The sequence below is a fragment of the Mirounga leonina genome, unplaced genomic scaffold, assembly GCF_011800145.1.
Source record: "Mirounga leonina isolate KUSES-001 unplaced genomic scaffold, KU_Mleo_1.0 Mir_128, whole genome shotgun sequence".
Classification (NCBI taxonomy): domain Eukaryota; kingdom Metazoa; phylum Chordata; class Mammalia; order Carnivora; family Phocidae; genus Mirounga; species Mirounga leonina.
The window spans coordinates 6,662,856-6,724,293 of record NW_023270320.1 but is presented as its reverse complement, the minus strand read 5'-3'; the positions used below and the strand labels follow the sequence as shown (position 1 = coordinate 6,724,293).

General features: G+C 55.1%; 3 protein-coding genes and 1 long non-coding RNA gene across 5 annotated transcripts in view; 2 read left to right on the top strand and 2 right to left on the bottom strand.

The window, feature by feature from the left end:
* LOC118009974 overlaps window positions 1–1,668 on the bottom strand; it is a 25,892-nt gene extending 24,224 nt beyond the window's left edge. Inside the window, exon 1 of the long non-coding RNA XR_004679064.1 lies at window positions 1,336–1,668. This is a non-coding gene — a long non-coding RNA (uncharacterized LOC118009974). The remainder of the gene's footprint in view (window positions 1–1,335) is intronic.
* PLPBP (pyridoxal phosphate binding protein) overlaps window positions 1–6,314 on the top strand; it is an 18,081-nt gene extending 11,767 nt beyond the window's left edge. Inside the window, exons 5-8 of one of the 2 annotated variants that reach the window (XM_035004054.1) lie at window positions 1,357–1,491; window positions 3,162–3,304; window positions 3,749–3,847; window positions 4,931–6,314. In XM_035004054.1, coding sequence (XP_034859945.1) covers window positions 1,357–1,491; window positions 3,162–3,304; window positions 3,749–3,847; window positions 4,931–5,062 — 509 coding nt within the window. In that variant the 3' untranslated portion in view covers window positions 5,063–6,314. The remainder of the gene's footprint in view (window positions 1–1,356; window positions 1,492–3,161; window positions 3,305–3,748; window positions 3,848–4,930) is intronic. The other variant, XM_035004055.1, reaches the window with a different exon arrangement.
* Window positions 6,315–22,579: 16,265 nt separating this feature from the next.
* ADGRA2 (adhesion G protein-coupled receptor A2) lies at window positions 22,580–56,443 on the top strand. Its single transcript, XM_035004045.1, has 19 exons — window positions 22,580–22,842; window positions 35,270–35,341; window positions 44,973–45,044; window positions 45,322–45,393; window positions 45,564–45,635; window positions 45,916–46,079; window positions 46,281–46,494; window positions 47,065–47,229; window positions 47,823–48,021; window positions 48,536–48,685; window positions 48,812–48,973; window positions 49,709–49,933; window positions 50,131–50,347; window positions 50,917–51,125; window positions 51,847–51,974; window positions 52,287–52,410; window positions 52,873–53,018; window positions 53,515–53,604; window positions 53,834–56,443. Exons 1-19 carry the CDS (start codon window positions 22,580–22,582, stop codon window positions 55,086–55,088), a joined length of 3,999 nt encoding a protein of 1,332 aa, XP_034859936.1. The 3' UTR covers window positions 55,089–56,443.
* Window positions 56,444–56,610: 167 nt separating this feature from the next.
* On the bottom strand, window positions 56,611–60,618 carry BRF2 (BRF2 RNA polymerase III transcription initiation factor subunit). Its single transcript, XM_035004048.1, has 4 exons — window positions 60,331–60,618; window positions 59,540–59,599; window positions 58,772–59,093; window positions 56,611–57,939 (listed from the first exon to the last, which is right to left on the bottom strand). Exons 1-4 carry the CDS (start codon window positions 60,482–60,484, stop codon window positions 57,210–57,212), a joined length of 1,266 nt encoding a protein of 421 aa, XP_034859939.1. The 5' UTR covers window positions 60,485–60,618; the 3' UTR covers window positions 56,611–57,209.
* Window positions 60,619–61,438: the final 820 nt, after the last annotated feature.

Sequence of the window (61,438 nt, the reverse complement as noted above, 5' to 3'; positions counted from 1 at the left end):
AGGGGGAGAGGGAGAGGGAGAAGCAGGCTTCCCACCAAGCAGGGAGCTCGATGTGGGGCTCGATCCCAGGACCCTAGGATCATGACCTGAGCCGAAGGCAGACACTTAACGACTGAGCCACCCAGGCGCCCCTTTTAAATACATATTTTTTCAAGTGAAGTAGCCTGAGCTCAAATTCAGCATTAAGAATATGGAGTCATGGGACACCTGGATGGCTCAGTCGGTTGAGCGTCTGCCTTCGGCTCAGGTCATGATCCCAGGGTCCCACATCAGGCTCCTTGCTCAGCAGGGAACCTGCTTCTCTCTCTGCCTGCTGCTCCCCCTGCTTGTGCTTTCTTGGTCTCTCTCTTTCCCTCTCACACATACATAAATAAATAAATGAAAAATCTTAAAAAAAAAAAAAAAAGAATATGGAGTCATGGGGCTCCTGGGTGGCTCAGATGGTTAAGCATCTGCCTTTGACTCAGGTCATGATCTTAGGGTCCTGGGATGAAGCTCCATGTTGGGCTCCCTGCTCAGCAGGGAGTCTGCTTGCCCCTCTCCTCTTGCCCCTCCCCCCCCAACTCTCACTCTCTCTCTCTCAAACAAATAAAATCTTTTTAAAAATAGGAGTTTGCCATCATTTAAATCACAGCTCTAATATTTGTTAGTTTTGTAAACTTGAATAAACTTTATCCTTTCTTTCTGAGCCTCAGTTTCCCTATCTGTAAGGTGGAGGTAATAATAGTGCTTCATGAACCATGGTAAAGATGAAAAAGCAGTAAAATTGCCTGTTTGACAAGAGCAAGCTGCTCATGTTGCTGATGTGTTTGTTGTTATGTATCTGAGGCAAGAGTGATGATACCTCATGTCACATGCTTCTTTGGAAAAGGAGATGGTTTTGATGACGTCAGCATCTCCCTTAGCTGTCATTCTGATATCCTTGCTGAATCAGAGCACCCCCGTCCCACAGTTTAAGAACATGGCGTTTTCATGCCAGGGAAGCACTTTGGCCTCCATAGTTATCCTTTTTTTATGGTCATCTTGACCCAGTTCTCACAGTGTGAACTGAGATGTAGTCCCATCGAGCCTGCTCTTGGGAATCTGCACAATTTCCAGCCCTCTTGAATGCGTGTGCCACCTGGTTGCAGTAGACACTATTTCCCTGATTGGTCCTTTCTGATGAGATAGCAGTGGGCCGACATTCAAACTGACATCTAGTAAAACCGTCACATAAGTCTGAACAGAACTGATACTTCACTGTCTTGTCTTTTTCTGGGAAATAGTTCTTCCATCCACCAAGTCAAAAAGATTGGTTGTATGTTGCTTGCTGCAGTAGGGTGAGTGAAGAATTACCTTGCCTCTTTCTTGTTACAGCTGTCCCCAATCTCTTCATGCTGGAAACAGTGGATTCTGTGAAGTTGGCAGACAAAGTGAACAGTTCGTGGCAGAAAAAAGGTTCTCCTGAAAGGTTAAAGGTTATGGTCCAGGTTAACACCAGTGGAGAGGAGAGTAAGTGACGCGACCTGAATTGTAGATTTTTCTTCCTTTAGGATGGTTGAAGGTCAGGAAGAATGGCAGGCCTAAGTATCTGATAGCTAAGGTTCTAGAAGGAAATCACAGACCTTTAAGTAAGCTGTTTTCTGTAGGATCTAGATGGCACAATGACATCTAAGCCAGTCCATGTATAATTCTTTCATACATTGTGGTTTGGTAATTCTTAATTTTTTGGTGGCCCAGAATAGGAAAGTCAGGAAGGGGGACTGTAACTGATCTCCTGAAAATTCCTAGAAGTCCATCACTCCTGAAAGAGATGGCATAGTTACATGTGTAACACTCAGGTGTTAAAAAAATTACTTAGTGTTACATTGGGAGAGAATAGAAGAAAGTCACCAGTTAATGAATATCTTTAAGGGGCTTGGGTTGACAGGGTAACCTAGTGAACAGAGCAGGAGCTTTGAAATCAGAGCTCAGATTTGAGCCCCCACACTTCCCAGCATTGTAACCTCGGGCAAGTTACCTGAGCTCTCTGTACCTCAGTTTCCTTGGCAGACAGTGATAATCATAATGGTGCCTACGTCAGAGGGTGTTGTGAGGATTGAAAGTGGTAATATGGGCAGAGCTGTTGGCAGGCAACCCTGTACATCTTACTTGTTAGCACTTGTTAAGAGTAAGTGTTCACAGACCAGTCATTTGCTTACGACCAGCAGAACCCCAGTATTCACCAAACTGTAACATGAAGGAACACAGTGCAGGCTGTTTTCCAGATAGACCCTCAGGCCAGGTGTCCTGACTTTAAATCTCAGTTGCGTAGTTTCTAGTTGTGTGACCTTGGACAAAGTACTGAGCCTCCCTATGCCTCAGTTTCCTCATTTTTAGAGTGGAGATAGAAAGAGTACTTACTGCATCGTTATTATATTAAGTGAAAAGCTCTTAGGACTTGGCACATGTGCCTGACACGTAAGTGTTCTGTAAATTGTAACAATTATTATTTCTACATGCACCTAGATTATATAATACGTTATCAATACAGGTACATCTGAAATTAACTCCAGGTTGAGTCTGTGACATCATTTCTTCTTGATAATTAGCTATAATTTGCTGTAACTAAAGATTAAAGAGAACATTCATAGCATCTCCATTTGATAAATGAGGGAAAGAGAATATCCATATTGCTTATAACTGCATAGCAAATAATCATTTGCAGCAGATTCCTCCTCCAGTTAATTAGCAAGTTCCATTAAATTTTACAGATACATAGTGAACACTGTGATGTATACTTTATTTTAAAATGTTTACAGTTCTCTAATAAATTAATGAAACTATAGACGTACCAGAGCTAGGAAAAGAACTCTCTGCTGAGTCTGGCATTTTGACAATATGAGTCTTCTTGGTGTCCCAAGAAAAGCAGTGTTTTTTTCTCTTCCCTCTGCTCTAGCTGTTCTCAGCTCAGATCACTGAGATTCAGATGATTATTGCTCATTTCATAACCAGAAGGGAAGCAACATAGACAAAGACCTCAAAAATAAAGTTACTCCTTAGGACTTGAGGATACATTTCTTTCAAGAAGTCCTCTAGCCCGAAAGTCACCTCCTTTGTTATAAGGAAGGGATGAAAATGAAGCCTTTCTCTGGCTACTTCTAACATGTTGGTACAAGTGTCTTCTGTTCCTTTTTGTGAAGGTAAACACGGCCTTCTGCCTTCAGAGACAGTAGCCGTGGTGGAACACATAAATGCCAACTGCCCCAGCCTGGAATTCGTGGGGCTGATGACCATAGGAAGCTTTGGCCATGATTTCAGTCAAGGACCAAATCCGGACTTCCAGGTACTGGGGGCCAAGGATGGGGCCGGGGGCGCGGATTGCTCGCATGCTAAGGAAGCATCTTAGCGAAATGCTGTCACAGGACTGGCTGTCATAATAAACTTCAGAGACATCCCAGACATTGCCTCGGGGTTATAGCCGTCTTCTGAACTCTTCTCATAAGGAAAGGAGAAAATAGGTTTCCAAAACCCCACAGACCTTTCTCAACCCCACTTGAACCTGGCTAAAACACGAGTTCTTTTCTTCCTTTTCCAATGGCTGATCGTTTTTTTTTTGAAAGTAGGAGCATTTGCTAAAAAAAAAACTCACTAACTTCTGGAAATTTTGACAGGCCTTGAAACCACGAGGAATCAATAATCTTTGGCAGAGGTCTTCAGATCCAGCCACTTTCAGGCATCCTTAGAGAAGGCAGGAGTTAAATAAATGTCACACTTGTCTTTCTGTCAGGTGTTACTGTCCCTCCGAGAGGAGCTGTGTAAAAAGCTGAACATCCCCACTGAGCAGGTTGAGCTGAGCATGGGCATGTCCATGGACTTCCAACATGCAGTGAGTGTCCTCCTGGGGGCCCTTATCTGCCTCAAGGGGAGGGTCCAAAAGGCCACAGCAGGAAGCGGTTTTTGCCAGAGAAATCTTTGAAAATGCCTCATTGTAGCAATAGGGCCCCAAATCACAGTGGTTCTCAACTGTTCCAGCATCCCCCACCCCCTTCTCTTTTGAAATGAAATGTATAGAAATTATAGCCTGACACATAACTTTTTAAAACTCAATATAATTCCCTAAGTGGATTCTAAAGAACTAAGAAGGGATGCCTGGTTGGCCCAGTCGGTAGAGCACGCGACTCTTGATCTCGGGGTCGTGAGGTCAAGCCCCACGGTGGATATAGAGATTACTTAAAAATAAAAAAATTAAACTAATTTTTTTAAATGTTTTATTTATTTATTCATGAGAGTCAGAGAGGCAGAGGCAGAGGCAGAGGGAGAAGCAGGCTCCCCGCCGAGCAGGGAGCCCGATGCGGGACTTGATCCCAGGACCCTGGGATCATGACCTGAGCCGAAGGCAGATGCTCAACCATCTGAACCACCCAGGTGCCCCTAAACTATCATTTTTTTAAGGTTATTTATCATATATGCTTTTCTGGAAATAACTTGACATCAAGTGCTAAAAATCAAAATACAAACTTCACCGTGCATCCAGTAGTTGCATTCTTAGAAAGTCACATAAATCAGAACAGTGCAAAAATACTTTGTTTATAAGTACGATGGCATTTGATCCTGTGCTCAAACAATCAGGAGGAGGTTTTTTCACCTGCCTAATCATGGAGCATTAGGAAGGGCCGGGGGCTGTGAGACCTCTCCATTGTGCCACCGCGTCTCAGTCACACAGCGTGACCTCTCATATCCCCGGCCCCAGATAAGCGGCGGTCGTCTTCCCTAATCATGGTGACGGCCAGGGACACGCGTACCGATTTCTCAGACACACCCAAGGTTAACCACTGCCCCGTGGCCCTCTTCAGCTGCCTTATCGTCGCCCTTCGTAGAAGGCCCTCTAGAGCCACAGTGACTAACACAGCTTCCGCGGTCGCTGCCTTATTTCAGCTCGGGCCCCGGTACTCTCTCTTCTTTCCCGCAGATTGAAGCGGGATCTACGAATGTCCGAGTAGGAAGCACCATTTTTGGAGAGCGAGATTACTCCAAGAAACCTGCCCTGGACAAGTCGGCAGCCGACCTGAAGGCGCCGGTGGAGGTGGCACAGGGACACTGAGGCCAGGGCCCGTCCAGGAGGACGAGCTCTGCACTCAGCTGGACTTCCCTCTTGATGGTCCCTGTGTCACAGCCACAGCCACAGCCGTGCTCTCCTTGTGACCTGCAGAGAGCGTGCTGATGATGACGTGTGTTGATGGAAGGCATCTGTACTTAGGGTCTGACCCAAGAAGTTCGCTTCAGGTAGTGGCTGTGGATTGGAGCTGAGAGATCAGACATTTCCGCAGAATGGATGTAAGTCAGCAGCCAGGGATTGAGTTCCGTTTCCAGTCCTGCCCGGGAATACCAAGCAGCCCATGAATGCCTGCCCCAGGTTAAAATGTGGCCACTGATGCCTATAATCACCAAACTGAGAGGGATTCACGTTTGTCGTCCCCTTTCATGGAAAATTATCGTAGGACAGACCCCTCCTGAGTAACTGTCTTTGCTGCTCTGGAGCGAGGCGATTGCAGCCCCCATTTCCCACCCCGCCCAGTAGATATTCCTCTCTGCTCTGGACCGGCAATACGCATACCTTCAGGAACGGGCTCAAGGCAGTGCTCCAGACCCAAATCGGGGCTCCTGAGAGTTTATGGCACTCGCCACCGTGTGGTATTGACCCTGAAAATGACAGAGGTAACGTAAATGGGTTTGGACCTTTCTAACATCCTCCTCTAGAGACAGGTCTTTGAGCTTTTTCCCCTTGGGCTCTCCAGTGAGGAGAATTGAATGCTGTGATGTCTTCACCACCATAATCCTCTTAATGGTAATTTCTTTTCAAAGACCTGTGAATCTCATCGCTTCCCAGAAATTCCTTCAAAGCCAGTTCAGGCTCACACGTTCGATGAGGCCTGGCTTTGAGGTTCCCGCCCATGCAGAGCATTTTCCAGGCACATCTGTAGCCTCCCCTCCCCTGCTATCCTGATAAGGCAGAATTTTACAACTTCTTGGTTGTTAATAAAGTAGCAAGGTCTTCAAAAACCAGAAAGCACAATTCTCAAATATTCATAACAGGTGACTTCGGTCCGCATTGTTTATTTTCTGGATATTTTTTTCCTTATTTTTTCAAGCCCTGGTCTTTAATTTCATGAAATAACTTTCAGAACCTGTTGTTGCTGCTGAATGTAATTTTGTAAAACTTAAAACCATGATGATTCCTGTATTCTTTCAGTCAGAGCTATAAAATGATGTTTCAGAGTGTGTTAAATAAAAATGTGAGTTTGAATTATACCACCTGTGCCAATTACAAAGCAATTAAAAGATTTATTTTTTAAGACCTGGTGTAATGAGTGAGTCTAACAGGAGCGGGGCGTCGGGGCCGACGGGAAGCAGCTGTGCCCATCGCTTGACACCGTGCCAGCCCGGCTTTAGCGGAGGACTTCCCCTGGGTCAGAGATGCAGCCAGAGCCACACCGTAGATGAGAGAGGAATTCTGAACTTCTAAAGGCAAGAAAATGAAATCCAGCCTTTCAGGAATTATGAAGGAAAGAGGTTACCTCTTGCCGCAAGAACCTCTATTTTAAGTGGCCTCTAGGTGGCGACATGGGCTAAGCTTGGGGCAAGCACTGGGGCTCCACCGGCCGCAAATTTCCTGGGAGGGGCCCCCCTCACCCTGAGTCTCACCCCTTCAGGGGGCAGGAAAGGAGGCCAAAGAGAACATGATTTTTCCAAGTGACAGGGCTGACTCTTGCAAAGCCACTAGGTTCTTCCAGATATCTCATTTTGCTAACTGGACTAGGGGTCCAAGGGGGGCTGCAGAACACTTTGGGAAAGGTGACCTGGTCTAAGCTTTTTAATAAAGAACTCTGGATTGTGCCTTGAGATTGAGAACAATGAAGGAGGCAAGCCAGGGGAGGCTGAGTCAAAACCAGATAAGAAAAGGAAACTAAAGTAGGTCTGTCCAGTGTACCCACAGCAGGCCAGGACCTTTGGCAGAGAGAAAAGCGAGCAAAACGGTGACTTTGATTTGGGTACACGTGATAGGCAGCAGGTCCGAATCCTCCCAGATTTTCATCAGATCGGTGATAGCATCCACAGCAAGTTTCCTGAGTCACAACAGCATGCTGTTCTGGGACAGACCCACCATGCGGCCTAGCATTCTCTCCCTGCCCCCAGCCCGGGCCCTTGTCTGCCTGGTGTCAGCCTCAGAAGGTTCTGATGCTCAAAGGCTCCCGATAATCCAGCAAGGCTTTGTCCTTGCAAACTTCCTCAGAGATTCCAACCATTACATCTCTTAAGTACTCAAATTAACTCTCCCCCCTCCCTTTTTTAAATTCCGGGCCCATAAAGCACTCTCCCCTATATTCTCTCATTTTGCCCTCACAAGAGCTGACAGGATAATTTCGGTGACATGGTGTCCCAGAGAAGATCCTGTTCTCCTTTTCTGAGGTCCCAGTGGGTTGGTGGCAGAACGAGAAATAAGCTCAAGGCTCTTCATTCCTGGTCCAGAAGTTCACTACACCACACCGGTATCTTCTGTTGTCTCGGGCTTATAACAATCAGTAAGTGGCATATTCTTAGATTTATAGGTTTAAAGTTAAGAGAAGCATATTACCATAAAAGAAGTGTATGTTTTTAGTCTATTGTAATTGTTGAGAACTGACACATCTTTAATGCAGAACAAACTTTGAAACCTCAGGCCCTGGGGATGAGCAGGGAGGAGAGAATTAAGCCCAGCCTGAGTGGAATTAGCCTCCCCCTTCTGTCATCCTGTTTCCCTAACACACACATTCCTCCCCCGGATTCAAACTATCCCACAGGCTGCGAGGCCCCGATCATGCAGAGCTGTGCCCTTTTCCCCCCAGAGCCAGACTGACAGACGATTCTGTTCCCCACGGCTACAGGGGAGAAATGAGGTCAAATGGGACGTTCGTAAAACCCAAGACACCCCTGTCTTTCTGAAAGGAAGCGGCCCTGTGCTTTCCCCCAAAGCTCTGGACAGGAACGACGCGCCCACCAATTTGAAGGGCTGCGCTAAGAGGGGGTGTCGCCAGCCGTGCAATTGGAACCGATTTGCTCTGGGAACTGTGACCGTCTTTACCATGAAATCATTTGAATGCTATTACATCAGCCTCATGACTAAGGGCAAAAGAATCCAAACTGTCCACCGAGAAGCTTTACTAATCTGCCCTCTCTCCCCTCAAGAAGCACATAGGTGAAGAAAACGGCTTCCAGGACGCCTGGGTGGCTCAGTCGTGAAGCGTCTGCCTTAGGCTCAAGTCATGATCCCAGGGTCCTGGAATCGAGCCCCACATCGGGCTCCCCGCTCAGCGAGAGGCCTGCTTCTCCCTCTCCCACTCCCCCTGCTTGTGTTCCCTCTCTGGCTGTGTCTCTCTGTCAGATAAATAAATAAAATCTTAAAAAAAAAAAAGAAAGAAAGAAAACGGCTTCCTTTCCCACAGAGTCTGCATCACCGGGCATCCGCCGTAGCTGTGTGGGGTTGGGTGGCTAGTCACAGCGTAGGGGACCCCTAACCTTCAGCTCCTCTCCTAAAACCCCTTCAAGGGCCCAAGGGACCTCAGAGCTAACACTCCTTTCCCCGTGAAGTCCAGCACAGATGAGCTGAAATGGAATATGCTAGGGACAAAGGGGAGGGGGCTTTGGGCACCTTTCTTGTATTTAAGACGTTTTCCGAGCTCACAAAGGAGCAGAAGCCACCCCTTGGGGGCCTGCGTGTCTTCAATCTGGGGCTCCGGGGGCTCCCCACGCACTCCCTGCCACACCCGTGCCCCAGCCCAGCTCCCCGGCTCTCGGGCTCCAGAGCAAAGCCTGACCCAGCTGCCAATCTCCCAAATAAGATCAATGTGTGACCTTACTCACCAGCTGTACTGAAGAAACTAGCATAAACTAGGCCCAACTTTGAAGCCAAGAAGGGAAGATGAGAAGTTGGGAGAGAGAGAGAAAGAGGGGGGATAACTTGGCTGGACTTGAAAGGTGTCTTGTCTGTCTGTTCCCCATTAGGCGCAACTCTCTTGCAATCTGCAGCCTCGACATAATTCTCTTGACCAGAAACTCTCCAGAGAGATAGTGTCAGAAGGAAAAACAAACAGAATAGCATCTGACAGCAAAGTCACTTAAAACCCTATTTGGGGGAGGGAGGGGAGAAAAGAGATGTCAGCACGGCGGGGGGTGGGGGGCGGGGGGGGGGAAGGCACTCCACAGTGGGCCACGTGTGGAGACGCACTTACCCTGGGATGGGACAAGGACAGGACAGGGAGCCCAGGCAAGGGCAGCCCAGGAAGCGAAGCTCCCAAGTCCTCTGCCCCACGAGCCCCCCTCGCAGCTGAGGTACACTCTGTCTGGCTTTCTCACTGTGCACTCAACACCAAAACCCACAGTGCTGGGCTCTCTACTGAATCCCCCAAGAGGGATTCAGAAGGACTGTCTTAGGGAAAAAAAAAGGGTCCCCTGTCCTCACTTTCCCATTGCTGACCAGCCCCCAGCAGCAGCAGAAGGCCGAGGACCTAGCTCTCCCCGTAAGCTGGCAGCCAGGTCCCCAGGCAGCAAAGACCCTTCTCCCCAAGACCCTTTGAACTGCCTTTGAGCCAAGTCTCCTAGGGTTGGGGAAGGCAGCCCCTCATCCCCCGGGTCTGCAGGAGCCCAGAGGGTAAGGACCAGGGGGCGGGGGATACCGGGGATACAGGCCAGGAGAGGGCACAGTTCTGGGCTCAAGTTTCTGGGGCCGGCGTCCTGTTAGAGGAGAAAACTTTTTTTTAAGGGAAGAAAAACTAATCAGAAGAAAGAAGCAAGAGCTTTCCCCCGCCTTTCGGACTTGTTTATGACTAGGATATCTGATTGCAGCAGAGGAAGCAGGCACCAAGAGCTAGGTTTTTATTGGCCATGAGCAAGAGGAATTCAGGGTTTGCCTCTGATTTGGCTTTCCCAGAACATGCAGCCCCGAAAAGAGAGTGCTCGCTGCTTTCAGGGAGTAGCTCGGTGCTCCGGGGCCCCCAGAACTCCCACTTTCTGCAGCTTTGACTAGAATTCCCTTTGGAGGATGAGGGCGGAGCAAGGGGCCCCCGCGTGGAAGGTGGCCTCAGAAACGCTTTGGAGAGCAAAATAGGGGACAAAAGTTAAGAAGTTCGGAGACCGGCCCCAGGGGGGCGCCAGTGAGGCTGTGCTCACCGCCCCCCGCCCTTTCCGCGTGGGGACCCCGAGGAGGGCAGGCCTGGTTTGGATGAAAGAGCACTGTCTCTAGCTGACAGAGCCAGGCGGGCTGCAGTCGCAGGGCCCGGCCTGATGGTTGCAATGTGTGGGCAAGATAAAGCCAGGATGTGCAGAGGCGGCCCCTGCCAACAGCTTTCCTCAGCTGGGGAGGGGATTACCAGCTGGCCCTCAGGCTCAAGGAGCTGCTGCTGATCCCCCAGGGCTCCCCACGGACACCTCCCCGCACAGTCAGCCCGGCCTCCCTGCCCCCCGCTGGCTTCCAGAGAGGGACATGGAGAAAGGGCGAGGGTGGCCCTCCAACTGGGGGCCTCTGGGGGGGGGGAGCCCAGCCATCTCCCTCTCTTCCTTTTCCCCCCTCTCTCTATCCTCTTTCTCTCCACCTTTCCCTCTGAGCCCTCTCATAAGCCTCCCCCGACAAACCACGGGGGCAGTTAGAACCTCGAAGCTGAGATCTCGAGGAGTCCCCCGCAGACTCTCGCCGCAGACGCGGATAAGGACTGTCCTGCTTGACCCACCAGGAGCAGGACCCTGCCGCTGAGGGTATGGGGACTTGGGGTCTGCACGGGCCGGAGAGGGCAGCCCCTCTGCCCGGCTATGGCTCTCTTCCAGGTTGGAGAACCACTTTCTTGCCCTGCCTGGGTGTGCGTCTCTGGGACGGGTCACGGGCCCTCTCCAGGGCTGAGTGTGCGCCCAGGCCGTGCTGTCGTCCGTCCCCAGTTGGCTCTGCTCACCTGTGGGGCCCAGGCCCACCTTGGCAGCCACCGTGCCACTGGGAGCCCTGAACCGGGGCCCAGAGCATGGGGGTGGGGGGCTGCGGGAGGGATGAACAGGGCTCTCACTGTGTCAGCTTCAAGGGGCCCAGGCATCAAGAGGACTTTATGCAGTCAGTTTGGCAACATGCTCACAGGGAGAGGAGCGGCAGGAGTAAAAGCAGATGGCCCACACTAGGGCTGAGGAGCTGCTGCTGCGGGCAGGCACGCCCGCGCGCACACGCGCGCACGCACGCGCGCACGCGCACGCACACGCACACGCACACGCACAGCCAAAATGCTTGCTCCGAGACCCTGGCACCAGTCTGTCTGGGTCTGACGCCCCACATCTGTTCCTCACCAGTCAAATCACCCTGGGCCAAAGACTTAAGCTCCTTGGTGCCTCAGTTTCCTCGTCGGTAAATAGGGGGTTATCAAGAGTGACTGCCCCCTGGTGGTGGTGCAAAACTTAAATGTGACAAAGCGTGGGGCCCCCAGGCTGGCTCAGTCAGTAAGAGTCCGCAACTCTTGATCTCAGGGTCTCAAGTTCGAGCCCCACGTGATGTGTAGAGATGACTTAAACATTCAAAGTCAAGGACACATTTTCTTTTAATGGGACAAAGCAGGTAAAGCGCTGTGCACAGAAGCGGGCACATAATAGCAGCTCAGTAAACGTTGGTGCCTCTGCGCCGGACCCAGCCTGGTTGGGCTTTGCAGTCCGCTCGAGTCTCCATGGAGAAACCGGGTGGAGCTCTGATGGACCGAGCAGATAAGCACTGTCGGGAAAGCTGGGGCCTTCCTTCACAGATGAAACATGATCCTCTGAGGCCGAGGAGGAAGGGTGACGGTCCGAGAGGCAGCTAAAGCTCTGAGTGCCCACGACAAGCTCTCCTCGCGGGCACCTCACTGGGCACATAACGAGGCTGGACGCAGAGAGGTGGGAAGGCCCCACGTCCCCTTAACGTGCTGCCCAAATGTGGACGCCCAGGCCTTCCCTTCCTGTCCCCACAGCTTTTAACTAAAGACCTAGCTGGGGACCGGGGCATAAAAACAGCGAAATCAGCCCAGAGTGAAACCAAAACTAGACACTCTGGCTCACATACCCTGGACGCCAAGACTCTGGTGACACACCCAAACTCCCCGGGTGCAGTCCCCGGGAGGGAGGCCCAGGGAGGGGGCTCCTGTTTCTGCATTTCTCCCAACGTCCCCATCCACGACCACAGTCCTGCCAGGGCCCCAAGGCAGCCAGCCAGGTCTTAGGTAATAGAACCCAACCTCCTGCCCAGAAGTCTGACCTTGACCTTCCAGTGAGGTTGTCAGGGGAGGGGGGTGGACAGGAGAGGAAAGGAGAAAGAAAAGACAGAGAGAGGGAAAGAAGCCGAGGGAGATAAGGGAGACAAAGGCCAAAGGGCCAGCCCAGAAACGCCCCATGGCCAGCTAGGCGTCCAGAGCACTGTGGCTTCGGGGCATTGGGGTTCCGCGCAAATTACAAATCCAACTTGCCAGGCTGCTGATCAGCCTCAGCTGGGTGTTAATGAGGCTCCCCATGACCGGAGGGGCTTCTCAAACGCTCCAAGTGGGCCAGAGTGCCCTGTGGGGACAGGGAGAAGGTAACAGTGACCCAGAGAATCAGGCTTGAAAATCTATGGAGAGCCACCGCCCTGAAGGCCACGCCAGACCGGTGGGGAGCTGGAGGGGGCGCTTCTCGAATTTGGACCTGTACAGCCGCCCTCAGACAGGGACGTCCTCTCGGTACTAAGGCCCCTTCAGCGGCTGCGTCCACAAATCCACGAAGTACAGAACTAAAAGCAGACCAGGTGAGAGCCGCCTCTGGAGAGCTGGTTCCGGAGGCGAATGTTGCTTCCATGCTATTTCATTTCTAACCATGTATGTGTACTACTTCGATAAAAATAATTTTTCTAAATAGTGGTGAGGGCTGGAAGCAGGCTTAACTCTAGACAAAGTTTGAGGTCGGCCTCGACCGGGGCCCCTTGCCATGTGCCTTGCAAAGGGAGAGCCCAGTCTTCAATCTCACCAGCTCCCAGCTGACCCCGTCTCCCTGAACCGGGGGGCCCCCAACACTCCAGGCTTGTCTGGGCCTCTCCTCCTGCCCAGAATAACACGAAAAGCCACTAAGTAGCTTTTTGCTCCTCTTCTGTTTTCTTTAGTGCTGCCTCAGGCCTCCCCTGGGGTGAGAGGGGCCCAGATGTGTGAGGCTCAGCGCTGGGTCATCAGGGAGACCAGAGATTCACCCTACCCACACTCGCCCCTCATGTGCCAGGTAGCAGGTGGAATGGGAGGGGTGTTGAGAAAGCCGGGGCCCTACCCAGCTGCTCCACTGAGTCACCCTGTCAGAGCACAGAGAGGAGTGAGGCCAAATGAGCCCTCTCCAGCCTCAACACACATCTGCACGCATACACACACACGCACACATGCACGTCACTTAACGTGTCTGAGGTCCAATGTCCTCATCTGTAAGAGAGGATAGCAACCCAATATGGGGCACTGGTAAGGATTAAATGAAATACAGTTGACCCTTGAACAACATGGGGGGTTAGGGGCACCGAACCCTCTGCATAGTCAGAAATCTGAGTACAACTTTGGATCCCCCAAACCCTTAACCACTACTAGCCTGCTGCTGACCTTCTGGTCACTGATAACGTCAACAGTCACTGAGCACATACTGTGTGTTATGTGTAGTATGTACTGTATTCTTACAATAAAGTATGCTAGAAGAAAGAAAAAGTTATTAAGAAAGTCATAAAAAAAAGGGGGGGGTACCTGGGTGGCTCAGTCGTTAAGCGTCTGCCTTCGGCTCAGGTCATGGTCCCAGGGTCCTGGGATCGAGCCTGCTTCTCCCTCTCCCTCTGCTGCTGCTTGTGCTCTTTCTCTTTCTCAAATAAACAAATTCTTAAAAAAAAAAAGTCATAAAAAAGAGAAAAGACATTTATCGTACTATAAAAAACCCAGAGAGAAGCGGGCCTGCATAGTTCCAACCCGGGTGGTTCAAGGGTCGGCTGTAGGCACATGGCACCCTCGGGGCCTCAACACCTCAGTTAATGTCACTCTTGTTTTCCTCTTCCCACTTCTTTCTCTACACATTTGACGCCACATGTCCACACACCTTCGTAAAAACGTGGCCCCCTGCCACATGCTCTCTCCTCCACAGCCACCTCAGCCCATCCCACCCCCATCCACACACACTCACACGGGCTCTTCCGGCCAGTGTTGCTTGTCCTCCTTCTGGGATAGTCCGACCCCAGCAGGGCTCAGGGAGAGAGGGGTGTCACCCTGTCACCGGCCTCATCCTCTCGACGGCCTCTGGGGAGAGAAGGCAATGGATGGAGCAGTTCCTCGGAGTGGGGGGCCTAGAAGAAACAGGTCACAGATCCCCAAGGAGCCACGAAGCCAGATGGGAAGCCAGGCCCTGATGGGCTGGGCTACCTCAGCTCACCAGAAAAGGCCTTCCTTGATAAGGCTGTGAATCGAGGGGCGCCTGGGTGGCTCAGTCGTTAAGCGTCTGCCTTCGGCTCAGGTCATGATCCCAGGGTCCTGGGATGGAGCCCCGCATCGGGCTCCCCGCTCCGCAGGAAGCCTGCTTCTCCCTCTCCCACTCCCCCTGCTTGTGTTCCCTCTCTCGCTGTGTCTCTCTCTCTCAAATAAATAAAATCTTTAAAAAAAAAAAAAAAAAAAGGCTGTGAATGGAGAGGCTTCCTGAGTCCTGATGCATCTGTAGGATCCTGAGCAGGAGAGACACACTCTATCCCCTGAGCTCTGAGCAGCCTAGGAGCCTGCAGAGGTGCCTGGGGCCCACCGCGGAGAGGAAGGGGGGAGGAGGGGAGCCCTCACCCCTCCGCCACCAGCCCCCTTCACTCCCTCACACAACACGGATTCCCTCCTAAGGCACCAAGCTTTTCCCTGCCCAGGGTTAGGGAAGCTCCTGGCCTCCTCCTCGCCTGGCTGATGCCTGTTTATCCTCCAGGTTAGCCTAGCCAATCTCCCTCCGAGAGGACTTTCTGGTCCCCAGTGGACATTTACAGGCTCTCTGTGCCCCCCCTTATTCTAACAGCCCCCTTCCCTTCACACACATCACCCATATCACAGTTGGTAATTATGGAATCATTTGTGCCCTTCTCTGTTCAATCACAGCCTCTCCTACTAGACTCTCAATTCCCTGAGGGCGGCAACCATAGCTTTTTTTTGTTTGTTTTTTTTAACCATTGGATACCCAGCACCAAGGCCCCCAGTGATGGGCCAAACTCTTGATTTTCTCCCCAATTTTATCCTTCTCCAGAGTCTTCTCCAGAATGGCGACTCCATTCTTCTCACAGCTGAAGCCAAACACCTAGGGGGCCAATCCTTTTGGGTTTCGGGTGTACAACACAGTGATTTGACAGTTTTATACATTACATAGTACTAGGGGTCATTCTTGACAAGTGTTTCTCACACCCCACTTTAGTGTGTCAGGGGATCCTGCTGGACTCGCTTTCTGCCCACACCCAGGATCCAACCTCTTTCCGCCTCCTTCACCACCCCCTCTGTCCAAGGTGCCGTGGCACTTCCACTGGACGGGCCTCCTAACTGGTCTCCTGCACCCCACACCTGTCATCCTCCACGCGCCAGACAGACGGGAGATTTAAAAGTCTAATTCAGGTAACACCTCTTTTCAAACCCTCTAGGCTTCTCCTCACATTCAGAATAAAATTCAACGTCCTGCCCAGGGTCTTCAGTACCGTGGGTGATGGGGACATGAGGTCAAAGGGCACTGTGACCACACCTCTCGCTCTGCTCCAGCCGCCTGGTCCCCAACTCTTCCTTGAGTGAGCACCGTGAGTGCCCACCCACCTTGCTGCCGCTGTGGTCTGCGTGGAATGCCCTGTCCCCCCAGACCCATGTGACCTGCTTCCTTCCTAACTCCGCTCGAAGATCACCTCGTCAGAGGGGTCTTCCTCCTTACACTTTATTTCCTTAAGCAGCTTAATTTGGCTTCATGATCTTATCCCCACCTACTAGATTATATGTATTTGTTTATTTACATATTATCTGTCTCCCTCTGCTATAAGGTTAGTGTCATGAAACCACAGACTTTCTTTTGGTTTATCGCTGTATCTTCAGTGCCAGAAACAGTATCTGGCATATAGTAGATGCTCCATAAATGTTGCTTAAATGAATGACTAAGACTTCCATAACACTTTGTTGAACAAATTAAATAAATGTGTCTTCTATTTGTTGGGCACTAGAACAGGCTGGAAATCATAGAAATAAAGAAGAGAATTCCCTCCTCGGGGACGTTATAGGCTAATGGAAGAATCAGACACGTAAATAGTGAACTCTAAGAGAGGACAGAACTGAAAAAAAAAAAAAATGAAATTCAACTGACTCCATTTGAGGATCTAATTGGCTTTACTCACTGATTCATGAGTCAGGCCGCATCCCATCTAGCAAGTAGAACGGGGCTCCTTGAAGCTGTACTAAACTGAAGGCTTTTATAGGCAGAAGGGGGTGGGAAAAGGAAGTTTCTAGCAAAGAGTGGATTGGTTCAGGCAAGATCTCCTTCCTTTGGGAAAAGGCTTGGGTCTATCGGGCAGATTACCTCACTAGTGCTGACAAGGTAATTCCAGACTGACTGGTTAAAGGTCAGATTTCTGGGAGGGCTAAGACTAAAATTAGGCTAGGTATTAAGTCTTGGTTTGCTGATGTGGGGCTTAGCACAAGTGACTCCATTTTGCATCTGTTGTTTCTTTTTCAACAGTACCAATAAGAAAAACAGCAACAAGCCTAGGGGAGGAGCCTAGCTAACATTTACTGAGTACTTGTGTGTGCAAGGCTGGGGTGTTCTCTGACACCAATCAATTCTCCACTGAGTATCCTACAGTGCAGTTCCACTCAGAGATAGTGCAAGGGCGCCTGGGTGGCTCAGTTGGTTAAGCGACTGCCTTCGGCTCAGGTCATGATCCTGGAGTCCCGGGATCGAGTCCCGCATCGGGCTCCCTGCTCGGCAGGGAGTCTGCTTCTCCCTCTGACCCTCCTCCCTCTCATGCTCTCTGTCTCTCATTCTCTCTGTCTCAAATAAATAAATTCTTTAAAAAAAAAAAAAAAAAAAACAAGAGATAGTGCAAACCCCACAGGTTAAGGGCTCAGTCCCCCCACTTCAGATGCGAGTTGGGAGTCTTGGGCCACCCATACTTCTGACTGACTGGCTGTCAATCCGAGCCTCCCATGATCCCTTCTTCGGTTTTGGTAACTTGACAGTATGGCTCACAGGACCCAGGAAAACACTTACTTACACTAGCGGGTTTATTTTTAAGGATTCAACTCAGGAACAGCCAAATGGAAGAGATGCCTAGGACAAGGTATGGGGAGAGGAGACGGAGCTCCCATGCCCTCTGCAGGTGTGTGGCCCTCCGAGCACCTTGATGTGCTCACCAACCAGGAAGCACTCTGAATCTCACTGTTGGAGTTTTTATAGACCTCAATCTCCTGTGCCCCCATCCCTTTCCCAGAGGCAGAGGCCAGTGGCAACGAAAGTTCCAACCCCCACTAATCACTAGGTCTTTCTGGTGACCAGCCCCATCCTGAGGCTACCTAAGAGTCCCACCCTCAATCATTAGCATAAACTCAGGTGTGATCAAAGAAGCTCCTTATGATTAACAAAAGACACTCCAGTCACTCAGGAAATGCCAAGGGTTTGAGGAGCTCCAGGTCAGGAACCAGGATGAACCACACAGGCATCATTTATATACAACTCACACAATTCTCGGAAGTAAATGTTATTTTTTATCCCCCATTTCACAGGTGAGAAAACTGAGACTTTGGTAAATTAAGTGATTTGCCCAAAGTCACAAAATCCGTAAGCTAGAGAGCCAGGATTTGGATCCAGCTGCAGAGTCCATGCCCTTAGTCACTAAACTTAAAGTGCAGGAGGTAGTCCAACATCTGAGGGAATGTGAGTAGATTTCACTTTAAGGGTGAGTCCAATTTATTTATTTATTTATTTAAAGATTTTATTTATTTATTTGAGAGAGAGAGAGAGAGCATGAGAGGGGGGAGGGTGAGAGGGAGAAGCAGACTCCCTGCTGAGCAGGGAGCCCGACGCGGGACTCAATCCTGGGACTGCAGGATCATGACCTGAGCTGAAGGCAGTCGCTTAACCAACTGAGCCAGCCAGGTGCCCAAGGGTGAGTCCAATTTAATAGACACAGAGATCATGACCACTTCCTGTGGGAGTGCCTAAATTATACCCAGGTACCTAACATGTGGTAAAATCTGATCACCAAAGAGAAGCCCTTGCAGGCCCAAATATTTACCTGGGTAGCTTCTCACAATTCTTTTTTTTTTTTTTTTTTTTTTTTTTAGGATTTCATTTATCTGAGATATAGAGCAAGAGAGAGTGTGTACAAGCAGGGGGAGGGGCAGAGGGAGAGGGAGAAGCAGGATCCCTGCTGAGCAGGGAGCCCCATATGGGGCTCGATCCCAGGACCCTGGGATCATGACCTGAGCCGAAGGCGGATGCTTAACCGACTGAGCCACCCAGGCGCCCCAGCTTCTCACAATTCTTCTTCATTCCTTCTGGTTGAGGCACGAGCATTTCTCCCTCATGAATACCCAGTGTGAATGTTCCAACAGGACAGGCAGCTCAGCATTGACAGGACAGGGAAGAGGACAGAGAAGCTCCCAGGACTGCCCAGCACAGCCATTCTGGGAGGCAGGTAGGGGAATGGGGCTGAGGGGTGGGGGTGGGTGTCACAGGCTCTGTGCCTCCACAGTGTCTGTCTAAGCTAATGGAGCCCTAGAGAAATGTCATATTTGCTTTACCAACCCAATTATGGGCCATTATCTCCTCTATTGTAGTCCTGGGTCTGTATTAGGATCCTACTTCTGAAAGGCCACAAGGGAGTTAGAAAACCTAAGAATTCATGGGGCGCCTGGGTGGCTCAGTCGATTAAGCATCTGCCTTCAGCTCAGGTCATGATCCCGGGGTCCTGGGATCGAGCCCCACATCGGGCTCCCTGCCCAGCAGGGAGTCTGCGTCTCCTTCCGCTGCCTCTCCCCTTGCTCATGCTCTCTCTTGCTCACTCTCTATCTCAAATAAATAAATAAAAACTTAAAAAAAAAGAAAACCTAAGATTTCAAAGGTGAACATCCAGGATGGGGCCCCCTGACAGCTGGGGGGAGAGAGTAGCACATGCGGCTGGGACTCCTGCCGGCTCAGAGTCTTTAGTCACCCCTTCCTTTCTTCTAGCTGAGCAGCAAGGCTACTTTGGAAAGTTCCTTCCGTCCTCGATTCTATTAGACTAGGGGAGGGGGGCCTGGCTCTGCTACCAGCTATAGTTTGGAGGTGGACATCTCTAGAGGTTCTGCTCAGAAAGGGCCAGGGAATCAAAATGAGAAAACCTCAAGGAGAAGTAAACTTTGGGGGGAATTGTTGAGAGCCCCTTCTCCTCCCTACAAATTACAGAGCACGGTGGTTAAAAATTTGGACTCTGGAGCCCAGAGTGACTGGGTTCAAATCCTGGTTCTATTACTTACCAGCTTGTGTCCTTGGACTACTAAGGTGCCTCTTCAAGCCTCAGTTCCCAGTCTGCTAAAACAGTCATCCTCATCCTGTTGGGAGGACTCAATGAGCGAATTCTTATAAAATGTAGTCAACAAATGTCTGGCACATGATAAGCACTCAGTAGATGTTAGCTCTCGTGGTCTGCTCTGAGCTCGGAGGGAGGGGACACTGACCATTACCCCCACCTTCCACCCTCAGCCGCTCCTAGTGGAGGGGCTAGTCTACCAGGTGGTAAGAGGCCCCAGTTCCTCCTTGACAAGGAGGACTGGATCAGCATTGAAGCTGAGGACAGAGAGAGGTTGGCTAGCAGCTAGAACCCAGCAAAGGCAAACTTCTTTTGAGAGAGGCAGAGCGGACGTGAGCCCCAGATACTTAAGGGAATAATGATGGTTTAGTAGAGTCAGGTGGCTTACACTTCTGCCCTAAACTGGACTAAAACTTTTGGTAAGCTCCCTCTCTCTTGCTTCAATAGGATCAATTCAGCCTCCTCTCTATTATCATGGTACCTTATCCTTAGTCTGTTAAAAAGCTTATCACACTATCAGGGTGTATGTATTTAATTGGCCAAACTCCGTAGCCAGATTTCTTGAGATTGGGACTAAATTTGAGTTCTCCTTCCGACTCAAACAAACCTCAAAACAAAAAAGATGTTCATGTGGGCCACTCATCCATCCCACCCTGCTCCTCTGAGGACAGATAAGCCAGCTTCCTGTAGGAAAAGCTTTGAGGGGCTCAGAGGAAAGAGCACTTGAAAAGCAACCCGAGGGTAAATCCCCACCCCTGGCTCTTTAACTGCTCATGATTCAGTTTCCTCATCCACACTTGTAAGATGGGAAAGTAACTTCTGCCCCATTCACCTCTCTGGGAGGGAGGGTAGAGAAGCCAAACATAATGACATACAGGACAGGACAGCGTTTCATTCTTTTTTTTTTTTCTTTTTTTAAGATTTTTACTTATTTGGCAAAAAGAATTAACAAATAAAAAACCTGTGTGACCTGGACCAGAGGCCTCTCCTCCTCCTCTCGAAGTTTCCCCTGCCCGGGAGCAGGAGAGTTGACTGGCAGACCCTGCCTGTGGCCAAGGCTCCATCTCGACCCTGCCAAAGGAATGCAGTCTCAGCCTGCCCGCCGCGTGCGGAGGGCTCCTGCTGGGGAGTCCACTCCCCTTCTCTCTTACTCCATTTGCAATCACTATTTATTTATCTTTGGAAGTTGAAGGCACCAGAGCCTGCAGCCGGGAGAGACTGGTGGAGCCAGAGAGGGAAAGTGAAGAAGCCAGTGTCTGGGCCCAGGGTCTGCCTCTGAAGGGCCAGGGAGGGAAGGCGCTTCCCTGCAGAGGGGGGTGGGAGACTGGACGGAAAGGCCACGGGGCTGGAAAAGGTGCCACACACACCAGCAGGGCCAAACCACAGAAAGGAGGTGGCGGCGACCTTCTTTGCCGATACAGTGAAAAATGAGGAATAGGAGTTCTGACCAGGGATCCCCCAACCCAGGCAGCCTGCCCCTCAGCAGCGAAGGGTCTATTAAGTGTCAGAAAAGGCAGCGTTTGTGGGGAAACTGAGGGAGCAGACACACTAGGCCACACTTCCTTTTCCGTCTGTCCCCAGCCCCATTCCCAGCTTGCATCACAGTCCATCTAGGATTCTCAGGCAACTTTCACTCCCATCCCCCTTTGTCAAGGTCAGACACCACCCAAAGCCACCAGCCCTGTGTCTCTGGAAACTGAGTGCCCCCTCTCTTGAACTCGCTCATTCAAATGCCACAACTGACCTTCACCAACTAGGAACCACGAAGAGCCCCATGCTGACCCCAGAGATTAGATACTCCAGGACGTTAGAGGCCGTATCCAAAGTCAAATAGAGCCATCTAGAATGAAGCTCTCCTGACTGGCTCACAGTGCTGTGCTCTTTCCACACCCCGGCCCAGATCCCTGCTTTTCTTCCCATTTCTCTCATTCCTACTGCCCCCGGAACACACACACACACACATACACACACACACACACTCTGGGATATGGAAAAGGTAGGAGGCCAGATCTAGCCTGTTGCCTTGGCCTTTGACCCCTCCGTGGCCGAGTGACATGCACCCCCCGCTGGGTGAGGTCACTGGCAGCAGAGGAGGGTCTGAGCCTTCCTAAGTCTCTGGTTTGTATCCTGCAGTGGCTGGAGCAGGGCTGCGGGAGGGAGAGCCGGCTTCCAGACTGGCCCATCAGGTCAGGGGCCAAGGGAAGCCGAGTGTCAGCAACGCCAGGGCGGTGAACAAAGTTCAATCTCAACCCCAAACAAGGAGCACCAACCATCTTTGGCCGAACCCGCAGGTCAATGAAAGACCCAGAACAAGGGGGTGCGGGCTGGATGAGCAGGAGCGAGGGAGGGTTTTGTGGAAAGTGATGGTGGTTGGCTTTGAGGGCTGGGATGGGTTGTGGAGAGGAAGAGTCCTGGCCCCGGGGGGAGGGGGGCGGGAGGGAGAAGGAGTCCCGGCCCAGGGCGGGTTCGGGGACACGCGCGGCCTCCAGCAGCCTGGCCCGCTCTCGCTCCAAGGAGGGCAGCGGCCGGGCTGCGTAGCGGGAGGCGCTAGGGCCTCGCGGACGGGCGAGCTGGCGAGGGGAGGGCGCCCTCTCGGGAGGGCGGGCGGGGGCTGGCGGCGGCGGGAGCGGCGCCGCGCCGAGCTGCCTCCATCCATGGCACGGCGCGGCGGCGGCGGCGGCGGCAGCAGGAGGAGCCCGGCGCGATCCGCTAGGTCCCAGCCCAGCGCGGAGCGAGCAGGCGACGCGGAGGGGCCCGGCCTCAGGCGGCCCGGGAGCACGGCGCGGAGAGTCGGGCCGCGCCGCCGGGGGCCGCCCGCGCCGCGCTGACAGCCGCGCCCGCGTCCTCCCCGCCGGGGCGCTCGCCGGACATGCCCCCGGGGCGCGGCGGCGGGGACCCCGGGGCTTGCCTCCGCCCAGGGCCCCCCGCCCCGCCCTCGGACGCCCCGGGCCCCCGCTGAGCACGCCTCCCGCAAGCCCAGGTCCCTCTGGCCGGCGCGCAGACGGGCCCCAGCGCTGTGGGTGCCCGCGGGGCGATGGGCTGATGGGCGCCGCGGGACGCAGGATGCGGGGGGCGCCAGCGCGCCTGCTGCTGCCGCTGCTGCCGTGGCTACTGCTCCTGGCGCCCGAGACCCGGGGCGCGCCCGGCTGCCCCGTCCCCATTCGCAGCTGCAAATGCTCGGGGGAGCGGCCCAAGGGGCTGAGCGGCGGCGCCCCCAACCCGGCGCGCAGGAGAGTGGTGTGCGGCGGCGGGGACCTCCCGGAGCCTCCCGAGCCCGGCCTTCTGCCTAACGGCACCGTGACCCTGTGAGTACCCTAGTCGGCCCGGCCCGGCGCGAGCCCCGACGAGGGGGCGAACGGAGACAGGACGGGAGGGGCGGGAGGAGGGGGACGGGGACATTGCCGCCACTTCAGAGACTCTGGGACACGCCTGAGTCCGGGCGCCGAGCAGGGAGGCTTGGAGAAGTACGGGGAGGATTAGGGCTCCAGGGGTGTGGAGGGAGGAGGGGACTTGGGGGGGCGGCTGCGCCCGAGGGAGGGGCACCGCGGGCGCCCACTCACCTGCACAGGTGAAGGGAATGCGCGCTGGCGGGGCGCCCACGCCCCTTGACTTTCCAGCCTGGGCTGGTGTTGCAGACTTCGGGGACGTGAGGTGGGTGGGCTGGGGGGAGGCTCGGGAAAGATCGGCGCCCGCGGCCTCAAAGGTGGCTGAGGTCGTTACCCCCGCGGACGCGTCCTTGGCCGGACTGGAGGAGTCTTCCAGGTTCACCCCGCGGGCCTGGCTCCTCCAGTGGGGGGCGCCCCATCTGCGCCCCCCCCCCCCCGCCCCGCCCAGCCTGCCAGCCCAGCTTCCAGCGCGTCTCCATAGGGCAGGCGGAGGGGGGAGGATGTCGGAAAATCTGTCCTTGGGATTGCGGCGCTTCTGGCCTGAAGGAGACCCGGTGTCCGGGTTCGTCTCGGGCCCCTCTCCCTCCGCGCGTCTGCGAAGTGAGCCTTGCGCCGGGTCCTGCACCCCGCCCTCTTCTTTGCCTCCCCTGGGTATAACCCGAGCTTTGGCTGTTAATCGATTGACTCCTTCGCTCCAAGACTGCGAAGAAAGAAACCCGGCTGAAGGGGAGGCGGCTGCCTCCCAGCCTCCTTCCGTCCTCCCGTTTCCTTTCTCAGCCAGGGCCCTACCGAGCCCTCACTCTGCCGCCTGCGAGCGCGGCCCGTGGCGGCCGCGCACCGACCCCACGCCTCCTCAATGGAGGTCCGAAGCCCCCCCACCGCCGCAGGAGAATTCGCGACCCCAGCCCGCCGCGGCGGTTTCCTGCTCGCACCACGTGCTCCCAGCTCCACGCACGCCGTGGAGTGGAGGGTCCGGCCCGAGCGGCGACCCGTGCCTTTCCTGTCCCGGATCCAACCTGCGAGCGCTTGCCCTTTCCTGTCTTCCTGACCCCGGTGGCGACCGTTTCCCCACCGCCCCTTGCCCAGACTTGGGGCTGGCGCACAGTCTATCCTGATTGTGTCCAGAACAATACAGTAGTGCCTTTGGTCGGGTGAGTTCAGAGGCTGCCGGCTTCCTGACAGGACACGACTGGTCAGCCTCTGACGTTGGCCGCCCGGCCTGCATTTTCCCCAGCTGGGGTGTGTGTGTGCGCGTGTGTGTGTGTGCTCGAGTGTATGTGTGTGCATGGCGGGGGGAGGGTGGAAGCAGTGTGTCTGCTCTCCCCCACGTCTCAGCAGCAGCTCCGGGATCTGGCCGTGGCCTGGGAAGGCGGCTGGGGCTGCTCATTCCTGGCCTCTTTGACTGTCCACGGGTGTTGAAGGGTCCAGACAGGCCCGGGCATTCCCCAGCCCACTCAGATCTGGAGGAGAAGTATGCTTGCTGTGTGGAATGGCTGGGCCCGTGTCTGGGGGAGCCCCCGCTGGGCAAGGGTAACTCAGGTCAGGAGAGCGGGGGTGTGTGTGTGTGTGTTGTGTGTATCTATTCGATCTTGTGGCTGTACTCACACACATATGTGGGACACCGTCTCTCTGTGTGTCTGCTTGTTGGGATTAAGGAATCCACACATACTGAAGGCAGAAAAGAGGGGGAAAACATTAAAAGGTGGTTTTGCAGTACATCTTAGAATGATTTGGTAACTAACGCTTTCCAGCCATAGCTAATTCCCATCGACGCCACTCCAAGGAGCGAGCGCAGCTGACTCTTGGTGAGAATATATGGTGACAGGGTGGCAGCAAACGTGACTGCTAGCTCACCTTCCCATCCCAAACCATTCCCAGACGAAGGGCTCCTTCTTTGTCCCAGGCCACTGACCTAGCTGGCTTAAGATACCTTCCAGAGGAACAGCCCTGAACCTGGGTGGGCATCCCCACAGTGATGACAGGGCAGGCCCTAGAAGCTCCAGAGAGCCCACTGGCCCCTCAGCCTGGAGTGTGGCTGAATCCCAGCCACAGACCTATTTCTTAGGCTCTCCCTCCAGGCTCCACCTAATCCTGACCCTGATTGCTGGGCAGGGGCTCTCTTCCCAGGGCTCAGCCCCTCCAGCATACCCATCCCTGCCCAGCATGCCTCTTGAGGGAAGAAGGAAGAGAAGTGCCGGGAAGGGGCTTCAGCCTGGCAGCAAAACAGGAGGCCAGGAGCTCAAGAACCTTCTCCACACCCTCCCAGACTCCTCCTCCTTACTCTTTTTGTTTCCACACAGATTTCCCCCACCATCTTTTTGCCTGTCACCTGGTGCAAACAACAGGACTTTCGTGGATCGATTTTTGCACCTGTGGCTTTATCTCCCTCCTCCTCCCCTTTTTCCTCCAGAATGGCCACCTTATCTCCCTCCCCCCTCCCCTCTTTTCCTCCAGAATGGGCCACCCGGCCCCAGTCCCCTTCACACCCCACCCTGCTCACTTGGGTCCTCGGGGGACCCAGGACTCCACCTTGGGAAGCCTGGTAGCCACCAGTGCTGGGACTCTTCAGGTGAAGAAAGTGCTAGAAAAGATGCCTGTCTGCAAGGAGCCTCCGGTCTCTGCTCAAAGAAAGCCTCCAGGCAGTTCTGAGGCAATTCTGTGACTAGTCCTGTTTACTTCACTGAAAACCCTTCCACCCTATTATCCTAACTTCTGCGTTCTGTTTTTGTGGACTCTGTGCCCCCTCTCCCCCACCCTTTACCGTTTCCCCTTCTAATGGATTTTCATTTGCAGTTTTCCAGGAAAGCAGAACTCTTGGCTTCCTTCCTGATCCATCTGTCCCACCCCTCAGCTCAGTCCACAGGGCAGCTGTGGACACCCGACGCCGATGCTCCTATCTAGAGCAGGAGGCTTTATGGCTCTCCCCCAAGGCGAAAGGTCTCATGGGGGGTGGTGAGTTTCAGGGAGAGCCCGGCTATGGGAGGGAGGTGGAGACCCCTGTGAATCCCCCACCCATCCCTGGGCAGCAGCTGATGGGCCTGTCCTGCTTCTCCGCTCTGGGAGTGAGAGTAAGGGGGTGGGGGGGATAATAAAGAATTCTAGGAAAGGACTGATAATAGATAACTCCAGAAGGAAATCGCCTACAAGGACCTTCTGGGATATCTGAGCAGCCCCTCAGAGGATTCTAGCCAGTGTCATAAATTCCTAGACCGTCTGCACTGAAAAGGCCCTTATAGATCAGCAAACCCAGCCCCTGCATCTTCATCTTAGAGCTGAGCAAACTGAGGCCAGGAAGGGGGGGGGACCAGTGTCCCTACAGTCAGTCACACACTAGCAGACACGAGGATCAGCTGGTTGGGTTCTCTTAAACTTCTCTCGGGTGACAGACTCGCTATTCACCTGGCTGGACTTGGGACCCAATGGACACAAAGCCGCTTTTAAAAACCCAGTTCCTTCCCAGGAGAACCTAGGCCCTTTTGACCTGGGAACATTCCAAGGCTGGGTGAGGAGGGGGCAGGCAAGGTACAGGTCACTCTGGATTCTCCCAGAACCCACAAACCCTTGTCTACTTCGCCTCCCCTTTCTGGGGCAAGGGGTTGTCTACCGCATCAGCAGCCCACATAGGGGAAAAGGGGCATTTGCCATTCGGATGCCCCTACCGGTGGCCACATCCTTTTGCTGGGGGTTTGGTGGTCTTTAAAGGTAGCATGGGGGAAGGGGAGGCCCCTTCACAGCCTTGTGTTTGCTCCAGCCTCAGGAAAGTGGTTCTGGAACACAGATCTCCCTCTGAACCTCCAGCTCTGGACTGGTCCCTCCCCTCAGTGCCCCTCACCCCGGCTGCCAGGATCCAGTTAGGGGAGTTTGGGGCAAAGTGTGCCAACTGCCTTGCACATAGCCTGAGGGGAGTGGAAAGATGCTGGCTGGAGGGGCGGGTCCTTGCCATCTTCCCCACCCCCTTCTCTTCCACCCTCTTTCCCCCATATGGTTCTCATAAGGTCTGGGCTCAGAGACAGCAGTCAGAGGAAGTGGCTGTGTACAGAGAGCTTTTGTGAGGGAAGGAGGGGGAGGGGCAGAGAGCAGGGAGAGAGAAGGAAAGAAAAGAGGGAAGAGGCTGGGGACAGAAGGTGGGAGCAAGCTGGGAGACTCCAGCACACTACCTTACCGTCCCAATGCAGGGTCTCAGCTGCAGCATGCCCAGTGTGGGCTCTTGACCCCGCCTGCCTGAAACGAGGGGCCCCCAAAAAATCCAGGTTCCCCTCTAACTTCGCAACTACCTGCAGGAGAAGCTGGAGGAGCCCCTTCCTGGAGTTCTTGGGGACTCTTTGGGCTCCCTCAAGTGCAGGATGTCAGGGTCCATGGTCCCATCTCAGGGCAAGCACTGGACAGGGAACAGAGCCCTCTGGTTGAGTCCTCACTGCGCCAAAGAGACTAGAGAGGCCACCACACTGAACTCCAAAGACAACCCCTATAATTCATCATCCCAGTGGTTCCAGGACCCAGAATGGGTAATTTGGCCTGAATTATTCAGAACATGTGCATGAACCCAGCCACTCCTGATCCCCAAGATGGTCCCTTCCCACCAACTACCATGGATCACCCTTCCGTGATGGGGGCGGGAGTGGTGGGCAATCCCTTGCCCTGGGGGTATGAGTCTGAGAATCTCCCCCAAAGGCACAGGCAAACCAGCATAATTTGAACCTGACCATAAATTGACCCTTAAATTGGGGGTCATGTTTTTAAAGGGAGAGAGTTTCCAAGTTTATGCCACAGGAGAATCATTGGGGTAAGAACACTTTCCTGAAGGAGAAAAAGTTCCAACCACCTCTGAGTTGATCCATATCCATCCATTCAGTGGGCTCTCCTCACCAAAGCCCAGAGAGGGGAGGGTAGGTCCCCAGCGCCTCACAGCCTGGACCAGCACTCCTCACGCCCTCATGATCCTGAGATAGAGAACCCCCCCACTCCCTGGGACCTGACGGGGAGCAGGGGAGAAGACAGGAGGGAAATGGCCCTGGGCTGAGGAACTAGAAGGAAAGTCGGTAACTGCTCGGAAGGGGCTGCTTGGAGGGGCTGTTTATTTTCATTCCCCCAGCCCAGGCTCTCTGTTCTATTTAGAGCTCAGACACTGACAGGACAAAGCTGCCTCCTCCCCTTCCTCCCTCCTCTGGCGGGCCCCCATCCTTCCCAAACTCCAGAACATTCCTTTGCTTTTAGGACTGGGTAATGGGGGTGGGGGAGCAGAGAAACTGTGGAGTGTAGCTAACTCCAGCAACCTCCCAGGACCCAGCTTCCCTAGCCCTGGGAGAGAAGAGAGGCCGGATGGGGGAGCAAAGGGGTGTGCAAGATGGATGGAGCCAGGTGAGGGCAGGGAACGGGGGCGGAGAGAGGCCTGAGGAGGGAGTTCCAGCCCGAACTTGAGGGGCCAGACATCTCCCAGCTGGAAAGGGAAGGGAAAGTCTGGAAGACGCTCCCCCACTCCCACCCACCCACCTAGGGCTCTTTGCCTGCTGGGAACTGTGTGTTGAGGCAGACACTTTAGACTTCAGGCTCCAGGAGACCCAGTACCCAGGATGAGAAAAGCCATCAAATATAAGAAGTGGGAGTCTTCAGTCCAGACCCTTCTTTTACTGAGAAGAAACCTCCAGAGAGGGGCTGACCTGCCCAAGATCACACAGCAACTAGCCAGACCCCAGGGCTCCTGGTCCTGGGTCAGCCTCTTTCCATGGGGGCTTCATCCCTGGGGACAGAGCAGGGGAGATAGACATGAGCCAGGGAAAAGGGGCAGATAACCTAATAAACACTCATGTACTTAGGGGACCTCTGTACAAAATCTCTGCACAGAGTACTGGAAATCAGATGGACCCAGGGCAAGTGGTCTCTAAAGCATCCTTCCTAGTGTTTCTCTCCCTCTCTCGCACCATGCACAGCTTCGGGACTACACACCCAGGTGGCAGGTGAAGTCTCAGGAGGGCTGTACTGTGGAGCCGAGGGATGGTGCTGTCTCCAAGCTGTCAGGACTGAGCTCTGCTAAGACTGACTGGGTGGGGGGCAGAAGAGAGGGAGCGAGTGGAGGTAGGAGGAAACTGCTCCATGACTTGAGAAAACGAGGGTTCAGCATGAACCCTGTCCGTCGACCACCCCCACCTTGCCTAGAGCTCTGTGCCTCCAGGTCCCGGTCCCTTCGTTCAGCCAGTGCCTGCTGTGTCCAGCCCCACACCAGTGCCAGGAGGTGAGAGATCTGGCGTCTGACCTCAGGGGGCCATCCGATCTCATCGTGGAGACTGGATACAGGCTCACAAAGCAGAACAGGATCAGGGCCTCTGGGCTCCCAAGGAAAACTTCTGGGGTAGAAAGATTAAAGGACTAATTTATACTTGAGTGTAAAAGACTGATAACAGGGTGCCTGGGTGGCTCAGTCGGTTAAGCCTCTGCTTTTCCCTCTGCCCTTCTCCCCTGCTTGTGATCTCTCTCTCTCTCTCAAAAAAAAAAAACAAACAACAACAAAAACAAAACAAACAAACAAAAAAACCAAGACTGGTAACAAATTGATCCTTTCAGGTTTATTTGTATTTGAAAAGAAATCCACTTTCTTCACCCAAAATCGTGGCTTCCCCTGGGCTGAGATTTTAGGCCATGTTTGGAGAAGCACTTAAGGCCAATTGGGAGTAATTTCCCAGCTTCCTTGAATGGAGTGGACACATATACACACAAGCATTCCATCCGGTCTGACACATGTCCCTCCGCCTTCCATGAATGGAAGATTGTAGACCCCACGTCTCATTGATGTTTGTAGTACTATTGTGTTACACAGGGCCGGGCACACAAAAGGCGTCAGTGTAGACTTGAAGATTGAATGAGTACCTAGGCATGAATGATCACAGCAAACTTGATTCCATGCACTCAAGCTAGGGTGCTGGGGCCCCAAACCCCCAGCAAGGCACACCGACCACTTACCATAAACACCCCAAGCCCCTTTTCTCAGGCTGCGGACTCCCTCAGATTAGTCCTCCTCATCTCAGCCCCAATTTCTTGGTCCTGCCCGCTCACCACCAAGCTGGGGTGCCCTTGTAGAGAGGGTAGGTTAGAGAAAAGGAGACAAGAAGGCCCCATGCATGGAGCCATTCCAAGACTCTTTTCTTTCCTGACCTTGACCTCAGGCGCTGCCTGGACAGTTCAGCTTCAAGGCTGAGGTCAGAGGCCAGATCCAGACACAACCCCCTACAGCCTGGGGAAAGAAGGTCCTACCTGGGTCTCCTTCTAATCAGGTATTCCGGGCTGTGCAGACAGGCTTCCAGCCGGGGGAAGGGATGGCGAGGAAGTTCGGGAGTGCTGTGTGTCCTCTCCCCCAGTTAAGTCCCCTGCAGTGAGGCTAAATGGACGTGAAGGGCAGACTGGAAGGGAAGGGAGGCCACAGGAGGGCAGTCTTTAGCCTGAGGCTGTTTGCCAGGGCAGGGCCTGTGGACCAGAGGCAGTTTCGATTTTGGAGACCTTGTCATCACATCAAGCCTACTGTAATGCATCCCCCTCCTTCGTGAAACATAGTAACTCTTGCCAATCAATGTGGTATGACATTTGGTTGTTATTTAGGTAAGTGTTAATTGCAATTTTATAGCATTTATATTTCAGAGGCGGTGATTATTTTTGTAGGTTTCAGACATCTTTGTGGGCCCTGGAACTGCTCAGAGGCCTTGCGCACTACGCCTGCAGGAAGGGCTGGGAGTCCATTTTCACTTGCTGGTTCAGAGTGGCTATGGGCCTGAGACCCCCTCACTGATGGTCTCCCTGAGACACTCACTGCTAAGGTGCAGATGTTGGAGACAGGTCCTTCTGAGCCCAGAGGGCCCTGGTGATGCCCTGAACTCCAGGCTCAGACTCCCTGGAGAAGCTAGATTGCCCAAGTGTCCAGGCCTGTGGTCCTTGCATCTGTTACAAGTGGAGGGGGAGGGGCGCTGACATGTATGGGTCTTCCAGCACATGAGAGAACAATTTGGTTCGGACATGCGTTGGTCCCATGTCTCACGGAGTGGTGCCCACATGACCCCTACAGGGTCATCTCTGATGTGGGGCTGGGATCTGGTGAGTTCCTGTGGCTGCCCAAAGGCCACATGGCCTCTCTGTAGATGCCAGCCACTCCTTTGGCCTCCAGCCTCATTAGTGGTAACTCCGCTTGCTTGCTTCTCTTCCCTAAAATAGGACCCTAGCTGAGAGATAGTTCTGGAATGGACTCAGTGTGCCCCCTCTCCTTGACCAGATTTCAGACTCTAGGCTAAGAGAACAGGGGACTCTAGGGACCGGCCCCCCTGCCTGTGAAATCTGATGATGTTGGAGTGGTAGACAGGGAGGGAGGGAAGAAAGCTGCAGATGCTGGGTTGGGTGAGCCAGAGGTCTGAGAGGCGGGTTGGCGTGGTTGGGAAGGAAATCCACCTGGCAGGCTCCTTGTACGGTTGCAGGGCGAGGGGTTGATGCAGGCTGAGGAAGTAGCTGTCCGGTAGGGGTGGCAGGGCGGTGAAGAGGGGGCCAAGCTGACACTGTGTCTACGAAGCTGGACAGAACCATAGGGCCAAGGCTTCCTCCTTCCCGGCCCGATGGTTGGGGCCGCCCTGCCTGCTTCCATCCCATGTGACAATCTAGTGTGGTGGGAACATTTTCCTTCCCATTGGACGAGGCTGGCTGTGTGTTTTCCTCTACTCGCAGTAACTGCCAGCTTCCTACCTGCCCCGAACAGCGCCAGACCCAAGCACTTTCTGCCCCAATCACTGCCCTCCCCACCCCCAGACCCAAAAGGGCAGCTCCCAGAGCTGAACCACTGAACCCATAGGCACAATTGAAGCCCTTCTCTGGACAATCTGGGTCTCAAGCAAAGTTTCCTCAGCCCCATCTAGGTTGTAAAGGCCAAAAGATCCAATTCTGGGTATTTGGGGACTGGGATCACAGAGATATCTGCCTGAAGTTTGTCCAAGAGCTGGAAATGCAGCAAGAACGGGGGCCATTGGAGGAGAAGGACAAACCACCGTTTGCCTGGCATCCCTGCTTTTGCGAATAGCTTATGGAGAGTTGGGGATCAGGGACATGTTCTCTGCCCCAGAGAAATATCTCCTTTCCAGACTTTTTGGGCTGGGGTTTGCACCAGGCTAGTCAAGCTGGAAACGTGGGCTGCAGCTGACCTCCTACTCCTTCCCAGCACAACAGTGGCTACCTCAGACTGGGGGAGGGGGCTGCCAGAGGGGGTTAGGACACCAAGGGATGAGTTGTGCCTTGTTCTGGGCCACCGTCTCATCTTCACCTGCATCAGGGGCTGCTCCCCAATTCTGTGCTCTGCTCCCACACCACTCACACACACACACACACACACACACACACCACCCCACCCCAATTTGCCTCCTATCTCACAAGCAACCCAGACTTCCTCCTGGGGAGGCGCAGGCCACGAGGAAACCAGATAAGGGTTAAGCCACCAGCCACACGTGGCCCCTGAGCTCCTGTAACGTGGCTGGTCTGACCTGAGATGTGCGAGAACAGTAGAACACACACAGCTTCCAAAGGCTCCGTACAAAAAAAGAAAAAAAAAGAGGAAAATATCTTGTTAATAATTTTGCATATTGATTACATATTGAAATGATAACTTTAATACATTGGGTTAACTAAAATACATGATTAGAATTAACTTTTTAACTTTAAAAAATATGGCTACTAGAACATTTGAAATTACATACTCCGTTCACATCGTCATACTTCCACTGACCAGCTCTGGGTAAAAGAATTTGGGGTATGCAAAAGGTGTTCAAGGGTTAAAGGCTGAAGAGTCTGAAGAATGTGGGGTGTACCCCAATACCACTTCTAGGCCTGTCTGGACAGGATTCTCAAATTAGGATCCCAGATTTTAATCTCAGGGAGTTGGAGGATTTTTTTAAATTTCCTGTTTTCAATTCAATGATCTTTATTTTTTTTTTTATTAAAGATTTTATTTATTTGAGAGAGGGAGACAGAGTGAGAAAAAAAGCACGCACGCATGCATGAGCATGAGTGGGGGGTGGGGCAGAGGGAGAGGGAGAAGCAGACCCCCCCCCCGCCGCCGCACTGATCAGGGAGCCCGATGTGGGGTTCCATCCCAGGACCCCAGGATCGTGACCTGAGCAGGCAGACACTTAACTGACTAAGCCACCCAGGCGCCCCTCAATTCAATGATCTTTAAACAAAAATCGTCTGCAGATAATTTTGAGATAATTATTTATTAGAAGGTATTTTCCTAGTGTAAGATTTTCATTTCGAAAGTCAATGTTTCTCACACTAGAATCCTCAGACGTATTCTCAGGAAATAAGATACTTTTCCCCTCCCTTTAACAGGTCTCTACTCAAGTTTGAGAACTAATATTCTCGGGCTTCCTCCTTCATGAATGGGGCTGGGCTATTCTGGCAGCCCTGTCCCTGTCTCCTTCCATACCTCCTCCTTCCCCTGCCTGCACCAGCCTCATCAGCATCCTCATCCCCACAAACCCAGGAGGGGGCAGTCCCTGGGAGAGACCCTTGGGACTGCGGGACGGGGGAGGTTGAAACACATGCCTTTTGTCCACCCTTCTTCCTGACACTTCAGGACCCCTCTCTGATATTACTAAAAGTACTGTGGGGTCCTCTCACCCTCTTTGACATTTAATGCAACCTCTGAGCCTCAAACTCTGGGGGCATATGAAGGGGATGAAGCAGAGATGAGGTGAGGCGAGCTTTGGTTTATAAGTCACACTGTCAAGAGTCTGTCACCACTGAGGGGGCCACCACCAGGGCCTGAATGAGACCATTAGAGGCCCTAAGAACTGACACGATTATTTGTGATTTACCACCACCATGGATAATGCCAATTAAAATGAGAATAAAGGGGGCCATGTGAGTTCTAATTATTCATATGACAACTATGATGAACTTTTTGAAATGTCAAGATGGTGTGTGTGTGTGTGAGAGAGAGAGCGCGCCATTTGGAAACCCAACACCCACCCCCGCACCCATGACCCCTTCACACAACCACTCCTCAGGAGCTCCTAGGAAGTGTCAGCGTTGGAGGACAGTTAGGTGGGGACTAGAAGGGTAGGAGGGGGTCTATCTGGAAAGCAGAGAAGGGAGGAAGCCCCCTTCCACTCTTGCCTCCATCCTGGCCATTGTCTGTTCTCCATGAGCCTCCTGAAGATGGACTGGCTGGAACGTCTGGAACATCAGAGGTCTGGGGTCCTCTCCCCGCCCGTCTTGATATATTCACCTAGTATTCACCAGTAAGCTTGGGGGCAGAACTCTAGACAGCTGCCCGCATGCCTTGTCCCCACCCCCCACCTGAGAGCTGAAGTCCATCCCAGAGGCTGCCCACTCAAGAGAAGTTTCCAGACTTGTACCTCTGGCCTTCCCATGTCCACCAATAAGAGCAAAGAAGTGAAACCCTTTGTCTCGGCCCAGAGCAGGCAAGAGTTTGGGCTGCGAGGCTCATTAAAGCGTTTTAATAACCAATTAACTCAAAGGATGAGCCCTTTGGCTGGTCTGGAACTTCCTCCTCCCAGGGAGGGAGTCTGGCAGAGAAAGGCTAAGTGGGTGGGCAGAGTGGGTCTAGTCAGTAGCTTGGGGCCTCTTTCCTCCCCCTCTAAATACAAATAAATAAACAGAACCTCTGAGTGGGCAGAGGCAAAGGCTGAGGCCTGGGCCTCCACCAGGCAGGCCCCAGGGCTCTATCAGTTTTCTGTTGAGGCTGCAGACAGGCTTGGGGAGGAAGGCAAGGGTGCGCAGTGCCTCTGAACCGGGGCCTTTGAGGGCTGGGAAGAGTCCCCTTGTGGGAAGTCCTCCACTCACAGAGTGGGGCCCAAGGAAGGGCAGCTCCTCGCACCTGCCTCCCCACCTGCCTGGCCTCCTGTTCCACCCGCCAGAGCCCTGACCCAATTCGGGCCATTCTCCCTCCCACGCTCCTCGGGATGTGGGGCTGAAGGCCTGCGAAGGACAGAGCCCCAGGGGGCAGGAGGAGAGCTCTGTGGCTCAGGCCTGTGGTTCCAAGGTGTAAATGGGGGCATCGCAACTTGACGCCCGCTCAGCCCACTTGCCTACAGAGCCCTAAGTCAGATCCAGGCCATGGGGGAACCAAGGGCAGGTGAAACACCTGATGTGGAGCTCAGTGGGCTAACCGGTCTGCCTGAACCATTCACTGGCTCTTTCCTATAATCTGGAGCAGAGGGTGGGGCTCCTGCCCTGCACAACTTCAGGGGGCGCCACTGATACAGAAAGCAACATGGTTATACCAGGGAAACCGCATCCCCTCTCCATCCACACTTCTGGCTTGTAACAGCACGTTCTCCTGCCTGTGTTCTCCCTGTTCCTTCAGGCTCTTGAGCAACAACAAGATTACTGGGCTCCGGAATGGATCCTTCTTGGGACTGTCCCTGCTGGAGAAGCTGTAAGTGCTGGGGCAGAGTGGGGCAGAGTTGGGGGCCGGGGGTCATGGGCAAGAAGTCAATCCCGGCAGGATGAGGACCCCTGGGTGCCGAGGGACCCCTCAACCCCAGAACCTGCTGGCTAAGCGGGGCCCAGAGTCAGACCCACGGGAACCCTGCCCAGGACTTGACCACCAGGTGGAGGGTATGGAGAGAGGGACCAGCTCCTTCCCCAGTGACAGCAGTGAGTAGGGAAACCTCGCTGGTCTAGGGAAGGATGGGGCTCAGGGAAGTTCATTAACGCTCTTAAATGAGCAATTAGCTGTGAGGGCTGAGCCCCTTAGCTGGCCAGATGCCACTTCCCCGCTCCAGCTGGGGGCCCAGCATAAAGGGCTGAGGAGGATTTAGTGGGACTGAGGCCTCTTTCCTCCGCCCCACCAAACAGATCAACAGACAAAGCCCCATGGGGCTAGTGCCCTGGGCTGAGGGTGGGGAAAGTGGATCCCATCCAAAGGGCCCCCACCCCACCTGCCCTGGTTTGGAGCTGCATCCTCCGGGCTGCCCCACGGGCCCAGGCAGCCTGGCACTGGGCTCAGGACTACAGGGGCCCTGCTGGCCAGAGGGACTTTTTTCCCAGAGTTGGGGGCCTGACTCAGCTGAGGGCAAGTCACTTAACCTGCCACACTGGGGACTGAACCAGCCCCTCAATTCCCTGCTCAGCTGGCCTGCTCCAGGAACCACAGCCTGTACGACAGCTTTGGGTCCTGTCTCCTCCCCAGGAGACCTGGGCCTCCGTCCCTTCTGGAGCCTGATCCTTGCATTCTCCCCTGCCTCCGGCACCCGGTCTCCTACCTCCGCTCCCACCCTGCGGGGCGTTCCCAAATCCTTCAACAGGGCCCCTGCCCCTTGACTTCCACTTCTCCCGGCAGGCATGGATCAGTGTGATGGAGGATACAGAGAAATAAGGTGGAAGCCTGCCCTCAAAGAGCCCGAGATTACGGTCTAGTGGAGACCGCCAGTGCCATGTGTGTTAGAATTCAGTAGGTTGGGGTTTCCATAAAACCCAAAGGAGGGACGTCACTGACTGGTGAAGGCTGGAAAATTCGAGGGTAACTGGGATGCAGTCTCTCCGTGACGTGGAGTGTAGATTTTCAACCATGACAACAGTTACGAGGTCATCTCTACGACAGCCCACTTCACAGGGGAAGGGAAAAGCTGTCTCGCAAACTCCCCAGCCTGTGAGGAAGGCGCAGTGGCCTGGCTGGCTTCATGGCGGTGGGAAGGGGCAACCCCATGTTTGGGGTGGAAGGCCGAGCATGTTCTGTCTGGTCTAGGGCGTGCCGGGGTGGGAGGGGGTGTTGGGTTGTTGATGGTGGCACGTGCACACAGTGCCGTGACCAGAGCCCTCTACCATCTGTTCTGTCGCTCACAGACCGGGTGTCCAGACGAGGAGAAAGGGCTGCCACCGAGCGGCTAGTAAAAAGTGTCCTGGGTACTGACAGATCGGGAATGTTTTGCTCTCCCACAGGCAGTCAGGCGTGCGGGAGCTCTGATTCCTGTGCTCAGCCCAAGCTTGGTCTCCGAAGGCTGAGTGGCAGGAAAGTGCTCGCTCCTTCCAGGGATCTTTGGGAGGATGACCAACTGCAGCTGCCTCCAGCCCGTTGCCACCCAGAGGCGCTGTCACTTCTCCTTGCCGTGAGCCAGATGGCTCTGAGCCTCTTGTGGCCCCACTGGCATCTTCCCATCTTTACCCCTCTCACTTTATCAAAGACGCACCGGGTCTCCCCGCTTCTCCTCCTTTAGTCTCATGAGGGTCAACTTCCTGATGAAGAAGAGAAGAGGGTCCTTTCCTTCCTACCCCTGCCCACGTACTGAATCTCCCCAGCACCGGGGACCCAGGTGACTGTGCAGCAGGTGCTTTCAAAGCATGGAAAGCAGGAGGAATGAGAGCATGGTCAAGGAACAATGACGAAAAGCTGAATCTCATGGCGGGGCAGGAGCGCGGGGCGGGAGACAGATGAGAGTTCAGAATCCCAAGTGTGAGCCCTGCTCTGTTAGGAATCACCCAAGGCCTTCATTCTAGAGATATGTACTGAGCCCCCTTTGTGTGCCGAGCTCTGTTCTAGGCATTGGGAGTGAACACAATAGACCCAGCGCCTGCCCTCAGGGAACTTACCCTCTACGGGACACAGAAAATAGCAAATAAATGTATAATGTATCAGGTGATAGGTCTACAAAGAAAAACAAAGCAGGGTAAGGGGGAAAGAAAGCAGTGACGGTAGGGGAAGGCTGCTGTTTGGTGTAGCGAGGTCAAGGAAGGCCTCGCTGACAAGGTGACTGAGCCCGAGGTCTAAGGGAGGGAGGAATCTGGAAGGGAAGGCCCTTGGGTCCACCCTATGCCTGGTGGGTCTGAGGAGCAGAAGGACCTGTCGATGGGAAGTGGTAAGAGATGAGGTCAGAGTGATGCTGCAGTGGGTGCCAGGTCTGGGATCTCGGTTTCCTCATCTGTACAAAAGAGGGGGACAGGGTGATTTGTAAGCTACATTATGGATTTTAAATTCTATGATCCTTGGATGTGTATGCGTGTGATACCCACAAGTGCTGCTTGAGAAGGAAAAAAATCAGAGCACCCAAGGTTGCAGCCAGGCTTTCCAGAAGAGGGGAAGCCTCTGGGCAGAGGCGTGTGCTGTGCTCAGCAGGTATGCATGCTTCCCAGGGAGAGAAAGGCCGGGCAGGGCCGGTAGGAGCCCAGGATCTCCAGCCTGGCTGATCACCACTGTTTCAGTCCGGTTCTCCAGAGAAAGAAAACCAATAGGAGGTGTGTGTGTGTGTGTATCTTTATATAAATATATAAAGAAATTATATTAGTTCTTTATAAAGAAATGTATTTTAAGGAAATGGGTCATGTTGATTGTGGGGGCTGGCAAATCCAAAATCTGTAGGGCAGGCCAGCAGGCTGGGAAGTCAGGCAGGAGTTGATGCTTTAGTCTCCAGACAGAATTTCTTCTCCAGGAAACCTCAGTTTTTCGCTCTTATGCCCGTCAACTGATTAGATGAGGCCCACCCATGCTATCCAAGGTAATCTTTATTTAAAGTCAACTGCTCCTAGATGTCCACCGCATCTACAAATTACCTTCACAGTAACACCTCCATTAGTGTTTGATTAAGTCACAAGGTGCTATCACCTGGCCAAGTGGACACATAAAACTAGTCCTCAAAACCACTGTCCCACCATCCCAGGGATGGGGAGAGATCCTCTGCCCTACTCCCAGAGATGCTAATTCATCAGGTCGGAAGGGGCCTGGGAATTTTTTACAAGGTATGCAGACGATTCTCATGCTCATCCGGGGTTGGGAACCAGTGGACCAGATGACCCCGAGACTGTGGGCCTATTCATCACAAATGAGACGCTGTGGCCTGGCGTGCAGTTGGTGCCAGGAAACACTGATCTCTCTGTCCTGTCAAGCTCAGACATCCAGGCTTGGGCAGCTGAGTCCATGGCAGCTTAACATCCCACAGTCTGTGAGCTGCAAGTCCCGTGGGAGGGTTGGGGCCTAGCCTAATAACTGAAATGGTAGGTCTGGGCTGCAGAGAATGCCAGCATTGCCTCCTTGTGCTGAGCGCCTCTCTGGCCTTTGAAAATGGGTCAAGTATAAGCATATGGGGGGAGGAGGTCCGCCTGGTCCCTGTTAATGGCAGGGGCTTGAGGCTGGGAGGGGATACAGAAAGGGCACCGCATGTGAATGTGCCTTCGATGATCTCAGGGGAGGACAGGTGCTCCAGAGAGACTGGGCGGAGAGTGGGGGACTTACCTTGTAGGCTCTATCAGCCAAGCAGGATGGACAAGAAAACCTGAAACAGGGTCCAGCAGAGCAGTTCACCGCCAGCCCACGGCGTGTACGGAATCGTCCAGATGGGCGCTGAGGCCCTGTCTCTGAGCCCTCCCCTCTGTATCCCCCCAGCCCTCGGCATGGACAAGCCTGTTACCCAGAGGAAAGACTTCTGGGGTGGAGGAGACCGGGCGGGCCAGGAAGGGCACAGAACTCCATTCTGGAGTCAGAGAGGCCTGGGATTGAGTCCTGCCTCTGTCATTTACTTTCTGGGTGCCTCTCCAAGCCTGGTGTTTCTCCCCTGGAAAAGGGGGCAATACGGGACTCCTAGACTGGCTGTCGTGGGGACGGCATGGGCTTTCAGTAAATGCCTGTTCCCTTCCCTTCTCGGGAGAGTTTGAAGTTGCAAGATGTTATGTCGGCAGCCCCCCGTTGCATGGGATTTGCCCAGAGCTCCCCAGCCTTGGCGGGCAGTCCTGGAGCTGAAACGAGCGTGCGTGCATGCGTGCCGAAAGTACTCACGGCTGGCCCACCCGTCTGGTCCCTGGCATCTCCGCCCACATCCCCCACCACGTGCCTTCAACAGGGAGCAGGCCACCAGAAGACCTTCCCGGGCTCCCAGGGTGCCCCGGCCACAGTGAGAAGCCCCCAGACTGGGGACCAAGTGGGCCGCAGGACAGCCAGCCCCCAGAAGAGGCCAAGGGAGAGAGCCTGGGCATGCACGCGAGCGAGGGGCTCTGTGTGGACACACGGCCCCAGAGGCCTGTGCATGCCTGGAGGAGAGGACGTGGTGAGGGGAGCCTGGTCAGCCCCAGGATGATTTGTCATTGCCTAATGAGATTAATGAGCCCAGGGGGCTGGTATGCAGCGGTGCTGGGGCACTCATTAGAAGCAGATGCTCATGGGAATGGGGGGGCTCTGGGGGTGGAGTGGTTCTCACCCGCCAGGTGGTTTCCATTAATCTGTGGGCGGGGCCACGAGCGAGGCCGCCTGGCCCGCGTCCTCCTCCCCTTCCCATCCCCACTCACACTGGGGAGGAATGCAGAAGAGAGGCTGCTGACTCTGGGAACAGCTGAGGGCTGGGAAGGGAGGCTTGTGGGCTTGGGGACAGCCCTCTGCTCTCGTAGCCCCAGCGCCTGGCAGAGTGTACATGCTGAATAAATACCTGTTGGATGATCTCAGAGACAAGAGGGGCCCGGCCCGGGGTGGGCCCAGCTCGGTTTTCTCCCGCCAGATGCTCTCCCTGCCCTGCCCCCCACACCCTCCATACCTGCGCGGGGGTCTGGCTGGCTTCTCGGCCAGCCCCCGCTTTCGAAAGAACCTTGGAAGTCCTGGAGGGCCCAGGGAAAGCTGCTCTGCGGCCTCCGAACCTATAATTTGGTTTCTAAACCCACAAGCAGGGAGGTCTGTGGGGGCCGGAGGGAGCCATCTTGGGGCCACCCCACCCTGTCCAAACGTGGGACACGGCTCGCCCTCACACGTGCGCGCTCTGGCGTGCAAACTCACTCGAGATAGAATTAACATCCCGGAACGTTCGCCCACTTAAAGTGTGCCATCCGATGGCTCGGAGCGGATTTACACAGTTGTGCAGCCATCACCGTCTAATTTTAGAACATTGTCATCATCTCCAAAAGCAACCGTGCATCATTAGCAGCCACTCCCCGCTCCCCTTCCTACTCCCAGCCCTCAGTAACCACTAATCTCTCTGCCTCTATAGATCTGCCTATTCTGGACATTTCATCTAAATGGAATCATATCATATGTAATCTTTCATAACTGGGCTTTTTTCACTTAGCATAATGGTCTCAAGCTTCATCCAGATTATAGCATATATCAGTTCATTCCATACAGTACGGCCGAACAGTATTCTGTTGTGCGAATAGAGCACAGAAGCTTTATCCGGTGACGGGCACTTGGGATGTTTCCACTCTGGGGCTGTGACCATTCCTGTTCAGGTTTTTGTGCAGATGTACCCTTGTTTCTCCTGCAGATGTACCTGGGAGTGCAATTGCTGGGTCCCTTGGTAACTCTGCCGAACTGGTTTTCACGGTGGCTGCACTGTTTTACACCAGTAATGTATAAGGGGTCCAGTCTTTCCACACCCACAGCAACTCTTGCTGTGGCCCGTTTTTTCTGTTATCACCATCTTAGCGCGTATGAGGTGATATCTCACTGTGGGTTTGCTTTGCATTTCCCTACTGACTAACAGTGTCGAATCTCTCTTCGTGTGTTATTTGGTCATTTGTATGTAAGTCCTTTGCCCATTTTTTTCAGCTGGTTTGTCTTTTTATTATAGAGTTGGAAGAGTTCTTTGTATATTCTAGATAAGAGTCCCTTATCAGATATATGATTTGCAAACATTTTCTCTCATTCCCTGGGTTGCCTTTCACTTTCTTGATGGTGTCCTTCAGAGAGCAGAAGTTTTAAGTTTTTATTAAGTCCACTTTATTAATCTGCTCTTTTGTTGCTTCTACTCCCACACTCAGTCTTACACTCAGCTTCCTGAGCTCCAGCTTTCCTAAGAAGGGTATAGGGTATGATTTGCTCCCAGGAACAGCCCCCCTCCCCGACTTCTGCCACAGAGTCCTTCTCCATTCTGGCGTAGATACAGGGAGAGGAGTATGCCTTGAGTCAGGGTAGCCTGCTCTGGGTTGGGCGAGGGGTGGTCGGGAGCGGAGGCGCCGTCCACACACCACACCTTTCCCAGCTTCCAAGACCTGGGCTCTATGGAGGCAGGGAGAAGATGAGAGATTCCACATCATAGTAACATCTGTTCACCCTCATAACCTAACCTAAGAAATGAAGGGATCTTGGGGTGCCTGGAGGGCTCAGTCGGTGGAGTGTGCAACTCTTGATCTTGGGGCTGTGAGTTCGAGCCCCACACTGGGTGTAGGAATTCAAGGAAAGAAAGAAATGAAGGATCAGATTAGACAATCCAGGGCAGGGGTTCATCACCTAGGTTCCACAAGCCCCCTGAAATCATGGACAGTGTTGGGTAGAGTGAATTTTTCTGAGGCAGGAGTCCATAGCAAGAAGCACCAACCTATAGGGGCCTTGCTGGTCCAAAAAAAAAAAAAAAATCCCAGTTCTAGGATAGCATTTCCTCTGGGGTGCCTGGGTGGCTCAGTTGGTTAAGCGACTGCCTTCGGCTCAGGTCATGATCCTGGAGTCCCGGGATCGAGTCCCGCATCGGGCTCCCTGCTCGGCAGGGAATCTGCTTCTCCCTCTGACCCTCCCCCCTCTCATGTACTTGCTCTCTCTCATTCTCTCTCTCTCAAATAAATAAAATCTTTAAAAAAAAAAAAAAAAAGGATAGCATTTCCTCCTGCTGCTAGGGAGGGTAGAGCCCCAACCTGCTTCCCCTACCTTAGGGACCAGGACCCCATCGGGCTGTCAGAGCTCAGCCCAGTGAGCAGCCGTGGGCCTGCACCCCTCAGGAGAAGACCCAGGCCTGGCCCGTCTGGGCAGTCGAGGGGCTGCCTGGGTCACCCCTGAAACCACTCTGTGGGCGTGAGGCAAGGGGGCAGGAATGCCAGTGCTTGGTGGAAGCTCCCCTCTCAGAGGGCCCCGGCGTGGCTCTGGGCGGCAGGAAATCCAGGGCAGGAAGGGGCTGGGGCCCAAGTGGCCGCCTTGCTCCCATCTGCAGAGCATCAGTGGGGCAGGCGGGGTGGGGGCTCTCAAGGGGGGCCGGGGAGGAAATGAGAATAAACACAGCGAGCGGAGAGGGAAGGGGCGGGGGGCTGCAGCCTCAGCCCCTTGGCAGCCCATGAAGGGAAGTGACACAATGAGGAATGTGTTTCCCTCTGCCCGTCCCCTGCGTGGGGGTGGGAGGCAGAGCCCTGAGAATGGCCAGACCCCAACCGGGGCCAGGGGGCACATGCTGGAACAGCACCAGAGGGGGGTGCTTTGAGAGTGGGGAACCAAAAGGGGGGTGCTGGCAGGAGGGGCAACCCAGGGCAGGCGGGGCGCTCCCCCCCAACCCCGGCCATCTCCAGTCTCCATGCTGCGTGAGCATCCAGGGTCTGCGTTCTTGCACGTTCCCTGCTGGGGTACCACCAGCCGCCTGGGTATGGAAGCCATCCCTTCTTTAGGAAGCTGGCCCCTTCTGGTGGCTTTCCCTTCTTTCTCAAGGGGCTTAGGGTTAAGGAGGCCAAGTCCTTGGTATGAGGGTGTTTCATTTCTCTCTCTCTCTCTCTCTCTCTCTCTCTGGGTGTTTTTGTCCCCAGTTGGGACTGGCTATGCGAAAACAGGCCCCCTGGTGGGATGGCACCTCCCCATCCTGGACACCCATTTCCTCTCCCAGAGCTGGGAGTGGCTGGTTAACCCCCTCGTGCCCATAATCCAGCCATGTCCGTGAGACTTTGGCAGGCAGGGCCAAGTGCCCCGTGTGTCAGCCTGGGCTGGAGGGTCACAGGGCCTTGGAAAACAGGTTGACCCCAGATATCTCTGTCAATCTTCTCCTTCCTGTGCAGGCTCTTTCCAACAGGTTGATTGTTCCAGGAATCCCCCACCCCAGCCCTCTGGCTCATAAGCACCCTCTGCCTGGGTGGAGAGCAGATAGCTAGCAAGGAGGCCGCAGCCCCCATCCCAGGGTCCCAGGAGGGCAGGCAGTCTGGCTGAGCAGGGAGGTTCCTGCTACATTGCTCCGTGGGGCTGCAGGCGTGCTGGTTGGGCTCAGGAAAGACTCAGATGGTCCTTGAGTAGTTGGGTGAATGGCCAGTTGGTGGTCTAAGCACCTCTTCTGGTGGCTGTGCTCAGGAAGCACAGGATGGGAGGGTAGCCAGTGGGCCAGCACTCACCTTGGTCCTTAGTGGCCCCAGAGAGCTGCCAGTCTGGTTTTGAGCTGGGGCCAGGTGGGCACCGGTGGGTCCCCAGGGGGGCAGGAACTGCCCCTTCAGCTCTGTCCCTGCCACCACTGGGGGAGGGCATGTAAGGGAGGAGGGTTGCTGTCTGGTCATGTGGTTGCCTTTGAGCAACCAGATCCTGGGACAGAAGCTGCTCGGATGATTGACCTGCACTTCACTCCCCTGAGTGGGTGGCCCTTGGCCCCATGGAGCCCTGTGGGGGGGGCACCACCTTCTACTGTCTGGACCTGTTGGAGTTCAGCCCAGAGATGGCGTTTCCCTTGCCACCTTCTCTCAGCACTGTGGGCTCCTAGGAGACCCTGGGGGGTGCGGGGGGAGGCAGGTGAGCCAGCCTTTACCTCCTCAGCCTTGCCTTCCTCTTCTGAGGAATGAGGGGCTGCCATGGGGGTTTATAATTCTGCCTGGGAGTCAGAGACCTGCGTCAGCCTGCAGGCAGTCATCAGCTGCCTGACCTGTTTCCTCACCTGTCAGGTGGAGAGATCAACATGGACAGAACAGCTATGGAAGTACCTCCCCCAGTGCCAGGCTCCAGAAGATCTTACCTTTGTATAGCAATTTACAAAAGACTTTACCCCCCATTTTCAAATGGTTCTCATAGCAGCTCCTGTGAGATCCTTGGCAGCTCAGATGGGAGCGACCTGGGCGAGGCCTCCCGGCTCCTAGTTCAGTGCTGGCTCCATTCCTTGTTTCCACCCAAGGGGACCCCATCCCATCTCTTGGCTTCTATATTCTTCCTGACATCTTTCTGACCAGCACCCCTTGATGGTAGCCGGGGGGGGGCAGCAAGGAGACCTATCTGAGAGTTGGGGTCCTTCGTCCAACCTCCCCACCGGGGCTGAGGAGATTAGAAGAAAATCCAGTTCCCAACACTGCTGGTAAAAATGGGGCTTCCCCACCCCAGGGGAATGTGTGGCCCCCAGAGTGGGAGAGGGCTGAAGGCTCCCACTTGCCTCCCACAGGGACCTGAGGAACAATGTCATCAGCACGGTGCAGCCTGGTGCCTTCCTGGGCCTGGGGGAGCTGAAGCGTTTGTGAGTGGCATGTCCCGCTCCCCAAGCCCTCCCAGCCCTCCCCCTCCCTGGAGATGGTCCCCTGGATCCCATGACCAGCTATCCCTTCTTGTCTCCCCACTCACAGCACCTCTCTCTCCACACAGTGCATGTGGGGGGTAGATGGGGGAGACACTTCAAGCCCATCTCCTTGTTCCTCCTGCTCCCACATGAGCCCCGGCCACACACGTGTGTCCCGCACATGCGGATCCGTGTGGACCGTGTGGCCGGCTTGCTGAGGTTGTGTATGTCCCCCTAGAGATCTCTCCAACAACCGGATTGGCTGTCTCACGTCTGAGACCTTCCAAGGCCTTCCCAGGCTTCTCCGACTGTGAGTGACGGGCAGTTGGGGTGGGGGTGGGGGGAAGGCTCGCCTCCAAGGAAGGGTTGGGAGGAAGGAGGCAGCAGCAGACCCTCTTAGGCCCCCTGCATTCCCTTCACTTGCTCCTCCCTCCTCCGGCCCAGGGAGACCCTAAGATCCTGGCTCCCTGTTCCCTGCAGAAACATATCTGGAAACATCTTCTCCAATCTGCAACCTGGGGTCTTTGATGAGCTGCCAGCCCTTAAGGTTGTGTGAGTATCTGTTCCCAGCCCAAGGACTCAGAGCCCTGCTGCCTTTCTCTGCCCAGGAAGGACACACATAAGCATCATGACCACGGTGGCCGGCCTTATGAGTAGGCAGGATGGGCAATGGCTGAAACCGCCGTATTTGCCTTCCCACCATCGCCAGGCTGGGGGTGCGCGCGTACCCCCGTGTGCCCCTTCCAGCTGCAGTCTCTCCCAGGGCTCCATCCCCACCCTGGAGCCCACACTCGCTGTGCTCTAGTCGGTGGCCCCTCTCCCCGTTCTGCAGGGATCTGGGCACCGAGTACCTGACATGTGACTGCCGCCTGCGCTGGCTACTGTCCTGGGCCCGCAATCGCTCCCTGCAGCTGTCCGAGCACACGCTCTGTGCCTACCCCAGCGCCCTGCATGCCCAGGCCCTGGGGGGCCTCCAGGAGGCCCAGCTGCGCTGCGGTGAGCACATCCCCCCCTGCACACCTGCCCCTTGGTGCAGACGCGCTCCAGAAGGGCCCCCCGCTGGCTCCGCGCTCCCTCTGCCTTAAGGGTTACTGGGTGGTGGGCGCCTTCTCCAGGGCATGCGTCCTCTCCCTCAGATCCCGCTGGGGGTCCCACCCTGGTGCATGAAGGCCTCCCCACCCGTGTCTCCTCCCACAGAAGGGGCCCTGGAGCTGCACACGCACCACCTCATCCCGTCCCTGCGCCAAGTCGTGTTCCAGGGTGACCGGCTGCCCTTCCAGTGCTCCGCCAGCTACCTGGGCAATGACACCCGCATCCGCTGGTACCACAACCGGGCCCCCCTAGAGGGCGACGAGCAGGCGGGCATCCTCCTGGCCGAGAGCCTCATCCACGACTGCACCTTCATCACCAGGTACAGGCCCTGCTGCCCTTTCCCAGCCCGAGGCATGGGGTGGGGGAGGCTACAGTGCCCATCAGCCGCCCCCCGAAGGAGCCCTGCTCAGTCAGACATGTTCTGGAGAGTACGGTCCTGTGCGTGAGAGCGCACGTGTGTGTTTATGGAAATCCAGGACTGAGTCATAAATGGTCTTGGCTAGGCGATAGAAAGTCAACGCCTGGTAGAAAGAAAAAAAAAAAGATTACAACTGACGGTTCTTTAGTGCTTTTACAATGTATATAGTGACTCTCACCAAATTATGGGACTGAATCTCTCCAAGAGACTTGCAAGGGAGGTCTTATTAATTAGCTCCATGCTAAGGGTGGGGAAATTGAAGCTCAGGAAAGCCATACCAGAGGGCCAGTCGGAGTTAAAGGAGTATGTACTTGTATCCCTGGCTCCGTCAAAGAGAAGAGCCCCGAAGCTCCTGCCCCGCACGCCCTCAGTCAGGGGCTGCGTGCGGGTGGACGGGGCCAGGGCGCGTAGGGAGGGTGGCGCGGCCACCGAGAGTGCCTCGCGCGCAGCCAGCCCTCCGCCCGCCCGCAGCGAGCTGACCCTGTCTCACATCGGCGTGTGGGCGTCAGGGGAGTGGGAGTGCTCCGTGTCCACGGCCCAGGGCAACGCCAGCAAGAAGGTGGAGATTGTGGTGCTGGAGACCTCCGCCTCCTACTGCCCCGCTGAGCGCGTCGCCAACAACCGCGGGGACTTCAGGTGCGGTGCCCTCTGCCACCCCGGCCCCGCCCCCACCCCCACCCCCGTCCCAGCTCCTGCGTCCCCGTCGGAAAACACGCCCCGCCCGCCCGGGCTGCCCATCTTCTGTAAGGCCCCGGCCCCAAGTCCCACTGTCTTGCTGTTGTTTTTACAGAGACCTTATCTTTTTGTATAAAGTCCCCATCTGACATATGCTGTGCAGAACAAAAAGTTTGGGTGGGTTTTTTTGTTTCTTTGTCTTCTTTGCATTAATAGTTTACAAAACTTTTCCACAATGGATATCAGATTTTAATACCCCCATGGGCATCTCCGTGAGGAAGGGCAGGTATTATCCTCCCCATGGACAGCTGAGAACACTCAAGCCCAGAAAGGGTAAGGGGCTTGAAATCAGGGCTCCAAGTCTGAAGAAACACGGACTTAGAGAGAAGGTGGAGCTCGGGAGCCCCGCGGAGCCCGTCGAAGGCCAGTCCGAATCCTCTCTCTGAATCCCTCCCCCAGGTCCCGAGGGGTTCAGCATCCCAGGTCTAAGGGCAGAGGAGGGACCCTTGCTCTGAGGAGCTGGGGCATCAGCAACCTCCCGCCTCTGCCCCCAGGTGGCCTCGGACTCTGGCTGGCATCACAGCCTACCAGTCCTGCCTACAGTACCCCTTCACCTCGGTGCCCCTGAGCGGGGGGGCCCCAGGCACCCGAGCCTCCCGCCGGTGTGACCGAGCTGGCCGCTGGGAGCCAGGGGACTACTCCCACTGTCTGTACACCAACGACATCACCCGGGTGCTCTACACCTTCGTGCTGGTGAGGCCAGGAGAGGGGGGGGGGGGGGGGGGGGGGGGGGGGTGGCATCCCATCAGCTCTGGTTCTGGGGAATGGGGAGGGGAGCCCCCTCATGGCTGTGGGCTCTGCTGCTCCTCCGATCTGTGGGCGTGAGCAGTGAGGGGCTCTTGCTCTGCTCTTCTAGCTTTTCTCCTTCTAGGGCATTCAGATCCCTCCCTCTCCCCCTCCAGGGCCACTCCAAGCATCTTTATTCCCAAACACAGCAAGGGCAGCCTGAAGGGGGAAAACAAGGACAGTGTGAGGTCGTCCCATTATCCTTAGGCCAGTGGTGTTACAAGTGGGCGGCTCTGAGTCCTGATGAGTTCATTCCTTCCATGTGCCTCCTGTCTTGATTAGACCCAGCTGGTGGGCTAGACCCCTCTCCCCAGGCCTTGTCGCCCTGAGCTTCGGCACAGACAAGGGGGCCCCCTAGGGGCAGTTCTTGGGGAGAAGGGGCACAACTGGACCATCTCCTTTCTTCCTTCAATTCTCCCAGATGCCCATCAACGCCTCCAATGCGCTGACCCTGGCTCACCAGCTGCGCGTGTACACGGCGGAGGCAGCCAGCTTCTCAGACATGATGGATGTTGTCTACGTGGCTCAGATGATCCAGAAATTTTTGGGTTATGTCGACCAGATCAAAGAGGTGAGATTCAACCCGGCCTCTGGGGCCCTTGAAAACCGCCCCCCATTTGCTCAAGCCTCTTGTGCCCCTAGCCCCTGGGCCCCACACTCCACTCCTGCCCTCAGTGACTCCCCCCTCCCCCGCCAGCTGGTGGAGGTGATGGTGGACATGGCCAGCAACCTGATGCTGGTGGATGAGCACCTGCTGTGGCTGGCCCAGCGCGAGGACAAGGCTTGCAGTGGCATCGTGGGCGCCCTGGAGCGCATCGGGGGGGCTGCCCTCAGCCCCCACGCCCAGCACATCTCTGTGGTAATATGGGTCAGCTGGGAGGGAGCTCCTTGGGGAGCCCAGCCCTGGGAGGGACCTTAGAGTCAACTGGGGCCGGCCCTTGCCTGCCAGGAGGAAAACACTCCTGTCTCCGGGCAGCAGGTCCTCCAAGTATGCACCTGCCATGCGCCCAGCTAGCAAGAACCCCCGCGCATGACTCAGTTGTGCAGAATCTGCCTCCAAGTCGTCAGGGGCAGTGGAGAGGGAGGGGCCAGTGACGGGGAGAAGTTACACAAGGCTTCATGGTGGGGAACCGAGTTGTAACGCTAGCCCAACGGAAATAAACTGGAGGAAGGGTAAAAGGAGCCGAAGGGATGAATATAAGAGGAGACTTGGAAGCAGGGCGACAGCACTGTGATGGAATGAGGAGTCACGGAGACTCCTGCTCCCTAAGAAGAGGGTGATATTGCCAATGGTGGGTTGTGAACCAATGAACAACCACCACAGAGCATCTTCTACGTGCAAGATACTGTGCTAGGCACCCCGGGTGGTGTAAGGAGGTTGGACGTGGACCCTGCTCCATGGCTTGGCTGGGGTGGCAGAACTAGTATCTGCTAAGAGGTGAGCCAGATACCAGGTAGGGTGCAGTCAGGAATAACGTGTAGGGGGGGCACAGCCTGAGCGAACCTGCAGGGAGGGACTGGGCAGTGGCGGGCAGGAAGCCAAGAGAGAGCCGCCGTATCTCAGATGGGGGTGTGACAAGCTCCCTGTCCCTAGAACTCAAGGAACGTGGCATTGGAGGCCTACCTCATCAAGCCCCACAGCTACGTGGGGCTGACCTGCACAGCCTTCCAGAGAAGGGAGGCAGGAGTGCCAGGCGTGCGGCCCGGGGGCCCTGGCCAGAACCCCTCACCAGAGCCCGAGCCCCTGGCTGATCAGCAGCTCCGCTTCCGCTGTACCACAGGGAGACCCAGCATCTCTCTGTCCTCTTTCCACATCAAGGTGGGCACTGGGGGAGGGCCGTGGGGGCGGACGTGCCTAGACGCAGGTGCCTGGGGCGGGGGGGGGGAGGGGGGTGGTGTGTGTGAGTGGAAGCGGATCCAGAAAAGGGGTTCAGGGGAGGTGGGAGGAGGGGACCGGAAGGCCTCAGAGTCCTAGGGGTTCCCAGATGTCTCTGAGGAACTCCAATGTCCCCCCAGAACAGCGTGGCCCTGGCCTCCATCCAGCTGCCGCCCAGTCTGTTCTCGTCCCTTCCGGCTGCCCTGGCTCCCCCTGTCCCCCCAGACTGCACCCTGCAACTGCTGGTCTTCCGAAATGGCCGCCTCTTCCGCAGCCACGGCAACACCTCTCGCCCTGGAGCTGCTGGGCCTGGCAAGAGACGCGGTGTGGCCACCCCCGTCATCTTTGCTGGAACCAGTAAGGGACTGAGCTCCCCGTGCTGCACGGAGTGCTCCCAAGTGTCTGCCCCGTGCCCCTTCCCCCTGCCCTCCCCTCACCCACAGCCCCCCTAACGCCCTGGGGGAGGGGGCCAAGGAGAGTGGCCACTCAGCATTTCCCAGGGGGATAAGGGACAGGGACGTCCTCTCAAGGAAGGGACTGCTGGAGAAAAGGCTCTGGAAGACATTGGAATTTATATCCCAGATCTGTCAAATTTCAAAAGGGTTACAAACACCCCCCCCACCCCGAGTCCTCTCGTCACCTTCCTGTCCCTCAGAACTACCTTCCCCCTTCCTTTCCCTGAGCCCAGCCATCACTCATTGGGCATTTAGAATGGGCCACCTCCCAGTGCCTTTTGATTCATCCTTGGGTCTCCCTGGTGAGACGGACAACCTGGAAGGCAGGGCCCGGACTGGCATCCAACTGCATCTGGAAGCCCAGCGCACGCCCTGCCCCGGGGGGCCTTGCTGTCTCGCTGCTGCTTAGCTCTGTAGGGCGAGCCTCCCGCGGCCTGGTTCTACCCATGTGGACCTCCCTCTCCCCTGCAGGTGGCTGTGGTGTGGGCAACCTGACCGAGCCAGTGGCCATTTCGCTTCGGCACTGGGCTGAGGGGGCTGGACCTGTGGCAGCTTGGTGGAGCCAGGACGGGCCGGGGGGCCCTGGGGGGTGGAGCTCCGAGGGCTGCCAGCTCCACTCCAGCCAGCCCAATGTCAGCTCCCTGCACTGCCGGCACCTGGGCAACGTGGCCGTGCTCGTGGTGAGTGGGATGGCGGTGGGAGCTCGGGAGGACCAGGGACCAGGGAACGCGGCTGAGGTGGGGGTGAGGGTAGGGGTATTCTGATCCCCTGGAGCCACATTGAACTACAGAAAGGACAGCGGCCTCATCAGGCCTCGTGACTGTAGGATTCATGGGGAAATGTCCCTCTGGTCTTCCCCACACCTTTTCATCTTTCAGGAGACAGGGAGGTCCTGCCCCCACTCATCGAGACAGATGGATCTGGAACTACCCAGCCCGGTCTTCACATCCTGCACTCTCTGAGACCCAGATTGTTAAAGTGGGGGGAAAAAATCTGGGACCATTTCTCCTTTCTGGTCAACCTCCTCACTCCTGTCCGGCTCCCCCTCCCTCACATTTTGCACTCCCCTTTCCCAGATCCTGAGCAGACGTGCACCTGGATTATAGACAGAAACCTCCCCCCCTTTCGTCATCTCTGATTTTTAGGCTGAGAAAAGTCCCCAGAGGGGCAAGAGACGAGGAGGGAGGGACTGGTAGATCATTAACACTACCTGGGACTTTCTATGAGTGGCTGTCTCAGCACTTATGTCTTCGCCCACCTGGATGGACGAGGGGCCGAAGCTGAGGACCAAAGCTGACCGGGCTTGGGAAGAGGAAGAATGGTGTGGGGGACTGGCCAGGACTCCATGGGGTGGCCTCTACCCCTGGCTTCCTACTACTTCCTCCTTCCTACTCTTTCCAGGAGCTGAGTGCCTTCCCCAGGGAGGCTGGGGGCTCCGGGGCAGGGCTGCATCCTGTCGTGTACCCCTGCACGGGCCTGCTGCTGCTCTGCCTCTTCTCCACCATCATCACCTATATCCTCAACCACAGGTGGGGGCCCCTGCGGGGGGGGAGGGCATGGAGGGAAGGCTGTGGATCTCCCTGAGTACTGGCCAAGGGTTCCTTTCCCAAGTGGGCCCACATGCCGTTCCCAGGCTTGCCTAGCATTTTACTGGAAGGCTCTAGGGCTGGAAAACACATTTTGGGGGTTAAGCCCTCCCTGCCCTGGGGCCTCTCTCACATTCACACACATGCATGTGCACAGATATCTGCCTTCCCCCCTTGCTCTCCCAATGGCCTGAAGACCCCATGGGCCTGACCTTGGGTGGGTGGCCCATTAATTAAAGACTGTTTCTGGGGCAGCTCCATCCATGTGTCCCGGAAGGGCTGGCACATGCTGCTGAACCTGTGCTTCCACATGGCCATGACCTCCGCCGTCTTTGCAGGAGGAATCACACTCACCAACTACCACATGGTCTGCCAGGCAGTAAGCAGGAGAAGGGGCCGGGGGGCGCTCCAAGATGAGTGATGGCAGCCTAGGCACAGAGTCGGGAGGTGCAGGGGAAAAAACGGGGGCTCATGCTAATAGGTCCCAGCTGCACGGTTGTGTCCAGCCTTGCTGGGGTGGGGGCCATGGGAGTCGGGGTGGTAAGAAGTAGAGAGACTACGAGATGGGTCTTCAAAGTGGAGATTGGGGATCTTCAATGGAGGAGAGGTCAGGGACAAGGCAGACAGCAACGGCAGGGTTGTGAAAAGTCCCCCAAGTGGGAGAGAAGCGTGGGGTGGAAGGAGAGAGGGTGACAGCAGGGACAGAACCTTGAGGAGGCTCAGGGTAGAGCTGGGGGTGGGACAGTGGGAGGAATGGGAGAGTAATACTGCGGACTGGGGCCCCGGGGTGGCTCCAGTAGTAGCAGCCTGGCCCCCCAGCCTCTGTGGCTTGACCCCGCAGGTGGGCATCACTCTGCACTACTCTTCGTTGTCCACACTGCTCTGGATGGGTGTGAAGGCCCGAGTCCTCCACAAGGAGCTCACCTGGAGAGCGCCCCCTCCACAAGAAGGGGACTCGGCCCCGCCTGCGCCCCGCCCCATGCTCCGGTACTCGCCTCCAACTGTCAGCTTTGCAAGGGTGAAGGGCTCCCAGGCGGGTGAAGGACACCACCGTCTGTTTTCCCAGGGTGGAGGCAGGGCGGGTCCAAAGTCCTGGGTGAGCACTCTCCAAAGAGAGAAGAGGCAAAGCCCTAGGTGGCACCAGGTTGCCCAAGGCCATGGAGTGGGTGCATCCTTAGGGCTTTTCAGGGCTGACAAGGCCAGGGAAGGAAGTGACTCCAAAGGGCGTTGGGTAGGGATCCTGGCAACCCGAGTGGCACGCTGACTTCTGTACTGTTTCAAGTGAGAGAACAATTCTGGCCTCTGTCCCTTAGAGCAGTCATGGCCAAGTCCCCTAGGAACCTACTGAGCCTGCAAAAAAAATCTGAGAGAATTTAAAGGGGAAAGAGAATGGGACAGAGACCCCGAGTCAAGGCTTCTGAGCATCTGTTTCCAACCCACTTGGTTCCCCACATCTCTGACCGCAAACCCCATTCCTCTCCAGGTTCTATCTGATCGCCGGAGGGATCCCACTCATTATCTGTGGCATCACAGCTGCAGTCAGCATCCACAACTACCGGGACCACAGCCCCTAGTGAGCGCCGCTGCCTGCCTGCCCCACACCTACCCGCCCCTACACCGGATGCCTTCTTCTTCACTGGCGGGGGCACCTGCAGGCCCACCCGGCCAGTGACCCAACCCAAACCCACGCATGTTGCCTAAGCCAGTCTCTGCCTTGCCACTCACCGTGTCCTATGTCCCCAACCACCCAGCCACCTCAGACATGCTCCCCGTCCTCACCCACTGCCTGTGTCTCCCCTCAGCTGCTGGCTGGTGTGGCGTCCAAGCCTGGGAGCCTTCTACATCCCGGTGGCTTTGATTCTGCTGATCACCTGGATCTATTTCCTGTGTGCGGGGCTGCGCTTAAGGGGTCCTCTGGCACAGAGCCCAAAGGGGGGCACCAGCAGGGTCTCCCTGGAGACAGGGGAGGAGCTGAGGGGTTCCACCAGGCTCAGGAGCAGCGGCCCCCTCCTGAATGACTCAGGTTCCCTTCTGGCTACTGGGAGCGCTGGGGTGGTGACACCCGGGCCCCCGGAGGATGGTGACGGCCTCTATTCTCCGGGAGTCCAACTGGGGGCGCTGGTGACCACGCATTTCCTGTACCTGGCCATGTGGGCCTGTGGGGCTCTGGCCGTGTCGCAGCACTGGCTGCCCCGGGTGGTGTGCAGCTGCCTATATGGGGCGGCGGCCTCCGCCCTGGGACTCTTCGTCTTCACCCACCACTGCGCCCGCCGCCGGGACGTTAGAGCCTCCTGGCGTGCCTGCGGCCCCCGGGCCCCGGCCTCCCGCGCCTCACCCCGGGCCGAGCCCGCCGCCCCAGAGGACGGTTCCCCCGTACTCGGAGAGGGCGCCCCCTCCCTCAAGTCCTCCCCGAGCGGCAGCAGCGGCCACGCGCCGCCCCTGGGCTCCTGCAAGCTCACCAACCTGCAGCTGGCCCAGAGTCAGGTGTGCGAGGCGGGGGCCCGCGGGGAAGGGGAGCCGGAGCCCGCGGGCTCCCGAGGCGGCCTCGCCGCCCGCCACCCCAACAACGTGCACCACGGGCGCCGCGCGCACAAGAGTCGGGCCAAGGGGCACCGCGCGGGGGAGGCCGGCGCCAAGAACCGGCTCAAGGCGCTGCGCGGCGGCGCGGCGGCCGGGGCGCCCGAGCTGCTGTCCAGCGAGAGCGGCAGCCTGCACAACAGCCCGTCCGACAGCTACCCGGGCAGCAGCCGCAACAGCCCGGGCCTGCAGCTCGAGGGCGAGCCCATGCTCACGCCGTCGGAGGGCAGCGACACGAGCGCCGCGCCGCCCCCCGAGGCCGGACGGCCGGGCCAGCGCCGCAGCGCCAGTCGCGACAACCTCAAGGGCGGCGGGGCCGGCGCGTCCGAGCGGGACAGCAAGCGGCGCTCGTACCCGCTCAACGCCGCCAGTCTCAACGGCGCGCCCAAGGGGGCCAAGTACGACGACCTCGGCGGGGCGGCCGCGGCGGCGGGCGCCTGCATGAAGACGGGCCTCTGGAAGAGCGAGACCACTGTCTAGGGCGGGGGCGGGCGACCCTGTGGGACACGCGGCTTCCCTGGGGCCCTAAAGACGTCCACCGGTGCGTCGTCAGCAGGTTTGAGGGAGGCACACCGGCGTTAGTCCCGGAGGCTGGGGAAAAGGACAGGCAGAAGGCCTGCCACCGCCCTGAGCGCCGTCCCTCCGGGGTAGCGACGATCCCAGGACCGCGAGCGGGATACATTTCCGTCCCAGCCCAGGCTAGTTTGGGCAGTCGACTCAGTGCCGTCCAGGGTAGTGGGGGAAGGTGCTGTCGGCCCCCAGGTGGGCCCCTCCCTAGGTACTCCCCACATCTCATCCACCCTGCCTCGCTGGTGGCGGTCCGACGCATCAGGAAAACACAGATGCCGGGAGCTTGAGAACCGTGTTCTCTCCTCACTGCCCTCCTCTGCAGTCAGCCATCTGTGCCTAGATCCTAGGGCCTCTCCCCCACCCAGCTTTCAGCCAACTAGGCGGCCAGCCTAGCAGATGTGCCAGGTGGCCAGGACCCATAGGTGCTGCTTTTAAGATAAACTATGCAAGAGAAGGTGGAACAGTGTGCAAGGCAGCCCTGGAGATGGCCTTCTAGGAAAAGGGTGCACAATCGGGGACAGACACGTCCCACAGGAGTGGTGCACAAACCATACAGCAGGGCTTTAGAGGTGGTGCCTCAGGACAAAGCCAAGGCCCTGCGCCTAAGAAGCTGCCTCTGCCAGATACCCAGGAAAGATCTGAGGCAAGTAGAGAGTAGTGCTTAGATTTGGAGTTGATCGCAGTCCTGCCCTAAACCTGACCCTATAAACAGTGCTCTGAAGAGAGGCGCCACCACAAGGCCGCAGGCGGGGCTGGAGAAGCACTTACTGTTTGATGACAAGACCCACATCCCCAGTCTCAACCTGCCAACACCGAGGCACTGGGGAAGAGCACTTCCCTGCCTCCATGAGGCCATATGCAAGGACCATTCCAAGAATTTGATCTCTAGCTCCGTATTAGGGAGAAACCTCCCCAACATCTAACCGGCCTCCTGCCTCACAGAAGCCCAAGCTGAATCCCCCAGGGCAGCAGGTAGGGTACCTGCGGCTCACGTGGAGCCTTTACTACTTTCAAACACCAGCACCCATATTTCCCCCAACCTAAAAGCAACCACCAGCCTTTTACTACAGGACCCAGTGAAAAGTGGAGGGAAAGCTGAGCCCGGGGAAGAGGAACAGGAAAACCAGACCTGGTCCAGGTCCCCTCTCAGTGTCCATATTCCCGCAGTCTGATCACCAAGGCAAAAGACAAAAGGGAGGGGAGAAAATCCACACACCTTGGGATGAATCCTGTTATTTATGCTTGCTGCACAGACAATATTAGACCAAAAAAAAAAAAAAAAAAAAAAAAGCTTCGTATTATTCTTCCACGTACGCTGGCTGTTTACATACCCTGCCAATGCCTTAGCACTGGAGAGCTTTTTGCAATACGCTGGGGAAAAGGGAGGGAGGGGATGAAAAGTGCCAAAGAAAACATGTTTTTAAAAGCTCGGGTTTTATACAATAGAATGTTTTCTAGCAGATGCCTCTTGTTTTAATATATTAAAATTTTGCAAAGCCCTTTGAGCTATATAACTTTAGTCCACCCACGGTCCTTTTGTTATGAGGTAGAGGATTCTGTGACCCCTGTACATGAGAAACCACCCATGCCTGTAGACGGACGCAGGATCAAGAGGTGCCCAGTTCCCATCCGCTGAGGGCTGATGGCATTCGCAACGCCAACCGCTCCACACCAGCAGGGAGGGCCCATAAGGCCTGCAGCAGCAGTGTACCCAAAGCCAAACCAGGGGAAAGCCTGACATTCTCCAGCCAGTCTAGGAGGGAAGCCATCCCTCATAATACGAATGTGTGCACCCTCCTCTCAGGGATGGGATTCTCTCCAACCCAGTTGTCCCTGCATCGCTCCTGACTTCTACTCCAGGACCCAGGGTCCAATTAACTGCAGAGTCCCTTGGTTCCTTTAAACAAGGAAAACAAAACAAAACAAAAAAACAAACCTGCCTCAGGACTCACATACACTTATTTCTCCGGATAGGACAGGCCTATGATCAAGCTGCTGTCCGAATGGTGGGAGTGCTCCCTCAGATGCACATCAGGGAGGGTTAGAAACCCCCGTGGCAGCCTGTCTTGCAGCTTGAGCTTTCTGAAAGTCCCTAACTTCCTGAGGGGTACGCAAATACTGCTCTATTTCACTGTCAGAAATATCCTCATCTCCGGTGGCCGTGGAGATAGGGGGTGGGGGACAGACCCGCTTTGGGGGCTTCAGCATGCAAGGTGGGAGGAGAAGGGCGGGACTGGCTGGCCGCTTGCCCTCGGGCAGATCTAAGGACCTACTCGCCACCTCCTCTTTTCCCTGCCCTGGCCCCTGGCCCCGTGCCTGCCGCTCCTCCTCCCCGGCTTCCGACTCTGCCGGTCCGTCTCGAAAGGCCTTGCGGACCAACGTGTGGCGGTGCTGCAGGAGGTCGCCGATGTGCTTCACCACAGACCGTCTGTCGAGCCTCAGCACCTGCAGCCAGGCCAGCTGCTCAGCCATCCGCAGCAGCACAGCCAGCAGCTCCTGCAGGCGGGAGGAAGCAGGGCAGGGCAGGTCCACATTTGCCAACTTACAAAACCGGGCAAGGGAGCATGTCAGACGCTCTGAAGGCTGCAGCGACTGCCAAGCCAGGAAGGTAGCAGCAGTGATGACGGGCAAGGGATGCCGCCCGGTCACCAGCCACGTCTCATCCGCCAGCTCCACCAACTGCAGTGTGCGCGACAGCATCTTCTCTTTGTCTTCCACGTATTTGGCTGGCACGGATGGGGAAGCTTGGAACAGTCTGAAGCTGAAAGAACCAAAACGAGAGTCTGGGCTCCGTGCCTATGGGGGAGGGGGCTGCTCTGCCAAAGTGAGGAAAAGCAGTCTACTCACGACGGGCAAGCTAGTCTCTCCCCTTGGAACACTCAAGCTTGCTGGGCAGCGAGTTTCTACAGGTGCTGAGAGAAGACAGGTGGAGTGTTCTACTTGTGTGGTGAAGGGCAGAACCCACAAGGAAGCGCACGTTTGTCAGCACCCCCGTCAGCCATTATTCTGAGCGCTTTCCAAATGTTCTCCTTTCATCTCCTCTACACCCCATTATATGCATTTATAGTTTAAAAAAAACAGGCCCATAGTCATCCAGCTAGGAAGTAACCAAGCAAACCAAAACCAACACCACTTGACACTGACAGCCTTTGCTTTCTACGGTATTTTTCAGAAAAAAAGGAAACACAGCTACTTAGGAGAAAAAAAAAAAAAGGCCCAAGCTTCTGCCTCCAGCCCCATCACTAACATCGTCTCACCTGCATTCACAGATGATCCTGCTGAGGCAGGGCTGTTACACACAGCCAAGCAGGCCATGCACAACAGGAGAGCTGCAACTCAGCAGCCCCGTGCCAAGGCTAACACCCACTCTGCCTGCAACATTAGGCTGCAGTAAGGCCAAAGGGATTTGGAAATGGCACCAGTTTAGAACTGTAAAACGGATTAACCTTATTAATACTAGACACGAGGGAGGGAGAATAGATTTTTCTCCCAAATCCCTTTCGAGGGGCTTTGGTGAAAAAGAGCCAGCCACAGGTCAAAGGACGTAGGTCTAAGGAGCCAGCCCATCCCAGGGTTTCCCAGCGGGCGAGTACCTGCTGCAGTAAGTCTTCACCAGGTCTGCCAAGCACAGAGATGGCACATCCAGCCCCAGGAGCTTCACTATCTGCATGTAGGTGCCAGAAAACACATCCAGATCTGCATACAACAGGGTGCAGATGGTTCCCATGGTGAGGGGCCAGTTATGCTGCCGGCAGGTGATTAAGACACAGCACCCAACTAACACCTCCTTCTTCTGCAGCCTGGCAGCACGGATTCCAGAGTGCCGATAGGCCTGCTGGTAGTAGGCAACTGCTGTGTCCTCAAATGTCGATGGCAACTGCAGGACTCGGCAGAGGTCTCTCACTCGGCGGAGACCTAAGAAAGCCCACCACAGGAGTTAAGAGGGGTTGAAGGCGCTACCGTGCAGCTCCTAGCAATTTTTGCTAAATTTGCCTCCAACACCAGATGCAAGAATAATGCACCTTTCTACGATGACAAGAGTGACATTTGGTGAGGTCATTCTAAAGACAGATCTGTGGAAAGAGTCAAGTTTAACCCACCATTCTTTGGAGGCTGGCTTGATTCAGAGCCAAGCCAAAGTATGATCTGGGATATGCGGCTCTACCTCTAACACGGCCGACAAACCCAAACTGTACACTGAATTAGAACTGTATGCTCTTAGAACCACCTCCATTCCTTATTTCTATTTACCATTCTCTTCTACTCTACCGTACACAATAATGCTGAAAAGCAAGAGGATGGGCTGGGCCATCAGGAGAATTTTCTTTAAGGTCACCACATCACAAAAGGTTGATTCTCACCTCGTTGCTGGCTGCGACTAACTTGTTCGTTTTCCCCTGTGCTTCGGGAATAGGTTACTTCTGAAAGATAATGGACAAGAAACAGCTTGTTTAGCCTTTATTCACCAGACCCCTGGCCTCCCACCACACAAAACCAGAGAGAAATCGTATCATTAGGCTCTGCTCCCTGTCTCACAGAAGGTACCCATTTTTGCGCGTTAGAAGTCTATCCAGTCTTCTATGTCCACAAGCAGTATCAAATACAGAGACTGAGGAAGGTTAGGAGTGCACTAAAGTGGCTCTGAGTGTTCCAAATTTTCAGCCCTCCCTCCTGCATATCCAATCCAGGCAATCTTCCTGACTTGATTTTGAGGGCTGCACTGGCCAGGGACTCAGAAAGCAAAGAAAAAAAAGGATGTTTTTGCCAATTAGTACTAAAGACTACTTCGGGGGTAATAATTTGTCCGTATTTGTAAAGAATTGACCCACAATCCTTCCATCACACCCAGACTAGGTAAATTGAGTGGAACTTTGTTTCTCTTTGTTTCACTTGGTCAACGTTTACTATTCTCTCTCTCTCTCTCTCTACACACACACACACACACACACACCTGGATGCCAGATATCGCACTAGGTGCTAGAAAAACACAGATGAAGGGCAGTCCCTGAGCTCCTGCAGCTCACTCGGTCGCTTTCTCCCGTAGTTTAACGCACACGTGACGAGAGGGCGCGAGAGGAATCAGAGGACCCTGACGTCAATCCCTCACCACCCCAGGCTACACCCACGGCCCGGGAAAGGCCGGCACAGATACCTCGGAGGTTGCCTTCGTCGCTGAAGGTGGTAGTAAGGACCCCCTCGGTGACCACGCAGCCACAGTCTGAGCACACCAGCTGGCTCTGCGAATAGTGCGAGTCTTCCACGAGCTCAGTGGACCCGCAATCGGGGCAGTGACCGCCGCCCGGCATCTCACAACCCAGAGCCGCGGAAGCTTTCAGGTATCCACTCCTACGTCCGCGACAGCAACAGCGGAGACGCAGGAACTAGGAGGGGAGCCTTCTAAGAGCTGCACCTTTCTCTTCCGGCCAGAGCAATCGCGGTATACGTAGGTAGTTCTGTCTGCCGACTACGCGTCACTTCCGGTCCGTATCTCTGCGGGCTCGGGTAGAAACGTGAGCTAGGAAAGAAGGTTCCTGGTGCGGACACCGTCTTCGCGTTCCCTGGTATCTGCGGTCAGTTTGACTGGGGGTTGAATTTGGGTGAAATATCTACCTACGTGGACACACTTAACAGACAAGAAATTGTTGCCGTTCCCACAACTCTCCCTTCTGAAACTGTAGGAGAGTCGTAGATTCTCCGTTTCTCTTTGGTAACAAATGTTGATTTTGGCCATGGTACTGTTTGCCTAAAAGGAAAGAATATTATAGTGAGAGAGCAGGAAATTGTGTTCCACTCTCCAGAGCGGCTTTTCCCAGGCAAGTTGTTTCCTCTCTTTGCAGTCTGTTTTTCTAGAATGAGGGAGTTGAATGAAAATCCAGAGCGGCAAACACAATGCTTTCAGAGGCTAGGCAAGGAATGTCTGAGGAGTTGGGAGTGGAAGAATATGGGGGTGGTGAGGCTTTGGGCAAACTGGAGGCTTCAAGCAGATTTAGGTGTTTTTAAAAGCTGAGCTTTAAGATACTCCAAGATTCTGACTCAAAGTTACTAACTCGGTACAGTATAGATCAAAGAATCTTGAGCAAAATTGTGCCTCTAGTTACGCTATCATAGAAACCAAGTTTACACATTTAAATTCTGTCTGTTATGTTTGAATATAAATTAAAAGTCACCAAAAGAGAGTATTTTCTAAGTAAATCCTAATTGCACTTATGAAGAATAAAGATTTTAATGCTTAAAAGTTTTAGAATCAGCTATGTCTGAAA

Coding starts and splice junctions, on each gene's coding strand:
- ADGRA2 (XM_035004045.1), top strand. CDS start 22,580: ATGGGCGCCGCGGGACGCAGGATGCGGGGGGCGCCAGCGCGCCTGCTG. Junction 35,342..44,972: donor CTGTCCCTGCTGGAGAAGCT/GTAAGTGCTGGG, acceptor TGCCTCCCACAG/GGACCTGAGGAACAATGTCA. Junction 50,348..50,916: donor CGTCATCTTTGCTGGAACCA/GTAAGGGACTGA, acceptor TCTCCCCTGCAG/GTGGCTGTGGTGTGGGCAAC.
- BRF2 (XM_035004048.1), bottom strand. CDS start 60,484: ATGCCGGGCGGCGGTCACTGCCCCGATTGCGGGTCCACTGAGCTCGTG. Junction 59,600..60,330: donor CGACGAAGGCAACCTCCGAG/GTATCTGTGCCG, acceptor ATTATCTTTCAG/AAGTAACCTATTCCCGAAGC. Junction 59,094..59,539: donor TAGTCGCAGCCAGCAACGAG/GTGAGAATCAAC, acceptor GGGCTTTCTTAG/GTCTCCGCCGAGTGAGAGAC.